At 33.6% G+C, this 53,014-nt stretch overlaps 8 protein-coding genes across 10 annotated transcripts; 5 read left to right on the top strand and 3 right to left on the bottom strand.

The window, feature by feature from the left end:
• Nucleotides 1–11,294: 11,294 nt before the first annotated feature.
• RALFL34 (ralf-like 34) lies at nucleotides 11,295–11,696 on the bottom strand. Its single transcript, XM_012997976.2, has one exon. It carries the CDS (start codon nucleotides 11,694–11,696, stop codon nucleotides 11,295–11,297), a length of 402 nt encoding a protein of 133 aa, XP_012853430.2.
• Nucleotides 11,697–15,431: 3,735 nt separating this feature from the next.
• On the top strand, nucleotides 15,432–16,318 carry HEC1 (basic helix-loop-helix (bHLH) DNA-binding superfamily protein). The gene has a single exon (XM_013000011.2). The coding sequence runs from the start codon at nucleotides 15,581–15,583 to the stop codon at nucleotides 16,151–16,153; it is 573 nt and encodes a 190-aa protein (XP_012855465.1). The 5' UTR covers nucleotides 15,432–15,580; the 3' UTR covers nucleotides 16,154–16,318.
• A 3,053-nt stretch (nucleotides 16,319–19,371) lies between these two features.
• LOC105972975 (triacylglycerol lipase OBL1) lies at nucleotides 19,372–23,408 on the top strand. Its single transcript, XM_012997965.2, has 5 exons — nucleotides 19,372–20,025; nucleotides 20,856–21,049; nucleotides 21,878–21,911; nucleotides 22,076–22,674; nucleotides 22,965–23,408. Exons 1-5 carry the CDS (start codon nucleotides 19,701–19,703, stop codon nucleotides 23,256–23,258), a joined length of 1,446 nt encoding a protein of 481 aa, XP_012853419.2. The 5' UTR covers nucleotides 19,372–19,700; the 3' UTR covers nucleotides 23,259–23,408.
• Nucleotides 23,409–24,126: 718 nt separating this feature from the next.
• LOC105974840 (triacylglycerol lipase OBL1-like) lies at nucleotides 24,127–26,670 on the top strand. The gene is made up of 5 exons (XM_088821625.1): nucleotides 24,127–24,497; nucleotides 24,606–24,799; nucleotides 24,953–24,986; nucleotides 25,051–25,694; nucleotides 26,250–26,670. Exons 1-5 carry the CDS (start codon nucleotides 24,194–24,196, stop codon nucleotides 26,481–26,483), a joined length of 1,410 nt encoding a protein of 469 aa, XP_088677751.1. The 5' UTR covers nucleotides 24,127–24,193; the 3' UTR covers nucleotides 26,484–26,670.
• Nucleotides 26,671–27,209: 539 nt separating this feature from the next.
• Nucleotides 27,210–31,268, top strand: LOC105972966 (RNA-binding (RRM/RBD/RNP motifs) family protein). Of its 3 annotated transcripts, none has more exons than XM_012997953.2 (14): nucleotides 27,210–27,418; nucleotides 27,593–27,758; nucleotides 27,869–27,958; nucleotides 28,252–28,317; nucleotides 28,463–28,528; nucleotides 28,609–28,694; nucleotides 28,849–28,894; nucleotides 28,975–29,029; nucleotides 29,269–29,345; nucleotides 29,454–29,610; nucleotides 29,700–29,827; nucleotides 29,917–30,021; nucleotides 30,552–30,707; nucleotides 30,896–31,268. In XM_012997953.2, the coding sequence occupies exons 2-14, from the start codon at nucleotides 27,738–27,740 to the stop codon at nucleotides 30,968–30,970; spliced, it is 1,128 nt and encodes a 375-aa protein (XP_012853407.2). In that variant the 5' UTR covers nucleotides 27,210–27,418; nucleotides 27,593–27,737; the 3' UTR covers nucleotides 30,971–31,268. The 3 variants fall into 3 exon arrangements, with proteins under 3 accessions (XP_012853407.2, XP_088677749.1, XP_088677750.1); XM_088821624.1 differs by having other exon boundaries at nucleotides 27,263–27,486; XM_088821623.1 differs by having other exon boundaries at nucleotides 27,241–27,758.
• LOC105972955 (Remorin family protein) lies at nucleotides 31,216–34,446 on the bottom strand. The gene is made up of 5 exons (XM_012997942.2): nucleotides 34,013–34,446; nucleotides 32,559–33,185; nucleotides 32,041–32,350; nucleotides 31,814–31,895; nucleotides 31,216–31,677 (listed from the first exon to the last, which is right to left on the bottom strand). The coding sequence occupies exons 2-5, from the start codon at nucleotides 33,124–33,126 to the stop codon at nucleotides 31,474–31,476; spliced, it is 1,164 nt and encodes a 387-aa protein (XP_012853396.2). The 5' UTR covers nucleotides 33,127–33,185; nucleotides 34,013–34,446; the 3' UTR covers nucleotides 31,216–31,473.
• Nucleotides 34,447–37,738: 3,292 nt separating this feature from the next.
• Nucleotides 37,739–42,470, top strand: ABA1 (zeaxanthin epoxidase (ZEP) (ABA1)). Its single transcript, XM_012997907.2, has 16 exons — nucleotides 37,739–38,564; nucleotides 39,342–39,504; nucleotides 39,598–39,672; nucleotides 39,750–39,850; nucleotides 39,966–40,081; nucleotides 40,194–40,405; nucleotides 40,537–40,628; nucleotides 40,763–40,877; nucleotides 40,982–41,085; nucleotides 41,187–41,232; nucleotides 41,335–41,399; nucleotides 41,497–41,583; nucleotides 41,678–41,732; nucleotides 41,829–41,917; nucleotides 42,007–42,094; nucleotides 42,188–42,470. Exons 1-16 carry the CDS (start codon nucleotides 38,062–38,064, stop codon nucleotides 42,269–42,271), a joined length of 1,995 nt encoding a protein of 664 aa, XP_012853361.2. The 5' UTR covers nucleotides 37,739–38,061; the 3' UTR covers nucleotides 42,272–42,470.
• A 3,931-nt stretch (nucleotides 42,471–46,401) lies between these two features.
• On the bottom strand, nucleotides 46,402–48,079 carry LOC105972935 (uncharacterized). The gene has a single exon (XM_012997917.2). The coding sequence runs from the start codon at nucleotides 47,839–47,841 to the stop codon at nucleotides 46,618–46,620; it is 1,224 nt and encodes a 407-aa protein (XP_012853371.2). The 5' UTR covers nucleotides 47,842–48,079; the 3' UTR covers nucleotides 46,402–46,617.
• Between the last annotated feature and the right edge of the window lie 4,935 nt (nucleotides 48,080–53,014).

Below are 53,014 nucleotides of genomic sequence, written 5' to 3'. Positions count from 1 at the left end.
CTGCGGATGACCGGTTTGTATCCCCTAGCCCGATGTTATTTACAGGGCCTAGATATTCCGCTGTTGTTTGCATTCGTGGAGCGGTGGCAGCCGGAGACGAACAGCTTCCATATGCCGTGGGGAGAGATGACTATCACTCTCCACGATGTCCAGATGATTCTAGGTGCCAATGTGGAGGGACGGGTGGTCGCGCCTAGGTACGACGATGCCATCGAGCGGACAAACTGCGTGTATTTGCTGTCCGAGGCCTTAAACCTCGAGTTTGAGGAGATTGACGAGTCGTGGAAGCATGGGGGCCCCACATGGAGGATGTTACAGGGACAGTTGTTGATGCCCGACACGCCCATGAGACGCCGAGTTCAGATATACCTGGTGTTTCTACTCGGATCGATTTTATTCCCCGACAAGACATGTGATCGGGTGAAACCGTGGTATATGCACGTGCTCGAGGATTCAGTGCTTGATCAGGTCGGCACGTATTCGTGGGGTTCGGCCTGTTTGGCCAATCTATACAGAGAGTTGGGTATATGCAGCCGAGCACAGTCGAGGGGCTTGGCGGGTTGCACCACCCTTCTTCAGGTAAATTTTAATATATTTGGAACTTATTTTGTTCATTTTAATATATTTTAATAAATTTTAATATCTTTAAATAAAATATTTGCAGTGCTGGATATACGAGTATTTCCCGAGATTCCAGCCGCCGGATGAGAGCGAGCGCTACCGCGAGTTTCAGCCTCGATGCAAGAGGTGGAACGCGCCACCAAAAGCGGGCACGCTCGAGCATATTTCGTATAGTATTACACGAAATGAAAGCATATATTTCGTGTGTTATGACACGAAATAGCTAAAAACGTTGGAAACGAACAAAAAACGTGTATTTTCACCTCAAAATCGAAACCGTTGTCATCCATGTCGATAATACTTGTGCTCTAACTGATATTGGTCGAAAAAATACTAAAATTGATAAATTTTAAGAATAAAAGGTTGAGAGTGTTTGAGAGGGTATTTGGATAAGATTTGGAAAAGAAAAAAAAATGAATTATTTTGCACTGCGAGTGGTAAAAGTCGCACTGATAATAGCAAGCCCCTATGTCAAACATAACTTTTTTTTTTAAATATTATTATTATTAGAGTAAATTACACATGCACCCCTAAGGTATATTAAAATAACTTTAAGGTCCCTCTACTATTGGTAATTACAATCGCCCCTGAAATATTTTTAGAAACCCCAACGAAATAATGCATTACATAAGTTATTCTGCCACGGTTCTAACGGACTATTAGTTTCAGGAAATGATGGAGACATTGTAGAGCTAGCGGGTGACGTGACTCTCCTAATTAACATTTATTAAATTAAATTGTTATGATGATAATAATAAATATTTATTATAATTGTTTTTTAATAATATTCACACTTATTTTGAGAATCATTATAGCATTTTGTTTTAAATTAAAACACACACTCATAATGGCATCGATCATTTCATTTTTTTATTGGGTAAATAACACTTAATGTCGCTGTGTTTTGTTTTTTTGAACATAACCCCATTTTATTTTTACTATTTTGCACATGCATAACTCCCTTGTACTTGAATATAAGTACATAACGTCCTTGTATTTTCAAATTTTCTCTTCGAATGAACATGATTATTTGCCAAGTAAAATACAACAAATGGGCTATGTAATTATATTAAAAGTAAAGGGGGTAATGTGCAAACAATTCAAACCACCAGGGGTAAAGTGTTATATACCCTTTTTATCCATTTTCTTTTCATAAATCTAAATACCAAATCGATCAATTATTGCCCTTTTCACCCATTCAATTGGGATGCATTATTATTTATATTTATTTGTTAATAAATATAAAAGGGAATGTTTTCTTGAACCGTCCAATAATGACACAAATAATAGAGCTATGAACTTCATTATTAGTTACCTAAATTGGTGCAACATGTATTTCTTTAAATGGGTGATTCATTGCATCAACTTGAGTTCTTGAAATTGTGTGTATAAATAGATAATTCTATCTAGTATAATAATAAGTGATACAATATACAGTAACAATAAGTGATACAATATGTATAACGGGGTTTATTCTATGTTACAAGCTGGATAAACTCGTTTTGTACGCATCAACATCAATAGGTGTACATGATTGTGTGTAAATTAAATGTTAAAAATTGTACATATATTTTAGCGAGTGTAGCCATTCACGTGTAGAATATATAGATCATTATATATGTTGCTGTTAATTAATTATTTTTTAATTAAATATTTTTTTAATTTCATGAAAAAATGACATTTTGAAAGGAGTAAAATTAAAAGGATAAATTTAATTTGTGATTATTGCATCATATCATGTCACAATAATTTAACTTGCGACCTCCTTAAATCCAATTTTAATACTCTCCCAATAAAGTATGATAGGCAATGATAAAAATGGTTAAATTAAAGCAACCTCCCTAAGGTAAATAAGAAAATCTCTTCTATTTTTATAAATTACATCCAAACACCTATAGTGTGTAAATTTGTTACATCCACCCCTACAAAAGGATGTTAATGTAAGAAATCTACAAATATCGGGGATTGATGTAATTATGAAAAAGAGAATAGTCCTTTCATGAATAGACCTAATTACCTCAGGAGACGGTTGTAATTTACCCATAAAAATAATCTTCCGGATTAGATCGACATGAAAAATTATTAAATCAACCAAACATCAAATTAAATAATATTGGCTAATCATCTCAACTAAACGAGGTCTAAGATGATGATACGATCAACTGATCACTAACAAATAGAAGACAAATTTTGTCCCCAATACATTTACAAGCACGAATTAACAATTTTAAATTAGGGTTATTGCGGAATAATATATTAAATAATCTATATAAGAAATCAAACAACTTTTACTTATTGAATAATTGCCCACAAAAAGAGTTCGTATCACCCAATTAAAAATTAATTAATTAAATTCATCCACAACTAATCAAATCCTATAATAATAATAAAATATAGAATAAAGAATAGTAACAAGGAGACCAAATCCAGCTTTTCCGCGGGAAGTGAACAACATGGGCATACGTGAAAAACTCATCGTTGTTTTCCTCAATAAATAACTGAAATGATAAATGTCGTTTTAATTTTACTAATGTCGTTTTGACTTCGAAAGTGATTTTGACTATTTTCTATTGTGAATTTGGCAAAGTTCAAAAGACGGAAATTGTAGTCCTTTGAAATAGATTTCTAATCCAACATGAATGACCTGGATTGGATGTCGGGTGACAAAGTTATGCATGAATGAGTTACGTTTTAAATTTTACATAATTCAAAACATCAAAGTTGTGGGCAGTGTTCATTAATTCATGCATAACTTTCTCAACCGACATCCAATCGTGGCGATTCAAATTAGATTAGAATGCTAACTCAAAGAATTACAAATTCCATGTTTTGAATTTTGCCACATTCAAACTCGAAAATGGTCAAGATCACGTTTGAAGTCAAAACGACATTATGAAAACTGAAACGACATTTATCTCCTCCCAATAAATAATTATATATAAATAAAAAAAGATAAGTATTAATTTAATTAATCTTTTAAAATAATCCATTAAATATTAAATTTTGAGCATGTGGGCCCCACGAGATGGGAACTGGGAAAACCTGCCTCCGGGACTCGTCATTTTACGTAAAATTCAGGGCATGAAAAATTGGAACAACTTGTTCATGTTACCTAAAAGTGGGTGATTGAGAAAATAAAAATTAAAAAAATATAAAATTAAATAAAATAATTAAAATTTAAATCAAAAACCGTGGGCCGAAAACCGGATTCAACAGATTTTATTGCATGGATAAGGAATTCATTAATTACCAATATACTCTATGCTTAATAAATTTAATTAATTCGTATATCCCATCCCATAACCCTGGGATAAATAATATAATCATTAATTATATATATACCAGAATAAAATTAATTAAACAAATAAATAAAACATACTGCTTACCTGTAATAAAATAATAAATATATAGTAATGCAGACATGCGTATCTTAATGTAATGAAACCCACATACACAAAGGCCCCCAATTTCGTTTACAAAAAAGGCTGTGATAAGCTCACCCAACTTGCTCATTTATTTAGTAACAGGCGCTTGATGCATGATACCTAAATATAGCTAACATTGAGGCATTATTTTATTATTATTATTATTATTATTATATAAATATATATATTTTATATATACACACAACATTTCTGAATCAAGGGAAGATGTTTAGTTGTCGAGATCATGCGTTGATGTCTTGTGCGATGTCGTTTAATTTGATTAAATCGGATATAAATGTAATTAATATTATGGTTGTTTAGGAGACAATTTGTTGGTAACAATACAAATCACTCATGTGCTATTTTTTTTTTCTTAATGAAATACGATTTTGTCGATGCTGCACCTGGTGAAATACACCAAATAATTATGCATGCAGTACTATTTATATAGATCTATATATGGTGCAAAATCACCAGATGACTCTCAAACGTACGTATTAAGAAAATTGACTCACGACCTTAGTTATTTTAGTCAAAATCATGTTCAAAATTTTGGTTCGTCCGTAATTTTGTCATACGATTTTACTTTTGTTTTATTGATTTCTTTATTGGCTGAATTAAACACTTGCATTTTTTGTGTGCAAAATATATATAGAAATGGACAAATGCATGTAAGCCTCAAACATTATTTTCCATGAATTGAATTGTAGTTGGTGGGATAGCAAAATTATAGGTAGTGTCGGTACAAATTACAATTATCACCTATTTTTGTTGGTGGTGTACGAAATTGCTCACATGTTGGCACGTTCTTTATGTTCTTAATGTAAAATTAAGAAACGTAGGGAATTAATTTTACAATGTAATAACAATTGAAGAGACTAATCATGTGTTTGGTGTGCTAACTAACTAAATGTGAGCTAACTATTCATTAGTACTGATTAATAAAGTGATGTTTTAAATTGTGTGATTAGTCGTAATAAATTTGTTTGTCACGTCAATTAGTGAGCGAGTGTTGTCGTGCGATAACATATATCCTTGTTTTGTGTTGCTCGGAAGTGGTCCAGTTTTAATTGAATTTTGAGATGAATATAATTCGTACTAGAACTAATCCCTTCCGAACATCTGTCCAGTACTACTAGGTGGAATTTGCGTGTGATATTAGCATAACTTTTTATAAAGTTTTTTTTATTTAAATTCATAGACTAATTAATTATATTATAACCATGTGTTGCAGAGTGAAAATAGTTAAGTGTTGTTCTGCAGTGAATTGCATGGTAGTTGGAGCTAAGTGAGTTCGTGTCAATTGACCTAAAATCGAATCTTTTTTACAGCAATCACTAGATCGAGTTTGTCATACGTGGTTAACCTTAGATTTACATATCTCGTATTATTTTAAAGTTATTATATCATTACTATTTTCTCACGATATTCCGTAAGTTTATTTATTGCGATATAGAAAAAAAAAAAAAGAAAAAAAAAAAGGCAGAAAGGTAAAAGTTAGTTAGGGAGCAGTTAATTGATCAACAATTACCAAAGCAGTAGTCACGTGCAGCAAGCCTGCTGCTGTTATGAAAAAAGGCTGATAAGTGATAACTAATTGCTATTACACACTTCCCCATAATGTTTAATTACTTGCACACTGTCAGCAGCTTCAACTTGTTCATATAAAAATAGAAATATCTTCAATTATATAATTTATTTTAATTTTTTTATGCATATAAAATATTTAATGTTTTATTCCAATACAATCAATATGTAAATCTTGAACTTTCAACTGTTTCAGTGACTGTTAAAAAACGAGTGTATTATAAACTCTTTGCTGGTCAGATCACAAATGAAAATGAATAAATTAAATTAATCAGAAAGTTGAAAAAAAAACATTTTAAATTTCATAGTTTTCATTTTAATAAAATATGAATTTTAATTATCATGAAGAATACAACCAACCAAGTTAAGAGATTGTGTAGAACACATGGGCCCAAACATATATATCACAGAGCGATCCCATGGGTCCGTACTTAATATTGTCCGATCGTTTTGAGTTCGATTTGCTCGTTTTTTTAGGGGCACTTAGGTAAAATCGCCCGAACTATTACAATGTAGACACAAATCCATTCGTATTTTTACTCATTGAAATAAACTCATGTTTTTTTTCGTTTCATACCATTTTCGTACTTTTTTTTTTTTTTTTCCTGTCAGGTAAATTAACCGACTACAATATTCATCAACTAAAGCGTAGTCGATTAAAGATTAGCAGCGAAGATTTTGAGGAGCGGATATGCATGAGTTTGTTATGGTGGACCAATGACCAGTGGCTCAAGCAAGTATTTGTTGGCATGGTTTAATTAGGACATTGAACCTATATAAGAAAAACAATTATAAAGTTTTATTTATTTTTCTCTTAACAATTATTTTATTGTATTTTCCAACTTTGCTTGTCTGAGACATTTGAAGAGACCAGTCTGCTAAAAATCATGTTACAACTATGACAATTCAAAGTCCAGTTAGGTATACACTATACTTTTACCCGAGTCCTAAAATTGAGAACTGACAACTGTAGTATGCGAATTTCAATTTCAACGAGAATTGATTCCTTCTGGGCGGTTATCAGGCTCAAATTCATATATTAACGGGCCGTTGAATCACAATAATTTACTTTTCACTGTCAAAACCTGTCGGGTCGGTGGATTGGAGGCCTGTGACGAGATATTTCGTGTTTTAGTCGAGGTATATAGTATACTCTCTTACATTGACCTATACAAGTTAAGAGTAAATGAAAAATTGAAGAATGAGGTGCATGCATTTAAATTAATTACTAAATAATTAGGCACAAATTGGATACCATGAACAAGGGCAAAGAACAACAAAGACCAAGGGTCAAAATCGGAAGCCCCATTTACTAAAAATATAATATAAAATGAATTTTTTTTTTGTTTGATTTATGATGTGATATATAATGGGAAAACATTTGAGCTTAACGGTCCGTCAAATGCGGTCAGAAATGGAATACGGGTCTGTTTCGCAGAATCCGGGTTTGTGATTGTGGGGCCCGTTTTCACTATTCCCATGAATATCGATCAACTAATTTTGAGGGAAAGTAAATATTTGTGTGGAATTAAATTTATGTGTTACATTAAAAACAATGCATGATTTGAAAAATGGGAAAAAAATTAAAAGAAAAAAAGCCCTATCTTAGGTGGACATCTGGATTTTTAAAAAACAAAACAAAATTCGAAAAAAAAATGGACATCTGGATTTTTAGAATTCGGAATGAAAAAATATTATTATTAAAATCGGATTTTTTTTTGGAACGGAGTTGGAAGAATTTGTAACTTTGTTCGAACTCACTCCTATGATATCTCTGTGTAGTGCTAGAAATAAAATAAAAAAAATTCTAAATCCCGTCGATTTGATCCGAAAATTTCTGATTTTGACTTCAGCTTATCGTTTCCAAAAATTTTTTTCTAGAATAGAATTGGATTAATTTTGCTCTTCAAAAAAATAAAAAAATTCCATCTGATCCAAATAAAAAAAATCTCATGATTCAATCGAGTTTGATTTTTCGTTCAACAAGTTGCATTGCATGGGAATAAATTGGTAATAAAATTGAGATTTTTTTTATGAAATATCGTGCAGATGACAAACTCGTGCTTATCTATAGCAAAAATACCATATAATTAAATAAATAAATAAAGTAAAAAATATAAATCAATAGCAAAAATACTTTTCCAAATAAAGAAAAGGTGGCCCGAAGAGGCCATATTTATTTTGGCAATTTATTCCTATTAATAATAATTTATTTAACCACGAATTGATATTTTCCACCCTTCCAAAAATGTAATTGCCTATTCACGGCGTTTTCGTATTCCGTGAGTCTCTTTTGAGATTCTAAAATGGGACCAATTTTTTTTTTTCTTTTTTTTATTAATAAATAGCGCAAATTACCACCACCCCTGAGTTATGGTTAAACTACGGTCGCTCTCCTCAACTATGTATTATCTTACGAAAAGACCCCTGCAAATGTCAATTTAGGGATGTTAATTCGGTTAAAACGGAACTGAAATTTCAGTACGCCAACATTTCACACCGTTTACCGAACTAAATATACAATTTTGTTCGATAAATAACCGAATTTCATAAATTTTGTGTAAAAATATTTAAAAGAAGGGGTGACTGTAATTAAAAAAAAAAAAAGTATTGTTGGCCCAGGCTGGATGGTGGGCTTTTTTTGGTTCTTGGGCCAAACTATATTAGATTGCCACGTGTGTGGTTTTCTCTAAACAGGCTGATAAAAAGTTGAGCCCAACTTGATTTTATTTAACTGAAATTCCTCTGTTTTACTTCATATATTTATATTCTAAATAAAATACCAGATATTCTTTAAATATTTTATAAACTCTTGAATATCTTTTAACATATTATTAAATTTAAAAAAAAAAATTGATAAGAAGTTTATATATTTAATCAAACGCACTTGTACAATCTGTGGCTGGTAGTTGCCATTTGAGCATGTCACTGACACTGGTCAAATTAACAGCGAGAATATGCAATAATACTTTTAATTATATATGATCATTAATGTAATTTGTAATATTGAAAAGTGAGATCAAATTTAATCACTACGTGTCAAAATATTTGGCTTCCTTGATTACAAATTATTTCTCACTTGAAAATTTGGATAGCAATAATTTCATTTTCCTCTGATGTACCGTGTATTAAAACTCTTAATCTTTTTTTTTTTTTAGAACGAAATGATGATTTATATTATGACGTCAAATCAGAGTTTACAAAATGTTGAATCTCAAGAGGTAAAGGATCAACACAAAAATCATCTTGAAAACATAGTCGAGCAATATTATGTGCTACTCGATTCCCATTTCTTCGGACATGGTTGGCAGAAAAAAGCTCAAACGAATTTGCAAGGGCATGAATATTTGTGATAATGTTTCCGTACACTGACCATTCTTCACATCCGTCACAGATTGCTGCAATAACCACGGCGGAGTCTCCTTCTAGAACGATTTTGTTCCATGATCTTCCTTGCGCAAATTCCACCGCTAAGAGTGCTGCTTTTGCTTCAGCCGAGGTGGGGTCCAGAGGTTGATTTATACAAATCGAATTCCAGCCCACACACTCACCCAAATGGGTTCGAGCCACAATTCCTACACCAACACATTTGTCCTTTGAGTTGATAGCCACATCGAAGTTGACCTTAATCACATTCGCAGTCGGCGGAGCCCAATGAACCTTTAGTGTTCTTGTAGAAAGCTGATTCACGAGGACTCGAGCTGTCGGGTGACGCAACTGATCTTCAATTCTTCCAACAAAAGAGATGACCTCCATAACTTCTTTGAACTCACCCTCGAAAACAAAACGATTTCGCGCAAACCAAATAGCCCAACAAATAAGCACGCATTTCTCAAAACCCACAATATCGGTCGACCTTTTCATACTCAACAACCACTCTCTCATATTATTCCCCTTCCACTGATGCACAATCCAGGAAATATGACTAAGAGCCCATACTTGCCTCGAGAAAGAGCAACTGGAAAAACAGTGAAATATATCTTCAACCTCGCACTCACACCGACCACAAAAATTATCAACTGTTATCTTCCTTTTATAAAGATTATCTTTGGTGGGAAGGAGGTTTTTACAAGCTCTCCATGCAAATATTTTAATCTTATTTGGGAGATTAAGCTTCCATATCCATTTCCACGGAGTCGAGGTGCTTTTAATGGAACTGCTCGACGCAGGGTTGGAGATCTCATTTTCCAGTCGAACTGCAAGATGGTAAGCACTACGAACCGAAAAACGGCCATTTTGGTTATAATGCCAAACCTGAATGTCTTTGTTGATTGAACTTCCAAGGGGAATAGCAAGAATATAATTCTGATCATCCTCCATAAATATTTCTCGGATCCTCATTTCGTTCCATTGGTTTGATTCACCCAAAATAAGCTCGCTAACCCTCATATCGGGGGGAAAGTTGGCCTGCGGCGTGATCGGTTTAAAGGTAGATTCCCTAGGCAGCCATCGATGTTTCCAAATCAATATAGACTTCCCATCTCCCACTCTCCAGCGCAACCCCGCCTCCAAAATTTGTTTAGATCCAAATATGCTACACCACGTAAACGAGGGATTTGAACCCAACCTTGCTCTTAAGATATCAGTGTGTGGATAGTATCTCGCGTTTAGTACTTGACCTAGAAGACTATAACTCATAATCAATCAAAAGATAACTCTTAATCAATTAAAAGAAAAATAGTTGATACATAGTTAATGATAAGAGTATTTTAGTCACTTGATAGCAATACTTCGAATACCAAAATCTTGGATCATTCAATAGAAATAATCAAAATGTAGAATCGCGACCCGTTGCTTATACAGAAGCAAGAACATTGGTATGAAGACGCTACAATCAATGCATGCTGCTTCTTCTCGATCTATTTAGCTCGACTCTTTATAATCGGTCCCGTTAGTACTTGGACTAGATTATCATGCCAATTATTGTTTAGACCTCAATCATCATATTTGCATTTCTATAATCCATATTTTCTCTCTTTTTTTTTCTTTTTTTTTTTTTATTAATCTGTGTGCAACAATTCGGATAGACAAATAAATATTATAACAGGGGATGTACATATGAAAAGGATAATGCCCTTTTGTGGAAGAATTAATTAAATATGAGCCATAGTAGCACGTGAACTTTTAGATAGTGCTAAATTATCACCACACCACAAAGATTTGAGTAATACTGGTATGTTGTTTTTTCATTGTAGAAAGTAGAAAATATATATATAAATTAATATAGTAAGGTCAGTCAAATTATATTAATCTAGCGTAATGATATATAGATTTATCGAAACATTATTTAGCATGCTGTATGAATGAGATTATTATATGTACAGTTTAAAATTTCTATTTGACACATTAATTAATCATTTTAGATTACCAGGTGGAAGCATTATTCAGAAACTAATCACAATAGAGATTAAAAATTAAAAAGATTTCTTGCCGACAAAAAAGATTAATTAGCATAATGAAAAACGAATTAACATTACTAATTCTATATATTAGTTATTAACTAAACAATAACACAATTCACAACAACTCCCAGATCTACAAGATCTTCACACAAAACTTGTATAATTAAGCAGAACAACGCATAATTAAAATTAAATCATCCAAGCCAAAGAGAAATTGGCACAAAACTCACACACAGGGAAAGTGAGGCAGAAATTACAATCACCGGCGGCACTGGGTGATGGCGGAGCAGCCGCGAGTGTAGGGATGAGCGGGGCCCCTAGCTCTGTAGCAGTTGTGTGTGTAGTACGACCTGCCGGAGCGCGGCGGGCAGGGTATTCTGTCCGCCGACAGCGCGCCGTACGAAATGTAGTAGTGCATCGCTCTCTTCCATAGCAGCGACCGCCCATGCGACGACGCACCGCCTCCGTCCGCGTCTTCTCCAAGCAGCAGCTCTTCTCCGCCGCTGTAGAACGACATTCCCGTTCCCCACTGATCCATCGCCGCGGCGGCGGCGGCGGAGGAGGAGGAGATCTGGAATGTGGATTCGTCGACTTGAGCTGAGGCGGCGAGAACGGCGGCGAGGAGAATTAGGGGAATGAGCGAGGTTTTGGGGGAATCCATTGGAAAGCGTGTAGAGAGAGAGAGAGAGAGAGAGAGAGAGAGAGGATTGAAGGAGAAGAGAGAAGGGTGTAAATGAATAAAGTTTCCTGTTTTGGGTGTTATCAGTAATTTTGTTTGATAGTGTTTGTTCACTTGTTTGTACGCTGGACACGGTAAAAGTCACATGAAGATAACTTGGTACAAAATTTTAGGGATCTAAACGCAATTACTTATTTCCTATATTACTAATTATTTAATTACTATTAAAAGTAATATTTAATACTGCTCCATTCATTTTGAATTTAGATCGCTTTTAAAAAAATAATTGTTTCATATGATCTATCTTTTAAAATTGCAATTTATTATTTCGTGTGCATTTTCTGTAAAAGTTATGCATAATAAAATTTGTTTAAATTTGGTGAACTTTAAACGACATATAATATGAAGAGGATATAATAGTAATTTTAGGTATTTTAAATTACTAAATAATAGAATGAAAAAAGAAATTATGTTGGGTGACAGCTGTGAAAATAATTAAATGTCTTGCATTTCCTTTTTCTCTGGCCTTTAATTAATGATGGCTGTCTTGATATATGGGTGCAGTACTAATTATAAAGAGGTTGAAAATATCTTGAAAATTAAATAAGATACACATGAAAATTTTATTATAAAGGAGAAATCATTTTCCCCTACTCTATAAATATTTTTTATAGTTAAATAAAACGACTTTAAATTTTGTTAAGTTACGTTATATTCCGTGGTTATCTATGAAACAAACAGCAAAGTACATAAATCGACTAAGGTGGTGTTTGCAAAAGCTTTTTTAAAAGCATAAGTTGGTGATTGTGAGTTAAGCTGATATTAAGTGTTTAATTCTAAAAGTTGAGGGTGTTTGCAAAAAATCTGGAAAAATAACTGAAATAGGAAAAACAGGTACACGGGTGCTTTTAAAATTATAGCTTAAAACAACTTATTTTAAGAGAAGCAAAAACAAAAGTCAGTTTTGCAAACACCTAAAAACAGATTATGTGAGAAAAAAAGCTCACAATCTATTTTTAAAAGCTTTTGCAAACACCACCTAAGTAGCCAACTATTTTATTAACCGACTAATTAATTAGTTATTAGAGAATTAATACATTTCAATTTAATACAAATTAATACTGACTCATATAAGCAAAAAAAAAAAAAATTGAATGCTTTAACAATAATATATAGTACTGGACTACTGGGCATATTTATAAAGCTACGAAGCCCATAATTGTTAATGGGCCCATTTAGGTTGCATAATCAGCCAAATAAGTATGTATGTATATTGGGCTCTGTATATAAGCCCAATTAAACTTCCACCTTCAACTAATTCCATTTATATATCAAGTATACTTATACGATGGTAGAATTACACTTTTTGTCCCTCATGTTTGGCCGAATTCCACTTTTGGACCTTCTTGTTACAGAGTCAACAAAGTTCACCATCAAGGTTTAATTTTAAACACTTTTGGTCCCCGTCGTTACATTTACTTTATCAAGTAAAGGACAACACTATTTTGGGAAGAAAATTAAAATTATAATTTTTTTTAGGCTGAAAAATAATTAAAAGTTTATATTAATAAATTTTGCTAGTAATAACAACCAGGGGCGGTACTTGCAAGGGGCTGGGGGCTGTTGACCCCCCAAGAAAAAAAAAATTTAGGTATTTGATATTATATTTTTTGAATATTACTTTTGGCCCTCCCAAAGTTTTTGTAAATATGTATTTTAATCCATTATTTTTTTTGTTTCTTCTCCACAATCTTATATAAATTATAGATAAATATATCATATTTAATATAAAATATAAAATAAGATGCTTAAAACTTGTATTATTTAAAATAAAATTTATGAATATTACTTATTTTTAAATTTTTTTATCAATGCCTTGAGATCGTGCCCTGAATCCCTGAAATATTAAGTGCAATACATTATTAGAATAATTTGAACTAATTTAGAATTTTATGTGATGATTAAAATATGGTATACTTATTATATATATGATATTTTAATTAAAAAATAGTAATATAAACTTATTTTTTGCAATGTTTTGTGAACCTAAATTTTTTTTCGGGCCGTTGCCTCGAACCCCAAAATTTTAGTTAGCCCCTACATTTTGATCCTGGTTCCACCCCCGATAACAACCACTGTATTAAATTATAGAAGTCATAATTTATTAATATTGTTGCCTTTTCTGTAAAGCGAAAAAAAGTCCAAGGCAGGAAAAGGTTGTAATTTTTTGTGCCTCGTTAAAAACAGCCATAATTTAATTTTATCATCATACAATTCAATTCATATTTAAAGTTGACAGTCCTGAGTGCAAGAAAAATGGAGTGTGTGGTTTCATCATCCATGTGTAAAAAAATCTTGCAGGTGGTAGTTTTCATTTATTATTACATAAGTAAATTCATTGGGATTCACTCCATCTCTCTGCTTCTACTTTTTTCATCGACTCTGTTGTTCTCTAAAGTGTATATATATATATAGCATACTCGCTCTGTTCCATAATAACTGTCTCTTTTTTAAAATATTTTTGTTCCATATTATCTGTCACTTTAAATTTCCAATACTGCATTAAATGTATTTTTTTCCAGTTTCAACCTTATTAATTCAACTATAAGGATTAACCCTCTCTTATCACATCATTAAATAATCAAGGTTATTTTAGTCTTTTTAAAATATTTTACCTAAAATCGAGACACATTTATTAAGCTTCTTAATCCTTGTGCAAAGCCAAAAACGACACTTAGTATTTAAAATATTTAAGTTTTAATAGCATATATCAAAAAAAAAAAAAAAAAAAAGGGAAGTGAATATTGTAGTTTTTATTATCTTATGGCCTTTTCTATATGGATCTCTTTTGTTTCAAGATATCATTGTTTAGTAGTATTACGCAACCATTATTGCACACACACACACAAATATATATATATTGAAAAATAGTTCAACAAAAAATAATAGTACTAATTTAATAAGGTTCTATAATTGGATGCTCCGACATTATTGCTAGCTGTTGCTCTTACAAAGACATGCTTCAATTTTAGCATTCATACATAAACATATTAATCCCATTTGATTAGAATACAAAGTTCCATATTCTGTTTTTTTTTTTAATAATAATAATAATTATTATTACTATTATTATTACTATTATTTATTGTTATATATAGAGTTATTACAGTCCCACTTTATATACCTGATCTAAGTCGTTATCTTTCTGACACATTTCATGTGCATTTCCATACTTTTTATCAAAAAATTCCCAAGTGGCTAAGCAAAAAAGTGATTCCGATCAAATGCTACAAAAAGCCATATCCATTATCACCTTTTTCCTTTTTTTATTTCATTTATTTATTTAATTATTTTCCTTTTCATTTCGAAGGATCATAATAATAACTTTGATCAACATTGCATGCAGATTCATGCACCTACACTACACATCTTTATATCTACATCTCCAAACTCCTACCCAATTAATAATTCAAATTAAATTAAACAAGGAAAAAAATATATAGTGAAGTGAAAAAAATATATGAAATTAATTAATAGACTACAAAAAAATAATAATTTATTTTTCCATATATAAAATAATATATGTTAAAAAATGTCTGTGCCAAAATCAATTATGCATCCACGATTAATTGTGCAGGTGTGACTATCCATGATTGATGTATAAAAAATACAAGGATTAAATAATAATATCTCCAAATTAAAAAAAATATATATTTAATTCTCCATCACTATGAAGAATATCAATTATATAAACCCTTCAAAGCTCACATTTCTCCCCTCACTTCACTCCGACGTCGTTTTCCGCTCATAAACCCTAATTAACCATCTCTAACTATTTATTTTCTTCCCCCAAATTAAAGATAAAAATGGATTATTTCAATCCGATGACGTCATTTCACATGAGCAACAACAGAACGGCGACTGAATTAAACGGGGGTTTTCAAGGAATTAATTTAACTTCCGACCAATCATCGGATTTCGAATATTCCGGCGGAAGTCCGGCCAAATTCCCGCACTTTCCGCAGAACATGGAATTTCCGAGCACGAGTTTGTCGGTATTGCAGAACAGGGGTTCCATGGAAGCGATGAGGGAGACGATTTTCAGGATGGCGATGATGCAGCCGGTCCAGATCGACGACCCGGAGACTTTCGACCGGCCGGCGAGGAAGAACGTCAGAATTTCGAAGGACCCCCAGAGCGTGGCGGCGCGCCGCCGCCGGGAGAGGATCAGCCAGCGGATTAGGGTTCTGCAGAGGATGGTCCCCGGCGGCGCGAAATTGGACACCGCGTCGATGCTGGATGAGGCGGTGCATTACATGAAGTTCTTGAAGAAGCAGGTGCAGTCGTTGGAAGAAGCCGCCAATTCCGGTGGCGGCGGCGGCGGCGGTGGTTCTGTTTCGTTTCCGTTAATGGGATGCTCTATGCAAATGCTTAGCTGAGAATATTCATTTCTATTTTCTTTTTTTTAATTCTAATTTAAATCAATATTCCCAATTTTTTTTTTTTAGTGGGAAAAGTTATTCCTGATTTTTGTACCTTTCTATTTTTAGGTTCCGTTTGTGTAGCTTTTTAATTATATGTGGAAAATTATGATTAAGTTCAGATAACATTATATGAAAATTATTGTCGACCCAATTTTTTATCGGGATACACACACCACCTAATTCACTGTAAAAATAATTAAATAATTAAACAAAAATCACAATTTTAAAATTCAAACTAATTTATAATATGCATATTCTGCTACAATGTCACAATTATTCGCCAGTTCATAACAATTACAGGCAAATCAATAAAAACTACTTGAAAGTTCAAACTTTAGTCTACTGCCAGCATTACAAAAAAAAAAAAAAAAACATTAATTTCGAAATTAAATAATGTTTTAATAAAATATTATTAATATAGTTGGTCAGCCGACTTTTGATGATGTTGGAAACCATCAACCGACAAATTATAGCTGGTCTGTTTGAAATTTTCGACCCAAACCAATGAACTGGTTAAAATTTTATTATACGCTTGAAAAATGGATCGATAATGATTCGGAGTTATCGGGTAAAAACCAACCCAGTCCAATTCTAACCATTTCGCACTTGATAAATTATTGTTCATATAATGATATAACACAATTAAGACTATTAAAAAGTAATCAAAAGTCAAAAAGTAGTAATAATTGAACCATTTTGAGCTTAACTTAAGATGGGCCTCAAATTATATTTTATATGTAAAAGAAAATAATATTTAGAAGCTGTCCTTTTGTTGAAAAGAAGAAGCCCAAAATTACATAATGTTGTTATCCTTTTTCATAACACAGTGGCCCATTTAAACCTATGGCCCGACCCATATAAAAAAAAATCTTCTTCAGTCTCTTTTTTCAATTGATAGATTGGTTCGGTGGGCCCGGGGCCTGGTCCCTAATTAAGATTTTAAAAACATTGATGCATAAAATTAAGGCTAAATCCGACTTCCCCTATTTATTTTTTGTTTTTTAATAATTATTTAAACTGAGAAGAGTGTCTTTTTTTTTTTTTTCTTTTTTAATTTTCATACTTAGATTCAACGCTGTTAATGTCAAATGTCTGAAAACTATCGGCGAGGGTGACATTGAGATAATTTTCCGAGTGCAGAGAAAAACCGATGCAATCAAGAGTAAAATATGGTAAAGTAATATCGAACTAAAGTAATGGAGTGAAAGTGGAATTTAACTTAAAATTAATTAATATTCCGCCAAAATTTGAAGAGAGCACGAATCACCGACCGTGGCATCTAGGATGAGATCATACAGTCAACAGTGCACTGCACATGCTTTTGTTTTCACCATAAAGAAATAAAAATTATATATATATATATATATATATATATATATATATATATATATATATATATATATATATATATATATATATATATATATATATATATATATATATATATATATATATATATATATATATATATATATATATATATATATATATATATTTATGTAACATATTAATCATAATTAAAAATAATGATAGGAGGAAACAAGATTTAGACATTATTATTACATGTAAGAGTTGTGACCATACCCACTAGTATTATTAGGATGGTTCTGTATATGCTACACTAAATGAAATACATCGGATGATTTTGGACCATTGATCTACACATAATAATACATACAATTGTGTGTATATGTATTTAGTGGACAATAATTTGTATAGATCTATTACATAAAACGAAATCATCCAACGTTTTCCAGCAGATATAACATCTCATAAACCTTATTAATAAGTGTCGTACAATTTTTGTACACATTATAATAGTGAAGTTACATTATATTGATGAAATTAGCATTTTTCTAATTTGAAAGTTTTATTTAAGATTAAAATAATAATGTGACCTTAGTTGCTCCCAATCATTCTATTTAAGTAAGAAATAATCTTCTTATATATTAATTAAAATTTTGGTAAAATAAATTGTACAATTATTTTTTAGAAATTAGGATAAGTACACGTGTGTGTGTGTGTGTCCCATGCAGTAAACCCAAAAAACATTAGCTTATAATTAATTAAATATTTGCCAGAAAAATGTGAACTCAAAAGTTACGTACCGTCCTATGTGTTCACCCTTTTATTAGCTGCTTCTTTTACTTTATTAAACAAATTGTGTACTTAAATTAATTAAACACTTTTAAGTCGTTCTTAGTTGGCAACTTGGCATGTAAATTAAAAGTCATATAATCAACCAGAGAAAAGTCTAAAGAAATTGTAAAAAGATTCCAATATGCTTTATTCTTTGGTCAATGGTCATCGTTCAATTCAACTACCTAATAACTTATCCCACTTATTTAATTAATTATTACGGAATAATCTGATTTCATATTTTTCCATACACGTGCATATAATATATTGAATATGGATCTTTTATTTCAATTTGATGTCTCATCTTATTTTCAATTAATTGATAATTACGAAAAAGAAATTCCTAAAAAAATTACTCCATGTAAATAAATATGAGCAAAAGGAGAAAATAAATTACGGTTCAAATTCTACTCACCACCTAACTTTTCATAAATAAAAGTTTTTTTTTTTAAACAAAATTAAAATGTGATGGAGATATATCATAATTCATACGGATAAGCACATGGAAGCCGTGGAAATTAATTAACAAATTAGAATCAAGGACAAACTAATTAGTGGGGCTATTAATTAATTAATTAATTAATGACACCATTAATTAATTAATTAATTATGGGGACAGATTAAAATCAAGGACAGAGAAGTCGAATCTTAAATGTAGGCCTTTTGTAATAAGAATACATGTATATTTTCTTCTGTTTCCGCTTTCCATAAATTAATTAATTAGATTAATCACACCATTAGACAAAAGTTTAGACTGATATTCAAGATTAGCTAGCTCCACTCACCACTGCCAAGCACGAGGAAACTACACTATCTTCTCCAATACTTAGGTTTATTACAATCAACACCCCTACGTCTACTTTAATTACTATAAACCCCCACATATTCTTAATATTAGCAAAAAAACCTTACAATTCAATTTTTTTAAGCAAACCACCCCCTAAAAACTCAAACATTTATGAGGTTTGGTGCTTGAAAAAAGCATCACATGGTAATTTTTACTAATATTAATAACAAAATTGTACGTACCAATTAAACCATAAAGTAAAGTAAATTTCTATTTAGCCCCAAAAACGTAACCCTGAAAAGTCATTATATAATATCTATATCTATATCTATATTTATGTATAAAATTAAAACGTTTTCCATGAACGGAGCAAACAGTAACTCCAATTAATGATTCCAGTGAAGAGTCACAAGTAGCTTCAAAATATCCCATCTATATATACTTCTTTCCAAAACCCTAATTTTTCATCATCAATTTAACAAAATAAAAAAAAAAAAATAATAATTTTTTTTTTATGCATTTTACCTAAGAAGAAGAAGAAAAAAAAAAAGAAAATCATTTTTAATATAATTAAATATGGCTTCGTCGTCGTCGTCGTCGACCTGCAACAAGTCTTTCTGCGACGACTACTTGCTACTGAAACCGGAAGAAGCGAGTTTCTCGGAGCTGGTGAAGATGCTTTTCTCCAGCGATGTGGGAAAGAGGAAGTTCGTCGACTGCCCGGAAGGGAGTCGCGAGCCGTTTGGCCGGAGATGGATTATGTTTGTTTCTGTTCTCGTCCAGAAGTTCTTGTCGGCCACGGCGAAGCCTATGGCCGCCGTTGGTTCTGCCTTCGAACATTGGCTCAATTTGCTGTCGGAGAATGGTGGTTTCTTTCGCCTCATCCTTAAATCCATCAAAGGTATAATCTCTCTCTCTCTCTCTCTCTCTCTCTCTCTCTCTTCAGATTACCCTAATTGTTCTATTATTTTTTACTTGATAATTAGGTTACTTGATAACTAGGAGCCCCTGATTTATTTTGGAAATATGTACATTATTTATGTATATTAATTATATATTTTTGTTACTTATAATAATTATTTCAATTATTGAGTCAGATGACTGATATAAATTGGATGAACTAAATAACTAATTATATAGCAAAAAGAAAAATGGAATTAGAGTGTGCTAATTAAATTAGTACAAACAATTAATCCAAAATTAGTGGATCTATCTTTGCTTGTGTCCAAGATTAGAAAAATAAATTAGCTTGGGTAATTAGTTCTAGGAAAAACTTAAAAACTTCTTGTACTCGTGTGGAGAATGATTATGGATGTTAATTACTAATTAATCAAGGCTTTGCATGCTTAATTTTGTTCTTAATTCATAATGATTATGGAGTGACCACCTCACGTGTTGCTTCACATGTTGTCATGCATTCACCAACTGCATTAATTATCTAGACTAATGTTTCTTACTAAATATGTATACATATAAGCGAGTATAATTGGTTACCATAAATATGTATACTACTTGAGGCCAATAGCTAGATGCCAACTGGCAGATCCTCCTACACACTACTTTAATTAACTGCTACTTGTCTAGACTCCACCTATATATATCTACATGCTTGATGATTTAAATATTTTTTATGGGATATTAAATATTACTTAATTTACTAATTAATTAGTTACTAAGTATATTACTGGGTTGAAAGTTTGAGGTAGACTAAACAAGTAGTACCACGTGCAGGGGAAGTTGTACATCGAGACACTGCATCGGCTGATTTTTTATCGTTTATCGGAAACATTGACAAACGAATGGATTTAGACCCGAAAATAAGCCGTGAAGATGGAAGATACTATGCTGCACTTTCTGTAATGGCTTCTAAGCTCTCTTATGAGAACCACAATCATATCAAGTCTACCGTCGAGGACAACTGGAAGGTTCGTTCGCGATTTCATCAATATAATCCCGTTTTGAATTTTCCGTCGCAATTAATTAATAATATAATATTTTTATCCATGCATATATATTATCAGTTAATTTGATATAACTACTCAAGTTTACTCTTAATGGTCATACATTGTTTTACGGTAATTAGAAAAGTAAGGGTAATTAGTGTTAATTATGTGATTACTGATTTTATATTAGTTTGTACTTTTCATGGGTTCCACTTTTAAAGACTTTTGTTTTTTTTTTTTTTTTTTTTTTTTCTGGTCACGAGTTTGACAATTGGAACACAAAAACCCAAAGAAAGGGCAAAAAAAGAAGAAAAATACATGATTGGTGGGCTTGACGAACAGCATAACGTGATTATTGCATATTTAATTCTTATTATTTGCGGGGCCCACAAAATGAAATGATGAAAGTTAAAGAAATAATACAGCCCATTAGCCCAAGACAATAGACATGTGGATAAGAAGGATTGATATAATAATAATAATAATAATAATAATAATAATAATAATAATAATAATAATAATAATAATAATAATTATTATTATTATTATTATTATTATTATTATTATTATTATTATTATTATTATTATTATTATTATTATTATTATTATTCTTATTTTTTTTTAATAAATATATATCTAATGTTGCATTAATGATTAATGTTCTGTTTTTGGACTTCAATCAAGCCTTTGAAATAATTTTCATTGCATGAATTCTTGTTTGACATTATTGAGTTATAAATTAAAATAATTTATATTGAACTAATGTTACAATTTATTTATTTATTTATTTTTTGTTTAATGTACATGCAGATGGATTACGTTGGCTCCTACGATTACTGGAATGGTGAGAATTAAAATTAATCCTCCATCGTTTCATCCTATTTTCTCCTGTTATTATATTATATATTATGATCAACGAATTAATTAACTAATTATTTAATTAATTATATTAATTAACTAATTAATTTATTTAATTTTTAATTAATTCTAACACATTTTTGTGAGCAGACTATCAACAGAAAACAACAACACAGGCATTTTTACTGGAGGACCAAAACGACGTCGTAGTAGTGGCGTTCCGAGGAACCGAGAGCTTCGACGCCGACGCATGGTCCTCCGACTTCGACATCTCCTGGTACGACATCCCCGGCGCCGGAAAAATGCACGGCGGCTTCCTCAAAGCCCTCGGCCTCCAGAAGAGCAAAGGCTGGCCGGAGGAGCAGGACTCGGGCAAGCCGGAGACCGCCTACTACTCCATCAGGAAGCTCCTCAAGGACCGCCTCGACAAGAACAGCAAGGCCAAGTTCATCGTCACCGGCCACAGCCTCGGCGGCGCGCTGGCGGTTCTCTTTCCGGCGATACTTGCGCTGCACGGCGAAACGTCGCTGCTCGACAGGTGCGAAGGGATCTACACGTTCGGCCAGCCGAGAGTCGGGGATCACAACTTCGTGGAATTCATGAAAGAAACTATAGAGAAACACCACATTAAATATTACAGAGTTGTTTACAGCTTCGACCTCGTGCCGAGGCTGCCGTACGACGATTCCACTCTCATGTTCAAGCATTTCGGCACGTGCATCTATTACAACAGCTTCTATAAAGGACAGGTAAATTTTAACTTTTTTTAATTAATTATAATTACTCTAAATGAGAGTTTATTAATTTAAAATGCAGGAAGTATATTACATTATATATAAATGGAGTATTATATATATATATATATATATATATATATATATATATATATATATATATATATATATATATATATATATATATATATATATATATCATCATCATCAGTGTCGAGTCCAGGAATTTGGTACATGGTGGGCTTAAAATTATAGAGATCCGACTGTATACATTTATAGAGATTTAACTGTATATTGCACAATAGGTTATGGAAGAAGAGCCGGACAAGAACTACTTCTCCTTAATATGGCTGATACCGAAAATGGCGAACGCTTGTTGGGAGTTGATTAGAAGCTTCACCATTTCGTACACGCGGGGTCCGGATTTCCGAGAAGGTGGCCTCCTTCGAGTGTTCCGTTTTATCGGTCTTTTAGCTGCGGGGGTCCCAGCGCATTGCCCCCAAGATTACGTAAACGCCACTAGGTTAGGATCGGCCGACGTGTTTCAACCACTGTTGGTTCCTACCTCAAATGGCAATAAAGTCGTCAAGACACAATGATTTTTATATGTATGTCTGCGTGTGTGTGTGTCTGATTGTGTGTAAGCATGTATGTTTGTGTGTTCATGTGTCGTACCTTATGTGGCTTTGGTATCAAAATTCTTTCGTGTACTAAAATTGAATAATTGATCGTTTACTCACTAGTCGAAATTTTATGGCTACTAGTTATGAAATTGTCCATCAATTATATATAGAATGTCCCGAGCAAATGAGTGAGCCGAGTGATATATACGTATATGGTAAACAATTTATAAGACAAAAATGGAAAGATGTTATTAAACAAACGTGAATTCAATAAAACAAGACACGATCGACGACGCGACATGTTCAATTCGTTGTCGGGAATTAAAGCAAATATAAAGGCTTTCTCCATCAAGGGGCATTCTGAGAATTTCCTACCTCAAACATGTGTTTCATGCATGTAATGAAAAAAGACAAGAAAATAGAATGTCTGAGTTAAAGGACTAAGCAATTCCAATATTTCATTACCTTTCTTATCATATACTTTAATTGTTATTCCCTGTCAATTAATATATATATATATATATATATATATATATATATATATTTTCCATTATTTGCATCATAGTTAGATTCTTTCATACAACTCTGTAAATGACTGTACTTAATAATAGCTAATTTTCAACACTACTTCTAATTAGGACTAAACCCTAAATAACTTCTCTACTTAATTGGTACTGATTAAAACATGCCTAGCTAGTTAACTAAGTCGATAAATATATGTACGTTCGTTTGTAAATAAGTCTTGTTTGTGTTCGATCTCTTTCTTGTGTCGCAGGTAAATAAGATTCTTGCTAGAATTAATGTCTATATATATGTGTGCATTTGTAGTCGAGTCGATCATCGCAACATAATCCAATAAATATATATCTTCTTGCACTATTCGATTAATCTATACATACATTATACACACAATGGATCCAAATGCACACACCACCGATAAATACCTTCTGCTGAAAACTCGAGAAGCCGGTTTGATAGACATGTTTCTCGTTCTATTTTCTGGTGATTTAAAGAACAAGGGTTTTATCGAACACAACAATGTAAAGGAAGCAATCTTCAGGCGCAGAGCGGCTTTTTCTTCCTCCATGTTTCTACAAAAGGCGTTGCAAAAACACGAGAAGTGTTTGTCCATGATCGGTTCGGGATTCGAGACGTGCCTCAACGTTTTCGGAAATAGAAGTAATTTGGCCACGTTCTTGAAAAACTTATTTAAAGGTAATAACTAACTAATAATATATTAATTAGTCTTTCAATTTTTATATATTAATTTTTGTAAAATGATTAATTATTTAATTTTAAGCTCCCTTTTTTGTTTTTCTTAAGGAAATGTGGTGGTTCCGGATAGAACGACAGCTAGTTTCGTGTCGATAGTCGGGCATTTAGACAATAGGGTGGAGTTGGACAAGAACATCAAACCGGGAACTACCAAATATTTTGCGAATCTTTCTGCTATGGCGTCGAAACTAGCGTACGAGAACAAAGAGTTTATCCTACATGTAGTCGAGAAAATATGGAAGGTATTATCATTAATTAATTAATTAGCTAATTGATTTTTTTTTATCTACTTATTGTGAGATGATGCTTATATTTTTTTTTTTAATAAATAATTTTCAACTATGATTAATTCATAAAGAATTACAAATTCTTACCAAAATTTGTCAAATATGCAGATGGAATTGCTGGGAGCATATAGCTTCTGGGATGGTAATAATTAAATAATTAAATTAAATTTCATCATCTTTAAATACTAAAATACTAATTTTGGCAGAGAGATACAAGGGAGAGACAACTCAAGCTTTCATACTCCTCGACAAAAACACCGACACGATCATCGTCGCCTTCCGAGGCACGGAGCCCTTCACCGCCGGCGATTGGTGCACCGACTTAGACATATCGTGGCACAAACTATATCCAGATGGCACCACCGAAGGCGGCGGAAGGGTCCACAGTGGTTTCATGAACGCCCTCGGCCTCCAACTCGACCGAACTTGGCCGGAAAACACCACCAACACCGGCGACAAACACCACCACCACGCCTACAACACCATAACCGAAACCCTAAAATGCCATTTCAAGAGCACTAGTAACAACTACCGGCCGCCGAAACAATTCATACTCACCGGTCATAGCCTAGGTGGCGCCCTCGCGGCACTCTTCCCCGCGGTTCTTGCGGTGTACGACGAGTCTGAAATGCTAGGAAGGCTGGATGCAGTGTACACGTTCGGACAACCTAGGGTTGGAGATGCGAAATTCGGGAGGTTTATGAAAGAGAAATTCGAACAATATAGCGTAAAATACCGTCGATTCGTTTATAGTCACGATATCGTGCCTAGAGTGCCTTTCGACGACTCGGCATTGATGTTCAAGCACTTCGGGCCATGCATCTACATCAATACTCTTTATGAAGCCAAAGTAAGTAACCAAAAAATATATAATAATTATAAATACGGGTTTATTGCATTTACTATCCATGTCTTTTATCTAATTGCTAAACCAACCCCTTAGAGCAATCTCCAAGAAATGTGCTATATGCTAAATTATAACAAATTTTACAACTATTGACATGAAAATAGAGCTCGAGCAGCTGTTTTATATTATACAACACTTGGTATATTATAAATTCCAATATTCTTCAAATTTAAAATACCAATGTTGTGAAATGCCAAATTTTTTTTAATAATAATTATGTATAAAAAAAGCATATTGTAATGACTAGTGTGTCAAAAGTGATGTGTTAAAATATAAACGACCACTGCTGGAGCGAGTCGGAAAAATGTGGTATGCTAAAACACTGTTAATTTATTGTGTATAATTTGATAAATAGTGGCAAGTTTTAGAATAGCTGCTGGAGTTGCTCTTACGGTGCATTTTTAGGACACGAACGAGATGATGTTTTTGTGTGCGTGTATATATATATATATATATATATATATATATATATATATATATATATATATTGATTTGTAGGTTCTTGAAGAAGAACCATGGAAGAATTATTTTGAATGTGGGGAATTTGTGAACAAGAGAGTGGATGCAATGTGGGAGGTGGTGAGAGGGATTGTGCTTCCTCATATGTTCGGACCCGAGTACAAGGAGGGTTTACTGTTGCTAATGTTTCGAATGTGCGGTTTGGTGTTCCCCGGTTTACCGGCTCATGGTCCGCAAGACTACATCAATGCAACTCGACTCGCAACTTATTGATATTTGCAATACATGTATATGTAAATAATAAATTTCATTTGCGTTAATTATTGAAAATTAAAGAATAAAAAAGTAAATTTTATTTTTCGCACTTTTCGCTCTCGAGATTAGCTTTGCATGAGGTTGAAAAAATTAACCATTTAATTTGTTATTTTGACATTTACCTTATTAAGTTTTAAATATTCAATTGAGGGTGCATTGTGACTGATTTACTACGTCGCACTGAAACGGAAAGGGCGATATGGGGAAACGACATGTTTCAAAAATGGGTATATAGGAATTTGGGGAAATCGTGTAAATATAAAAAATATAGGGGTATATTTATAAATATTCTATATAAACATATATACATTTTTATTTATATATAAATTCTTTTTATATATTTTTATACGAACATATTCAAAATAAAATTTACTATCAATTTGCAATTGATCATTAAATCATGTAAATAATATGGGAAACAACATAAGTATTTAAAAATTTGCTATTCAGACATGTTTCTAACTTTTTAGAAATTGCAAAATGACCCATAAAGTGTCCGGCATGTGTCTTAGAGTTTCTGACACGAGGCGTTTCCGTTCTACATAGCTGAAAATTAATTTCCGTTCGGGGGTATAAAGTGCTATTAATATTTTATAAGGGAGCAAAGTGCCAAAATTCTATATTTCAATGGTGCAAAGTGGAATTAAGCCAAAAAAAGTGGTGAGTTCCTTAATTAATATAATCGTTAAAAAGCGTAAAACGTTATTAGGTAATTACTTTGGGGAAAGTCGCTATTTGCAGACAACTGTAAAAAGGTCCACAATTTGGTGACCCCGACAAATCTGAAACTGAGCGTGCGCGAGACGAGCGGGGAGGGGAGAGAGAAAGAGAGTGGAGAGCGCGTGAGCTGAACGGAGCGAATTAGGGTTTTGAATTCCCAATTGGAAGAAAAGGTCAGTCGAGAAGCGATCGCACGAAGTTATTCTGCAATGAATTCTTGTCAATCTCTTTTGTCTGTTAGGTATTTCGTATGCGTAAGAATTCTGAGAAATATGGTGAGTTTGTTTTGGTATATAATGATTGTGTGTTGTGAGAAAGAGGTGCCCCTATTGTTGTGTTGTGTGCAGGAAGAGTGCGTGAGCGAGATTGTGAGTTGGTGTGAGAGAGAGAGAGAGAGGAGAGAGAAGAGAGGAGAGAGGAGAGAGAGAGGTCAGAGGAGAGAGAAAGTGAAGGGCACTGCTCGAATCCGCCATTCCATCATCTTCCATTAGAATGACTGACCGAAAGCTCGTTGTAAGTTTCAACGTTTCCGTGTATTAGGAACAAAAAAAGTTCTTTTGTTATGTGAATTTGATGTGTGTATGAGCTTTTCTGATTGATCTGCATGTGTATTTGAATTTTAGGTTTTGGGAATTCCATGGGATGTGGAAACTGAAGGATTGAGAGAATATATGAGCAAATTTGGGGAATTGGAGGATTGTATTGTGATGAAGGTTAGTTATTTATTTTATTTTTTTGTTAATTTTGTAATGTAGTTTATCTCTTTATTTCTCGTCTGTGTTTTCACCTCCATTGGGTGTATATAAATGTACTTTGTTCTGTTTAAGATTCGTATATAATTTATGATTGAGTCGATGTGCTTATTCAGTTAGAACCACATTTTGATTAGATATGTTACTATATTGCAGCCCTGTGATATGATTTTGCTGCACTGAATGCATGTTTTTAAAATGTTAAATGTTAAATTAAATAGGATATATTTATCTTCTTTGTAATGTTTATGTAGGAACGTTCCACTGGCCGTTCTCGTGGTTTTGGATATGTAACATTTGCTACAGCGGAGGATACAAAGGTGACACATTGTTGTTCATTCGTGCTGTTGCATTTATTTAGGTTTTCTCACTGTTAATTTGATTTTGCCAATTAGAAGTTTTTTCTGCATATGTTGGTGGTATAAATTATAATTCCTTGTTTTTATCTCTCTGTACGAGTCACAGGCTGCTTTAGCAAGTGAGCATATGCTTGGCAATAGAATGCTGGAAGTCAAAATAGCCACACCAAAGGTTACCTTCTTTAATAATTTATTTCTTCCGTGATTTTCATTTTGTGGTATTTTATAGCGTCTTATATTTTCTTTTTACAGGAAGAGATGAGAACATCATCAAAGAAAGTGACCAGGATTTTTGTTGCAAGGATTCCACCATCTGTCACTGAGGCTGTATTCAGAAGGTTGTACTCTTTCACACGTTCCCTCTCTATTTTAACGATGCTTCCACTTGTACTTACTTCTTCAATCTGCAATGTTTTAATTTACTTTATCTCTATTACTGGATATTAAAATTTGGGCAAGTCTGATTTTGGCATCTGTTATCTTCTTATGCAGCCATTTCGAGAAATACGGTGACATAACAGATTTGTACATGCCAAAGGTTCAATACTTTTCCCTCATCCTATAATGCAATAATCGTTGCTTTTATACCGCAGCACATAATTTCATTCATCTTCTCAGGATCCAACCACCAAAGGCCATCGTGGAATTGGGTTCATCACTTTTGCAAATTCTGGTACTTCTAGAAATGAAAAGCTCTTCAATATGAAATCTTCATGCACTGTTTATTGATCAAATGAGCGTCTAATATGTTTCTTATGTAACAAACTTTGGAGGGTCTAATTCTATAATTGTGTACTTGCAATTTAAGAGTGTTTTGATATGAGTTGTATTATCTGTGCATGCGGTGCTATTTATGTTATTTATTTCATGTGCCTTAAAACAATCCCTTCATCTCGTTTGATCTATTTGCAGAAGCAGTGGATGATTTGATGGTCGACACTCACGAATTGGGAGGTTCAACTGTTGTTGTGGACAGAGCCACGCCAAAGGTAGAGATTTATTTCATAACCCATGTTTGCCTTTTGAAATTGCACTAAAGGTAGAATGGTTTTAAGTATTTATTGTATAGTTTACAATATTTGTTTTTCCTACTTCAGGAGGAAGATTTCAGGCCAGTTAGTCGAGCACCACCCCCAAGTACTGCAGGTGGATATGGTGCTTATAATGCTTACATCAGCGCGGCAACAAGATACGCTGCACTTGGTGCTCCACCCATGTTTGATCATTCCGGTCATGCGGGCCCCATGCATGGAAGTAAGTTATTAAAAAGCACTTCCCTCCTATCTCCTTTTTTTACTTATTAAATAAATGATCTCAATTTGAAATTTATCATATTCATTAAGGAGGGGAGGCATCTCGTGGGATGGGCAAAAAGATATTTGTGGGTAGGCTTCCTCAGGAGGCAAGTGTAGAAGATCTTCGTCATTATTTTGGGAGATTCGGCCGAATCTTGGATGTTTATGTTCCTAAGGTGAATATTTAATTATATATATGTGTGTGTGTTGAAAGAAAATACCGTACAAGTTTTGATACATTGAGAATATGGCAATACTTTTGTAGGACCCGAAGAGAACTGGTCATCGGGGATTCGGTTTTGTGACTTTCTCTGACGATGGTGTTGCGGATCGTGTTGCTCGAAGATCTCATGAGATATGTGGACAACAGGTTGGACTTCTTTTATGTGCTACCTTTGGTTATTTTACTTTTATCTTTCAAGAATATATATATAGAATATACACTGTAGGCATTTATAGGATCAAAATCCCAGATATCTTGATAAGAATTGCTGCCCTGTGTATTGCTTTATAATGACACTTGAATCTCGCCGAAATACAATTTGTAGCAAGACTTATTTCTGATATACAAAGATGTATTAAAGTTTTAATCGGTTTCTGACACTCTAATGCATTTTTTGGATTTTTCGCCTTACTTTCTTACGTTTCCTTGACTTATTCACCATTCATATTACCCTATAAATAACACGAAAAAAAAGAAGCAATAGAGAATACTTGAAGATTCAGAAAAATGTTAGTCAACACTATTCTTAACTATTTTTACTAGAGGTCACGCATCACCTGAAAATCATTAGATTTTTTGTGATGATACCTACAGTTTTAGTTGTACATATAAAATGTTGGGTGGTAAAAAATTGTCTTATAATATCGTTTTAAAGTTTTTTTTTTTCTCGTTTACAGGTTGCAATAGATTCAGCTACACCAGTTGATGATGCTGGCGCTGGCCCAGGCCCTGGCCCTAGTGGTAATATAGTGATGAATAATCCTGAACCTTTTGGGTATGGTGCACCTATGCGCGCTTATGGCCGAATGTATGGCAGCCTTGATTTTGATGATGTGAGTACATATATTTTATTTTTTTTGCTCGGTTTGCACAAGAGAAGTCTTCCCTCTTTTAGTTTCGATATACTCCAAATATGATTTCGTTTTGTATTTCACTTGCCCAAAAAATTGGAAAGACGAGAAAATGGAAGTATATATTGTGTGTTATTGTACTAACTCTTTGTATGCATTGTTTTTGGCAGTGGGGTTATGGTGTCGGTGGCAGTATGAGTGGCGGCAGACCTACACGCCCTGATAATCGATACAGGCCTTACTGATCATCCTTTGAAGACGATGAAAATTAATACTAATTTCGCTCCAGATTTGCGGATTGCTCGTCGACTTTCGGAAACAAAATGTTTGTACTTGAAAACGACAAAATTTTCATTTTTAAGTTGGTCTTGTTGTTTTATGTGATATTTATGAAAACTCTGCTAACTTATGTAATAGTACAATTTGGTATATTCCTGTTACTCTTTGCTGCTAGTTCAGTATCTTCCAAGTTGCGATAGTTTGCATAAGCTTTTGAAAACATATTCGAAAATCGTTAAATAAAGCAATTACAATTTGAATTTACCAATGATAAAGAAACTGGACAGGCTCAGCTGTATGATGTTTCATAAGACAGATCAAAAATCAACATAACTGGACGATTTTCCTCCGTTTTCTCTACAATCAGCCAAGTAACAGAGGCGAAAAAGGCCAACATGTGTACTACATCGTTAACTAAATCCAAGACGGATATAGTTTTTCGGTGATTAATTAATTAATTTTTTTTAAATTACTTCTTTTTGCAGACAAAGCAGCTGCAGACAGAAGGAATCTTGAAATATATACAACAGGAAATCGAAATCCTTCTTCGAGAACTTCTTGGTGCTCGATTCTCCGAAACCGAGTTTCTCATGGCTTGTGCTTTCATCTCTGCAGCTCTAAGCTTGTTCGTAATTTTGTCCATTGATGAAGATCTCTTCTTTTCTAGTTTCATCTGATCCGATAAAAAAAAAAAGGATGTTACGAGACGAAAATGCAATACAATAAGGCATCTTTGACTTGCTCGAGGATTGTGTACTTCCATTTGATGCTAAAAAAAATGATTTATTTATTTATATATTTTTAATTACCTCAAGTTTCCGAATGGCTGCCTCAGCTTTCGCCTTCTGCAAATTCTCCCAAGCAGTGATCTTTGCTTCCTCTCTTTGCAACCTACGTAAAAACAAAAACATGATTCCGCTTAAATTAGTTTCCGGATCCTCGATAAATCAAGCGTTTAAAACAGTCGATAGATACAACATCAGATATACATATATTTTCCTATATTTACTCATAAGGAAGGACCAAATGTACGTACTTTGATATGTTTTTCGATGCCTCGGAAACATTCCAAGAAGAAGATGAATCTTTGACATCCATCTTTTTGGGTCCGTTTTTCTTGGAAGAAGAAGTGGTGGTGGTGGTGCCTTTGTCCACCTGGACATCTCTGACATCATCTCTCGTCACATGATTCCGACTGAGGCGCGCAGAAGAAGGTATAACGGAAAACGACAATCTTGCTCTAGTAGATGAGTTAGTGCTCCCTTCTTCGGGGCTCATTTGAGTCGCCATATCTCTTCTCGATACATGTGCTTCTTCCTCCTCCTTTTCCACATCTCGTTTTTCGTCTGCTCAATTCAATTCAAGAATCAAACAAACCACTAAACGAAACCAACAATCAACCGAAATTAAATCAAGAAACAATCTTGTCATAAAATCCCACAAGACAACAATCAAACGGATAATTAAATCGACGAGACAACAATCGAAAAATCCCACTAACGCGTAAATATTTCAAATTATCTCTTAAGAAAAAAACAATCTTTATATATATACCTCGAGAACTAAGGGCAGAAGTTTCACTGAGCAAATCGGACAAGCCAGGCACACTAGTACTCCTCGTGATATTATTTTCAACATACGAAGAATCGGACATCTTCGCAGCCTCGTAATGAACAGACAACAAACCGTCCGGTACAAAAACTCCGGTAGTAAGAGGCGAATTCGCCATGAAATTCCTCACATTCCCACCTTCGTGACCAATCACATTAGGCGAATAATTGGGCAAATAACCCAATCCAGCGGGCCCTAACGGCCCGCTCTTCGATTTGGGCCGTCTCTGAGGCTGAACAATCGAGTTCTTGAAGGCACCATAGCCAGAAATAGGGCTCGTAATCCATCTCTCCGCATCGTCCCATTTTGACGGTAATGCCCTTCCACTATTGAAGGGCATCAAAGCAGCAGCACTAACATGCCTTCTGCTACTACTATTGGAAGGGAGTGGCACCCGCTCCGAGCTCCAAGTCTTCGGTATTTCTCCGGTGCTGATGTCACCGTATTCCGGCGTGCCGGGGCTCGTGTAGGCGCCGGAGTTTCGAAAAGACGAGCCCGAATTTCTCCTCATGGCTTTGTTTTTTTTTCTTTCAGTTTAGGGTAAATGTAGACTGAAATCTTCTCATGATTCTTGAAAAAAAAAAATAGAATTGGGAAATTAGGGACACAGATGCACAAATTTAAATGTTGCCATGATTCTTAAAAAAAAAAAAAAGGAAAATTAGGGGGGCTTATTTAAATGCTAAAAAAAATAAAAATTGTTTAAAATCTTGAAAAACCCCATAGTTGATGAGTAGCAGAGAACACTATGACTTATCTTTTTTCCTGTCACCCCCACTCAGAAAAGAAGGCAGAGTATGATATATATATATATATATATATATATATATATATATATATATATATATATATATATATATATGTGTGTGTGTGTGTGTGTGTGTGTGTGTGTGTGTGTGTGTGTGTATATTAGTGGCAAGTCACTGTCTGTATGTATATATGAGTATAATGGTTCCAAAATAGGTCAATTTAAATTGATGTCTGAAAACTTTGTGGACCACGGGGGAAGGGGGCTCGTGATGCTTTAGCTATATTGTACAGCCAAAGGGGTACTGCTGTCCGATCAAATCAAAAGCATCGTTCTTCTTACAAAGACATTGACATAATTTTTTTTTTTTAATTTTGGACATAGATTTGAATTTAGAGGGGGTTTATTAATACAGTAGAGTTCAATCAATCAACCCCTTGTTCTAATAAGTAATACCACATAAAAACCCTGCCTTTCGTTTTCATTTACCACTTAAATTCGCACCTCTTCTGCTTCACAGAGACTGTAGATACAGATAGATACAGAAACAAATGGGGCCGGAAAATTTGAAAAAGCAAAAAAGGGAGGGTTTTTAAGTAAATAAAAATTAAAATGAAAAAGGAGATGCTTTTTGGTGGAGAAAGCTAACCTGTGATTGGGTGAAAACCCAGATAAACTTTTCGATGATTTCTCTGATTACACTTTGTTGAGGAAATGTAGAATATTGAGATGAGTCCAAAAGGAGGTTGTGTGTTGTATGTATATATGTATGTATATGTATATATTGAATGGGTAAAGCGGAATAGTTTAATCGGAGGAAGATTGTTCGTCCAGTGTGAAAGGAAACAAGAGAGAGAGAGAGAGAGAGAGAGTTGAATAAGAGAGAGTTGAATGGTATTTGTTTAAGGAAAATAATAATACTAATAATAATAATGGCTTGGAATTATCTCTCTCTCTCTCTGTGAAACGGAAGAGTGAGATTTTGCTGTTTGGAATAGAGGAAAAGAGAAGAAATTAATGGCGGAAGGGAAAGCGGGGTCGAGGTTGAGTTGGCAGATGTTGTCTGAATCTTCTTTTCATTTCAAACTCCATGTGAGGATGCTCCAAATTACAGTGGGCCCGCCGCCTATTCGATTTTTCGATTTTTTTTTTCTTAATTTATTATTATTGATTTTTTTTTATTTTTTTTTAATGTTGCGTAATTTTGAAATTTAATGATGAGATGTGTGAGAGGATTCGAAATTCAATTGAGAGTTTTTAATTATTATAGCATAAAATAAGAGTTTTTTGTGAGTGAGATTTTGCTAAATCGAATTTTGGAATTGTGTGTGAGGATTTGAAATTCAATTGGAATCTTGATTTTATGTGATTGTATTTCTTTATTGATGTATGTGTATGTATAGCTTCAACTTTGAAGATATAAATCAAAGAATAATGCTAATTTGATGTGAACTTGCCGGCTATGTAAAGAAAGAGTAACATATATTTTGTCAAAAATAAACACAAATATCAAACACCATGTGTGATACGTGCCCGATTATATAACTGTTAAAATCTACCAAATAGCCTTACATAATAGGACATATGTAAGCGGTGACATTCGTCCCAAAGTCAGAAACGTAGGCGAAGAGCATGTGCCACGACATGGTTTGAAGGGAGACCGACCAACCAACGAGTTAGGAAATTAAGAGCAAACACGAAACGACTCAGTGTCCCGCCTTCAGCAGATAAAAATAGCTTGCAACAAGTCGCGTTCACTTTGCACGTTTATCGGGTCTTCTAATGCATATAAGCTGCTTCTTAGACATGTTATCTTTCATCGTTGGCTTCTCTTCATTTTGAAGGTCCATTCGATCTTATTATTATTATTATTATTATTATTATTATTATTATTGCGGCCCAAAACACACATTTCACACATAAATACACGCTCAAACATACACACAAGCACACACGATTTACACAAATATTTTCACACATAAAAATCAAAACACGCACGGAAGTGTTATTGATTTGGCACATCGAAGAAAAGAAATGAATAAATATTGTACACAAGTAGTGAATAGTTGAATAGTAAATATATATTATTGAAACCAAAAAAAAAAAAAAATGTTTATCGTGTTGCTAATATATCATTTAATTTCTTTTGTGCAATTTTTCGTAATAATAATTTATAAAATAAAATAATATATTAAAAGAGAAAAAAAAGTACAACTAATATAATATGTGGCTGACATTATGTGAGATGACCGGAGAACCCATCAATTATTTGCACCCAATCAGTTGGTTCAAATTTTTATTTAAATGCATAAACAGTAAACCGACCAAGAAAATATTGAGTATTAGTAATATTTAATATTGATTTCGTGAATAATATTAATATCTTTTGAAAGTGAAGTTTATTACGTTTGACTTAGTTAAGGTTGTTGCTATCATTTATAGCATCATTTTTAGCTTGTAGGATTTGTTTACCATTATATTATGTAATCTTGAATATATAAAATTGATTTCTGCAATTTTTTAGCTGTAATTTTCGAAAAATAAATAAACATTGGTTGGTATGTGGCTAAAAATATTCGAAAGTTGTGTCTTTGATTTTGTTAAACGTTGTGGAAATATTTTAGCTCATCTTGTAGCTAAAAAATATGGATTTAACAATTGCTTATGAAATGAATTGAGAAAAACTAATAATAAAGATTAAGAAAACATTATTGTTAAGTTGGGCCAGGGTTGCATCCGTAAATAAATTTAATCAAAAGTCCAATTTATGAGGCTATATGAACATGGGCTGGATAGCCGAAGTCCAGATAAATTACAATAATCAGACAAATAAATAAATTATTTTTATTAACAAGGAAAAAAGGGCATAAAAAATAATTGGTCCACGTGTTTAGCTATGAGGTGTCTCAGATATTTTCATGGGATGTTATTCATTTCTCTAATTCCTCTCTTTGATATTGACTGGTATAAGTGGTATCTGGTATTATTATTATTATTATTATTATTATTATTATTATTATTATTATTATTATTATTATTATTATTATTATTATTATTATTATTATTATTATTATTATTATTATTATTATTATTATTATTATTATTATTATTATTATTATTATTATTATTATTATTATTATTATGACGACTTAATTTAACAAAAAAGAAAGAGATTTTCTCATAAGCCAGTGGCTCAGTATGCATGTAGAACTAGAACCGTTAGATGATTCGGTTGGGATTTTGGATTGTAGCTTCATAAGTCAAAATGTAATAATGTTTTACTAGAATACTATTTAGTTTTATATATTTGTTTCTATATTTTTTTCTGGTACAAATTTGGACACGATCAGAACTATAATAACCTGAAAACTCCAACACAAATATATTTATTATTTAAAAAAAAAAAAAACCTAAATAGCAAGTAAATATCAGAATTTGACTTATGAAGCTAGTCTCTAAATTCCAACAAAATCATCCAATGGTTCTACTTCTACATACACACTCAGCCACTAGCTTGTGTGATTATGATTAAGATAAAATAATAATAATAAAAATCTCTCATCCGGACCCCTCAACTATAAATCTTCTTATTATGTCAAATTCAATTAGATTATTCGGGGCATTCTCTAGATTGTACTCATTCTGAACAAAAATGTAGTTTCTGATGCACCACAATATGATATTACAAGTCAAGAGACACATCTTACAATCATCTTGTTTCAAAAGGTGGAGCTCGAATGAGATAAAATAAGTACAAACTGGAAAATATTCCGCATAATCTAGAAGAGTCCATTAAATTTGACACCACAAGGGTGGACGTGTAAGAAAAAATCATAATTGAGGAGGAGATTGTAATTACCCAAACATGAGGAGTTATTCGTTATTCAACCTTAACTCAGGAGGGTCACCGTAATTTACCCTAATTTATAATTTATTTAGTAAGAAAACTAATATAAAAAATATTGGATTAATTAAGGCAAGTGACCAGACTTGAAGCTTTGTGTGAGGAACCTTGCACCAAAAGGCGAAATCCCTCGCCCCTAGGGCTCCCATCCCTTGGCCCGGCAAGGATTGATGGAGGAATGTAAATCATGGTAACTCAACGGCCCGTTAAAGTAGAGGACCCGGACCTGGTGCCCACAAAGAACCAATCTCATTGGAGTTAAAATTCCCACATTGCGGCTGCCAGGATTCGATCCTAGGACCTTGCACCAACTTACCACCTCCGGAACCCATTGAACTAGACAGATGCGGGCTTGTGTGAGGAACCTGATTGTACAGTAAGTAGTACTCCCACCGAATAAAATTAAATGGGTCGAATCAAATATAATAAAGCAGCATTAATAATATTTCCCAAAATAAGTCGACCATACACAAACAATGTATTGTAGATATTCGAAAGCTCAGCAAACCAAAACCAAACCAGACAACATGGGCGTGACACGTGTCAATGAAATCTCCACCATTGCTGCTCCTTCACATCTTCGGATTGGCTCCTTCATCATATTTACAATCCTTCTTCTTCCCACCTCCCTTAACCGTCACTCTCACTTTCTCTCTCACACACCCACACACTCACAAATTCACCTTCCAGCTTAATTGCAACTGAGAATTTCAAAAAAAAAAGAAAAAAAAGAAAAACCCAGTTGTTGATAATCATCAATCATCTCCTCTGTTTGTTAAATCAAAGACAGAGGAATGAGTTCAACTCTGCTCTACAACCCAATCAACCCATCAACAGCGCTATATTCAAGAACCCCCTTTCTAATTCCCAAGGATTTTCCGGCGGAATTATGCCGGTTATCGCCGAACCAGAAACCCCTCTCGAGGAATCCAGAAAATGGGTTCTCCAAGAAATTTACAACCAGAGCCAAGGCGGCCGCCGGCGTGGCCGAGCCGGCAAGAGCCGAGCCGCCGTCTAAGGAAAATAAGAAGATGAGGGTTTTGGTGGCCGGCGGCGGAATAGGGGGGCTGGTTTTCGCTTTGGCGGCGAAGAGGAGAGGGTTTGACGTGGTGGTGTTTGAGAAGGATTTGAGTGCAATTAGAGGGGAGGGGCAATACAGGGGGCCGATTCAGATACAGAGCAACGCATTGGCTGCTTTGGAAGCCATTGATATGGATGTTGCTGATGAGGTTTTGAGCTCTGGCTGTATCACCGGTGATCGGATTAATGGCTTGGTTGATGGCATTTCCGGCAATTGGTATTTCTTTTTTTCTTTTTTCTTTTTTTTTTTTGTTGAGAAATTATATTGTCCCACTTATTTCATTTTATTTGATTATTTCCTTTGTTTTAATATTTTTCATTCTGAATTTCTAAAATTACGATTTTCCCCGATTACTTTTTGTGGTTCGTAATTGGAATATATATGAGATTATAATTTCCGATCGGAACTTTTATTTTACGAAAATAATTCGAAAATACCGGTATTTTAATTAGGTGACCAAGAAATTGGAAATTTCTGAATTTCGTCGATTACGAGTCGAAAATTTTCGAATTTCAAACAGTTCTCGAAATTCCGGTTTCTGAATTTTTCACAATTTTGTTATCGAAAGGAATTGAAATTAGTTTTTCAATTCGGAAAAAAAAAAAACCCGGAAATCTTCCGAAAGTGCTAATTCTAATCCGATCCGTCCGATTTCCACCCGATTCTGTCAGTCTGTAGTGTAAACTTTATATTCAGTTCTACTGGAGTTGCTTGTGATGTGAAAATGAAAATAAAAATAAAAATAAAAATAAAAATAAAATGAATAATTCAAAGACTTTTGCTTTTCGGTGCAGTTGTAGTACGAATACCTGTCGAATTCCCAATTATCGGGATATCTTGAGCTCGTTTTTTTTTAGATAAAATATTTGGTGGATAAAATTTTTGATCCATTTTGGAAGGCACGCACACTCACACGTCCCGTTTGGCTATTCTATGTATTTTTAATTTCTTGAAAAAAAATAAAAAATTATGACGAGATTTGATTTACCACAGGTACGTGAAGTTCGATACTTTCACCCCTGCAGCAGAACGAGGACTTCCAGTTACTAGAGTCATTAGCCGAATGACTTTACAACAAATCCTAGCTCGTGCAGTCGGTTCCGACATTATTATTAATGATAGCAATGTTGTTGATTTTAATGATGACGGTGAAAAGGTTGTCTTAAAATTACGTGTTTTCTCTGTCGGCTTTTTTTCCGTCATCGTCTTTCGTTTTCTTCGTTTTCATTTTTTTATTCCGTAAATTTAGGTGACTGTAACTCTTGGAAGTGGACAGAGTTACGAAGGCGATCTTCTCATCGGTGCTGACGGGATTTACTCCAAGGTACTTCATTACTTCGTCCCTTTTTTTTCTTTTTTTTTTTGGGTAACGCAATTGACGATGATTTTGATTTAACGTAGGTGAGGAAAAATTTGTTCGGGCTAACAGACCCGATATACTCCGGCTACACTTGTTACACCGGTATTGCAGATTTCGTCCCCGCCGACATCGAGACAGTTGGGTAAGATTTTATATTCTAATTTTGCAATTCGCAATTTTAAATTTGCATCGCATTTTTAATTTTTTTTCGAGATAACGAGGCTTGATATTACGAAAATACCGATTATTTTAAAAAGGTACCGAGTATTCCTAGGACACAAACAATACTTTGTCTCATCAGATGTCGGTGGTGGAAAGATGCAATGGTACGCCTTCTATAATGAAAAACCCGGCGGTGTAGATGATCCCAAAGGTAAATAAATAATCTCGACATTTTATTTATTTATTTATTTATTATTATTTTTGCTTCTGAAATATTATATTGAAGATATCACCTTTTTTCATATTTTCTTGGTTTTTTGCAGGTAAAAAGACGAGATTACTCAAGTTATTCGATGGTTGGTGTGACAATGTAATAGATCTATTACTTGCTACGGATGAAGATGCAATTCTTCGACGTGATATATACGATCGCACCCCGACTTTTTCTTGGGGAAAGGGTCGCGTGACTTTGCTCGGTGATTCTGTCCATGCTATGCAGCCTAATTTAGGTCAAGGTGGTTGCATGGCCATTGAGGTATTATTAATGCATTATTTTTCGACTCGTTTTTTTTTTTTTTTTCCGTAAATTTCCAAGAAATTTCCCATTTGATAATTTTCTTTTTTAGTTCGCGAAGCTGTTTTACGTTAATGAAATAATGGTTGCAGGATGGATATCAACTAGCAATGGAGCTCGATAAAGCGTGGGCGCAAAGCGTCGAGACAGGAACACAAATCGATGTAGTCTCTTCTTTAAAGAGGTAATAATAATCTTCTTTTTCTAGTGTCGTAAACTTATTATTACATACTACAGATCAAATGTACGATGATTAGCTATATTATATTGCTGATTTATTTCGACTGCCTAATTATAAAAAAAAATCCTTTTTTTCAGATATGAGAATGCTCGAAAATTACGTGTTGCGGTTATTCACGGACTAGCTAGAATGGCTGCAATTATGGCATCGACTTATAAGGCATACCTCGGTGTAGGGCTCGGACCATTGTCGGTAATAAAATAATTTCAGACGACAATTAATTAATTTCCATAATTCATGAAATGAAAAGAATTATTAATTAATTGAAATTTCTAACTTTATTTTTATTTTTATAGTTCCTTACAAAGTTCAGAATACCACACCCCGGAAGAGTTGGAGGAAGAGTATTTATCGACATCGGTATGCCGTTGATGCTTAGTTGGGTTCTCGGCGGTAACGGGTAAGATTTCATGTTATTTATACAATTTATTTTTTCCGAATTTCAATGGTTACGAGATTATTTTAATTTTAAATTTATTTTTGTTTAATCGTTTTTTGCAGTTCGAAACTTGAAGGGAGAGCACTGCAGTGCAGACTTTCCGACAAAGTAAGCCACTCGAATAACTAATTAATAAAGTGAAATATAATTGCTATGTTACGTTAGGTGCGAATTTTATTTCGTAACTTTTTATTTTCTTAATATATGAAGGCCAGTGATCAGTTACGAACATGGTTTAGCGACGACGAAGCTCTCGAACGAGCCCTTGATGCTGAGTGAGTACAGTACAATTCCTTTAATTTTTCAAGAAGGCTTATGCCATGTTTGTTTGGCATCTAATAACAAATATATATACCTTTTTTTCGTATGCAGTTGGTTTTTATTTCCGATTGGAGATTCGACCGCAGCTTCCGAAACCATATTCCTAAGCCGAGACGAGAACAATCCATACGTAATTGGGTATGTTTTTAAGATACAATTTTGCATTTTCAAGAAAATAAATTATTCGATTTTTACTTGAGGCACAACTTTTTTTTTTCTTATCTTATATTAGGAGTGTATCGCATTCAAACGTTCCTGGAGTGTCGATTGCTATACCTTCGCCTCAGGTGGGACGGCGTAATTAGTTTCGTTCTTGCTCGAATTCTCGTTTATTACATTATTTATTTATTTACTTACGGAGAAAATGTTTACTGTGTCTTTAGGTTTCGGAGATGCATGCTAAAATAACCTACAAAGATGGATTCTTTTACGTGACCGATTTGAGGAGTGAGCACGGGACATGGATTGCAGAGTAAGTTATCGATTTTTTTTTTAAATTAAAAGTATTATTTTTTATTTAATTAGACACTATAGTAAGTGAAGAGAATAATACTTTTGCAGCAATGAAGACAAGCGATTCCGCGTTTCTCCGAATTTCCCTACACGTTTCCGCCCCACCGATGTGATCGAGTTCGGATCGGATAAAAAGGTTAGATATTTTTTTTTGCTTTCGTTATTTTCTTGGTGCTTTGACTAGTCCATAGAAGTCAATGGGGGTATTTTTGTCTTTTAACTTGTGCAGGCGGCGTTCCGCGTGAAGGCTATGAAGTTGGCACCGAAGGCAACGAACAAGGAGGGCGAGAAAGAAGTTTTGCAGGCAGTGTAGATACTTGAAATATGTACAGCAATTGTTGGTGAAAATTTATAAGCGTAGGGATAATAAACTCTGCAGATTTTATTATACAATGAAACTTTTAATTAGTTATTTTTCAGATTTAATGGTCAGATTTAGATAATACATGTATATAGATGTGATCATGTAAAAATACAATAATGTTTGTTTTTTAGTGATTTTACTGTCTAAATTGTGATCATCACTGTATTGTTTCAGTACAATTAAATTTGAGAATATAGATAAAAAATAAAATGAAATTTTCGATTTCTGTTGATTTTGATCCGGAAATTGCTGATTATGGAAAATTATTTTCACTCCAACTTCCGAAAATTTCAATTATTTTTTCAAAAAATCACTTTTTATAAAATGAATATTACTATGTATTCTTTTATAGGTGAAAAGGAAATGAAACCCGATTCAAATTCGATTTTTTTTTTTATTTAAAGCAAAAATAATTATTTCACTTTCTGAAATTTTGATTTCTGATATTTGCGAAATTGGAACAAAATTGAAATAAGTTTTTCACTCTGATTTCGATTCAAATCGAACTACACCATCCTTAGTGATGGTGTATAAATATTGGGCAATATATGTTTATGCTCGGCCCATTTATTGGTGCAAAGGCCCAGTGATTTTGCTTGGGCTTTAAGGAATAAGAGTAGGGGTGGAACTCGGAATTGTCCGAAGTTCCGATTTTCAATTTTTCCAAATTTATTTGGAACGGAATCGGAATGGTATATAAAATTACCAGAAATTTCAATTTTCGATTAAATTTTAATTCCAAATATTTTATGGTTTTTCGAAATATATAATATAATTTTATAATAATAATAATATAAAGAGTTTGATGAGTCGACTCAATAAAAGCTCGAACTCGAGCTCATAAATTTGTCCCAATTTTTTTATTCGGATCTAATAAACTTACAGTAGTACCCATACACAGATTTTCCTTTCTTCCATCCAATTATTGAAAAGGGCAAGTAACAAATTTTCAAATCCTCGACCAAATTACTTGGTCACAAAATGATCAGAGAAACGTATGATTGACTTGGGTGTAATGGACCCTACAAATTAAAAACGTGTTGGACTATTTGACAACATTAAAACAGTTTGCAATAATCTACACATAAATGTCAAGGTATAGTCGCCATCCAATTTTCTTCCCTTTGAAAAATTGACAATTTCAATTAACTTATACTTTTTTCTCACAAAAAATAAATAAATTTAATTATAGTTTGAATCCAAAATTTATTACCAAAATAAAGTAGAGGGGCGAAAGTGAAATCAATTAAAAGAGCAGGGACCAATTTGAAATTGAATTAAGAAAAAATAGGAAATGAAATTTAAACAGGCTTTCACACAACTTGTTATAGGCCCATAACTTTGTATTAAGTCCATCACGGATCCAACCACCCAATACCCATCACCCACGTCACGTTTCTAACTGAATTTTCTTCTTGCTATTTTAATTTTGTAATTTTATTTTATAATTATTAAATAAAAAAAAAATTAAGGAGAGAAGGTGGCACGTGAGTAGGATAGGAGAGAGAATGGCGGTGGAATATAAATATGGAGAGAAAAGCAGCCGCAGTGGGACGCGCCCAACGGTCAGTTCAGTTGGTGGGTAAATTGACCGTTTCAGCATTTAAATCATTTTTGGGGTCAAATCCATTTGAACATTATTTATTTCAATTAATATGTAATTGTACTTTCTCTTTTTTTTTTCTTATTCAATAATTCGTCCTTGGACTTTTTATTTCAAAAAATATATATATATGCTTAATTTTATTTTTCTTTCTATTATCACCGAATCAACGGCTACTTTTTTTGTAAGTTAGTAGTTTTGTACCCAACTTCAAGAGGATCATAAATAAAAATCAATCAATTAAAACTCAAGAGAATTTAACTGCATACTTAATATTAATTTATATTCCTTAAACCTACTTAAAACTATTATTAAAATAAATAGATAGATTTGAGATTCAAATAATATTAACAGAGAAAGAGAGAGCTACTGAGCACCTCGTTGTTTTGTTCCTGAAAAGCCAAACGTGAAATTAGCTTTGGAGTTGGCTGTCAGATTCCAAACACCAACAATATCTATTAACTTAACACACATCCCTTTCTCATTTTCATTTTATCAAATCCCCTATTATTTAAAATAATAATAATTACAAAAAAGAAAAAAAAGAAAAAGAAATAGAGTTTCCTTTCCCGATATTTATTTGCTTTTTTCGTCTTTATTCATGCCACCCAAACACAGCCTTAGCTGTGCCCCCCACCACCAAAAATAATCGGTACGAACGAACGCGTATTAATGACTCAGAGAGCGAAACGACGCCGTCGTTGGTCGCTACGCTTAGCTCCAAAGCAACACCACTGTGACCCACTTTGGTTCATTTCAAATTAATTAAACAATCTGTGGGACCCACCTAAGTGACGCACGTGTGCTCCCCCCTGGCTCGGTAATTGTGCCAGCTCAGCTCCTTAGGCCCCCCCTATATTATGTTTCCATTCATATACACACTTTTAATAGCTGTATATCATTCAATCTACTCCTAATTAATCGCTAGTTGTTACACATTATATATCATACTTTTCTTTCTATTATTTTATATATATATATATATATATATATATGTATTTTTTTAATAATTGAAACAAACTCGTAAAAAATGTTAAAAAAAAAATATTTACACATATAATTAATTTTTTTTATATAAGTCAAAATTAAAATAAAATCATTGACAAAATTAGGAGGTCACGTTTGGACTCATTCGAGACGGAAGTGGACATAAAGGGGATAACTATTTCAAATACTAACTTTTGCTTACTTGAATACCAAAAAAATAAAAAATAAATAATTAATTGTAAATTACTTTAATGCCCTTAATGAAAATTAAAACCAAAAAAATATTACAAATACTATTTTTCTTTCTTAAATACCAAATAATCAAAAACCTAAAAAAAACATTTCCCCTCCTCACTCACAAACCCCTCACCTCCTCCACCTCCTTCTTCTCCCTCCCCAAAAATCCTCCTAAAAAACCTCAAAACAAGAGAAATCAAAACCTTACACAACTTACAAAATGGCGTCAAATGACAATAGAATGGTAGTTTACGAGCAAGGAGAACCCATTCAAGTATGTATTCATGTATTTTTTGGCTAAAACATCGATTTTGAATTTTTTTTTTTTAAAACTCGCCATGTATTTTCGACACATACAGGTCGAAAATAACCTTATTTTTCGACATGTATGTGTCGAAAACATAACAATTCATATTTTATTAAGTTTCGACACCTAAGTGTCGAATTTTGATACAATTTTCGACACCTAAGTGTCGAAAATATAAAAAAAAAAAAAAAAAAAATTACACAGATCTAATTTGACAGGTAGCTGTCGAAAATTGGTTGAATATTCGACAGCTAGCTGTCGAAAACTCATCCAAATTTTGACAGCTATCTGTCGAATTATCAAAAATCCCATTTCAAGCTTTCACATTTTTCGACAACTATATGTCGATTTTTGATGAATTTTCAACATCAAGCTGTCGAAAATTCATCAAAAATCGACATATACAGGTCGAAAATTGTGAACGAAGAACCAACCCACGAATCTCAAATCAATGCTCAAATCGACTGAAATTAGATGCACCCATTACTAATTAACGATCATTTCTACCTAAAACAATCAAATCCTAATTACCCATATCAAACAATCAAATCCAAAGTAAATATTAAAGAAAAAAACTTCGAAAAAAATTATTACTTGGATGAATGAAACCGGAACGAAGAAGCGGCGGCGGGTTGATAACAATGGACAAAGAAGCGGCGGCGGCGGCGGCGAGGGTTGGAGGTTTTTTTTTTACAACAAAGGGTTTTTTTTTTTTTTATTTGGTTTTTGATTAGGTAATTTCTAATAAAATTTGATATAATTGATTTTTTGTATAAAATGGTGTTTTTGTAATTTTCTTTTTATTTTGGTATTAAAGTAAGAAAAAACTGATAAATATGTACTCAATTTTGGTTTTAAACTTGGTAGTATTCAAGTAAGCAAAAATTACTAAATTAGTATTTGAAATAGTTGCCCCCTGACATAAATGAAGGAGAAATCAACTAATTAAATAATATAATTTTGAATTTGAATTAGCAAATGTTTAATATATTCTGCTTTGATATTTCATTGACAAGTATAATAGTAATTGAATTTCTTTTTTTCTTGTTTTTCCCTAAATCAAAAGTTTGTACCAAATTGAGGCAAAAAACCCAAACCCGAGGCTTCGAAAAACTGAAAAAAACAAAAGCCGAAAAGAATCTCGATGTTTGCCGGTTCAAACTATGATGACGACGCGGACGACGATGATGACCGGTTCACCGCCTCAGCCAGTTTCCCGATTCTCTCCGCCAACTCCGGCGACAGCTTCTTTACCGGTTTCTTTTCCTTCTCCCGTCGGAAATCAAACCCTAGCGCATCCGACACCTCTTCGGAGCTCCACCCGGCTTTCCGGAGCGAATCGGAAAACCGATCCGTTTTCAACAGCAGAGCATCCATCACCGACTGATTGTCCAGCATCACCATCTCGCCTTCGAAGAATCCCGAAGCCGACACCTGCACGATCTCCGACACGTCGGATTCGGCCCACCCGCCTTCTCTCAAAACCGACCCGATTCGGTTCACGTAGTCGTCGACCCATTTCGGCGTCTCGGCTCTCGGCATCTCGATGTACCTGTCCGGCGACGACGATGACGACGCCGACGAATTCGAGTTCCTCCGGCGGCGATCCACCGCCGCGTCGCTCCAGAACTCCACCCACCGCGGCGTTCGCCCACCGGAAATTGCGTCCAGGCTCCTCCTCGAAAAGTTGGTCGACGATCCGACGGACTTTTCATTTACGGAGCGCTGCTTGGTGAGAACACTCGGGTCGGGGCTTTGACGGAATAGGGTGGATTCACGGTCGAAAAAATCGGACAAATCGAAGCCGCAGCAGAAGATCCGATATTCGTCGACGTAGAAAATAGGGTTTCCAGCGAGACAAGGGTTACACGGGATATAACAATGGTTGAAAACGGGTATCAAAAGCGGGGCCCGTTTCAAAGCATTTCGGGCTATTTTAAGGGCCTTCTCCGGGTCGGAGGGGCGTTGGCCCCATGATTTCGACCAGAGAGTATTTCGAGCTATGTGGAAGGAAATCGAAGCTATGGGGAGATCAATGGAGGCGCGGAGGTGAAGCCGAGCCGAGCCGGACGAGCGCCAGTCGGGGAAGCCGGCTCCCAGAGGCAAACCGGCTAACAGGACGGCTTTCAAGTCCGGTGGGAAGGCGAATCCAAACTCTGCTTCAGCTACGGCAAACTCCGACTCGGTCAAACCGGGCTGGACCGGGATGCCCGAGTTCTTCAGGTGGGTGATTAGTTTGTCGGCGAGTGAAGTGAAGGAGAAGAGGCTGTTGCGCGGCGGGAGAGGCGTGGAGGGGGCGGACGAGGCGGCGCGTGCGGAGAGACGGCGGAGTCCGGCGACATGCGCGGGGTTCAGGCCGGTCATCCTTCGGTCCACGTCTACCATTGTTGTTCTTTTGTTAAGCTTTTAACGTGGAGAAAGATCAAAATTAAAGGAAGGAATATGGATTTTTGTTGCTTTCGGTTCTCGATCTCGGAACTTTAATTTTTTTATTGATCAGATCAGATAAAAATTAGGGTTCTCCGTGTGTATGTGAGATTTTTTCTTTTGTACAGAGGTTTTAGAGAGAGAAAGTTGGGAAAGGTGGAGTGAAGCTGGTACTGAAGTGAAAATGGGGAAAGGAGAGAGAGAAAGAGAGGGTTTTTATAAGCTGGGTGGTGGTCCTGCTGGAGTAGGTGGACCCCACATTCAGATTTCCCCCTTCTTTTTTCTTTAATTTTCTAAATCCGATTTAGAATTAACGGTAGTGACGGATAATTATTTTTAATTAAGTTTAAATACAGGAGATTTTGTTTCCAAGTTAATTTAATTAAGCTGCAGGAGTCAAAGGGTGCAATCGCGTACTAGGAAATTAAGTAATTAGCAGTAATTAGAATAACAAAAACAGGTATTAAGAGTTGATTAGTTGTGTGTTTTTAGTGAAGGGTAATAAGGTAATAAATGATTTAACAAAGGATTATTCTCTAGACAGCCATCATGAAGAACATTTCACTACACTCATTAGACAATTAACTAATTATCCATTTAAATGGGCAACAAAAGATTTCTTTTTTATCTTCACTGTTCTAATATTTTTGCCTCTGAATTGCCACATGTGCGGTGTCCAATTACGGAATTAGCAATTAAATTTGGAGCTTTAATCAATTTAATTATTTTTTTCAATATAAGATTAATGAATTTTAATAGTTTTATCCTACCATTCATGTGCATAAATTTATATTTACTTTTTTTTTTTGTTTTATCAATAATAGTAATAGGCACCATGATTAATTTCCAATTGAAGCAAGATGATTAATATTTTTCTTAATTATATGACGACGATATTCCATTTTAAGCAAGATGACTAATCTTTTTCTTAATCATATCAGGATTATATTCTGGTTTAAGCAAGTTGCGTAAATCTCTTTTCTCCCTTCCAGGAACCATGAGAAAATGGTCAATATATATATATTAAGCAAGGAGGTTACATACATCATGCATATTGTAATTTTCTTTTGGTGTTGAAAATATTGATCACTAATTTCGAAATTTAAACATCTTTTTTTGGTTCTTGTACTAACCATCACAAACTAATTAAAACTCAAAGCATATTAATTTTTTTAATTTATTTTGGAATAGACCTCTTAAATTTTAAAGAAATTACCCAAAAACGATTTCGTAAATTTATGATATATTTCCATAAATCGAGGGCTATCTGAAAATGCTGGGGCCGCTTCGAAGTTTTAGGAAGAATTAGACGCTACATTTAAATATTCACACAAAATGAATTTTATCTGATTAAATAACTAGTCACTAATAAGCACACATTTACCGTCTAATTACCAAAGTTTCGGATGAGACTTTAGTTTTGGAGCCACATAAAGTGGAGATTTCACATGTTAATTAATACATATAAAATGATAAAAAGCATATGTGTGTATGCATGCATTATGTTACCAAGAAAGCAAAAAATCAATGCAATATTCAAGAATTCACCTGTAATTCACACGACACTCGAGAACTCTTTCTATACAATATCTTTTTTTTTAATTCTCAAAATTATATATATATATATATATATATATATATATATATATATATATATATATATATATATATATAGATATATTCCAGTTATTCAAACTAAGCACGTGATATAAATACCGACAAAGTCCTAAATGTTGATTTTTTATTACATTGTATATGAATGCTATGCTGCGATCAATTGACTTTGATCACAATAGTGAGGGTTTCGCATGTGAAATAAGGGCTTCAAGTGGGTTGAATTATACAAATTTTAAATTTAGGCTATTCTATTAACCTTAATTAACTTTAATTAATCTTTGGTCAACGCCATTCTATTTTTTTGTAATTGTAATTTTGAGCTTAATTTTCCACCATTTCCCTTAATAGCTCGGAACCGACCCCTAAAGCGAAATAGACACAAAGGAAGAGCACAGATCGGACCAGCCTACAAGAAAACGAAATACTCCCTTCGTAACCGGTCATTCATAATATCAAATAAATCGTTTTTCGTCTTTGATATACATATATTTCTATGTGTATATATGTATAGAGGGGGTGGTGGATATGGAATTGTTGGATTTATTAGGGGCATTTGTTGAGATATTCAACTTCTTAATGTATTTAAAAAGAAAAAAAAAATATGATATTTTGTAACTGTGTGTACATTTAAAGCTTAATTAATTGTCGTTGGTTACACCCAATTGTTACTGATCCATCCATATTTCAACCATAAAAAAAGATTGGTAATGAAAAAACATAAAGACAAAGACAAAAGAAAAGGATTTTATTTTATTTTATCCAAACTACAATACTCCATAATTTGTCTCCAATTTTGAAAACATTCATATATTCGACGTAAGTCTCCAATTTATTTATTTTTCTAATTCATATAATCGCAATATTTTAACCATTTTTTTTTTAAATTATAAAAGTTGATAAAAAAAAATGGACATTTTAATTAATGAACCGATTAATTTGAATTTGAATTTTTACCGAGTTTCGAATAATCCAAACAAATTAAGTATAGCCAGTGTGGCTGCCGCCGCCACCGGAGATTGGCGAGGCGGCAAATACCGGCCACATAACGGAGAGACAAGGAGATATTAATGTAGGAAGAACCACCAGACAAGGTGGGGCTTTATGTCAAACCACCACGATCACCGGTCCGGTCATGTAATGGGGCAGCATCACTTTCTTGTCTTCCTCCACCCTACCTTCCATGTTCCCTTGTACACTCATCGGTCATTCTATCAAACCCCCCCACCACCCCACCCCCACCCCCACCCCACCCCACCCCCCATTAACTACGTAGATGGTGATTAATCAGTTTCTGATTTGCATGTTTTCACAATTAATTCAGTTAGGTGTGATTTTATACACGTACACTTATATTATTATGGGACCATTAGGGATAAACAGATGTTACATCCGGTTATTTATACTTAGTGGATTTGAAACGCAGATCTACACATAATTACACACAAAACCCATATGTATATATATTTAGTGGTTGATTGTTTTACCAATTGTAGCATCTAACTGTCCGAGCATTTAGCCTCACCCCGTCAACATTTTTTTTTAAATATATTTATTACACACACACACGCGTAATTATCAATGAAATAATTCATGAGTTATTGTTTTCATATAATTGCTCATTAATTAATTATTTCTAATATGTTACACCTACATATTTTTCTTGGTCACGACAACAAATTATTAAGTTGGTTATACATATCACTAGTTTATTAACTTATAGTCTAGGTAGGACCATTATGTACCTTCTATAGTCTATACTATAGTGTAGAATCAATTATAATGCTCTATACCATAATTGAGTTTGATCGAATTTTTCTTTTTTTTTTTTTATATTTTTTTAATAAAAAGTTTGATATATAAAATTCCAATAACAATAATTTATTTTGCCTAAATATATTATTGATGCCTTAAAATTGGCAATATCACAAATCATAAATACATATTATGAACATGTTTTTTTCTAAGTTGTTAAATTTCTCTGCATCTACCCATTTCTTCATTAATTGCATAAGAGCAACTCCAGTGGAGGAATTAAATGGGGAATCAAGTGGAATAACTTCTATTTTGATACTCCAAAACATAAATTTTCATCTCCAATGGGGGAATTAAATTGGTAGTATTTTGATATTCAACTTCCCGAGATGCAAAAATGCATCCTGGAAAAAGAGGAATCAAATCATTAACTACCCAACAAACCAATTAAAAATTGACACGTGTCAATATTAAATATATTTATGCTTATATTTAAAATTAGATGATTCATTTAATGCTTGCGGTTAGAGTAAATGAGTATCAAAATAATAAAACGAGTATCAAATTAATATTTGATAATCGATTTTGATACTTTACCATTGAAGTTGCTCTAAGAACACATTTTAGCTGGTTCATTACATGTTTTCTCTTAATTAATTAATTAATTAATTTATTTATTTATTTATTATCCGACACATAAGGTAAAAAAAATGACGTCATCGTGACATCTAGAGTGGAACACTAAAAAAATTAGAAACTTTAAGAGATCCAATCATCTTACTAAATATTAATTCAAATAGAGATTATATAAATAATTGTATAAGAATAAAAGTAGAAATAAAATAAGCTTATTAATTAATTATGAGCTTAACTTAATGATTAGAGATTCACCATCCATGTGCACCATCAAACTTCCAATAATTAAATAATACTGATCTAAAAAATTAGTCCTATAGTTTAGTAGGATAAACGGGGTAGTTAAAGCCTAAACGGAGGTGGTTTCCGAAAAAAAGGATTACGGTCCGTTACAAAATATTATTTTATTCCATATCATATGAATAAATAAAGATTCGGGAATAGTCGATCATTTAATTGTTATAATAAGTTACGGAGAGAGAAGAAAAAAAATAACGATAGAGACACTAAATTCTTGCACCAACTTACCACCGCCAGAACCAGTTGAGCTGCACCCATGCGGGCAGAGACACTAAATTCTTCTTTTATCAAAAGGCGTTCATCATCTAATCGGAGTTTGGATTGGATTGCTATTCTATAAAGAATTGCATATATAATTAAAGAAATATGATGCATGCCTACTAGCTATAAAGTACTGTTAATTAAACACACGCTTTTGGTTAAGGGGAATATAAATCGCTAATAAGATGCAATAAAACATTTGTCCCAATCCTATATTATTGCCATCATCAATTTTTCCAATATTTTGATGTATATGCATCAACATATGGAACCCAATTCTTGTAGGTGTTGGGCAATTTCAATGGACCAAATTAACTTGTGGTATCAACTTGTGTGTGCTAATTAGTCTTGTCAATTATTCACCGGTTAAATAAAAAAAGTCAATTATATATTATTAGTCCACCTTATATTATCTCGCCACTCATATGCTGGTCATCGATCTATCTACGTCGTTTTTTTTCTTTAATCACACCTACTGAAGTTTGTGAAACAGGGTTTTCATCAAATTTTGATCCGATTCCACTAAATTGCTCAAAGAAGTGGAAAATCGAGATCGATTCATTTC

The sequence above is a fragment of the Erythranthe guttata genome, chromosome 8 (assembly GCF_056151865.1).
Source record: "Erythranthe guttata isolate IM_541 chromosome 8, IM_541, whole genome shotgun sequence".
NCBI lineage: Eukaryota > Viridiplantae > Streptophyta > Magnoliopsida > Lamiales > Phrymaceae > Erythranthe > Erythranthe guttata.
Note: the sequence above shows the minus strand (reverse complement) of the source record. Positions and strands in the feature narration are given on the sequence as shown.

Bases quoted from the DNA above. Each gene is read 5' to 3' on its own strand.
- RALFL34 (XM_012997976.2), bottom strand. From the start codon at position 11,696: ATGGATTCCCCCAAAACCTCGCTCATTCCCCTAATTCTCCTCGCCGCC.
- HEC1 (XM_013000011.2), top strand. From the start codon at position 15,581: ATGGATTATTTCAATCCGATGACGTCATTTCACATGAGCAACAACAGA.
- LOC105972975 (XM_012997965.2), top strand. From the start codon at position 19,701: ATGGCTTCGTCGTCGTCGTCGTCGACCTGCAACAAGTCTTTCTGCGAC. The intron at 21,050-21,877 runs GTTCGTTCGCGA...ATGTACATGCAG, and splicing joins CCGTCGAGGACAACTGGAAG to ATGGATTACGTTGGCTCCTA. The intron at 22,675-22,964 runs GTAAATTTTAAC...ATTGCACAATAG, and splicing joins ACAGCTTCTATAAAGGACAG to GTTATGGAAGAAGAGCCGGA.
- LOC105974840 (XM_088821625.1), top strand. From the start codon at position 24,194: ATGGATCCAAATGCACACACCACCGATAAATACCTTCTGCTGAAAACT. The intron at 24,800-24,952 runs GTATTATCATTA...TCAAATATGCAG, and splicing joins TAGTCGAGAAAATATGGAAG to ATGGAATTGCTGGGAGCATA. The intron at 24,987-25,050 runs GTAATAATTAAA...TAATTTTGGCAG, and splicing joins AGCATATAGCTTCTGGGATG to AGAGATACAAGGGAGAGACA.
- LOC105972966 (XM_012997953.2), top strand. From the start codon at position 27,738: ATGACTGACCGAAAGCTCGTT. The intron at 28,695-28,848 runs GTTGTACTCTTT...CTTCTTATGCAG, and splicing joins ACTGAGGCTGTATTCAGAAG to CCATTTCGAGAAATACGGTG. The intron at 29,828-29,916 runs GTGAATATTTAA...ATACTTTTGTAG, and splicing joins TGGATGTTTATGTTCCTAAG to GACCCGAAGAGAACTGGTCA.
- LOC105972955 (XM_012997942.2), bottom strand. From the start codon at position 33,126: ATGAGGAGAAATTCGGGCTCGTCTTTTCGAAACTCCGGCGCCTACACG. The intron at 32,351-32,558 runs GTATATATATAA...TGAATTGAGCAG, and splicing joins TTCTGCCCTTAGTTCTCGAG to ACGAAAAACGAGATGTGGAA. The intron at 31,678-31,813 runs GTAATTAAAAAT...TTATCGGATCAG, and splicing joins CAGCCATTCGGAAACTTGAG to ATGAAACTAGAAAAGAAGAG.
- ABA1 (XM_012997907.2), top strand. From the start codon at position 38,062: ATGAGTTCAACTCTGCTCTACAACCCAATCAACCCATCAACAGCGCTA. The intron at 40,629-40,762 runs GTAATAATAATC...CCTTTTTTTCAG, and splicing joins GTAGTCTCTTCTTTAAAGAG to ATATGAGAATGCTCGAAAAT. The intron at 40,878-40,981 runs GTAATAAAATAA...TTATTTTTATAG, and splicing joins TAGGGCTCGGACCATTGTCG to TTCCTTACAAAGTTCAGAAT.
- LOC105972935 (XM_012997917.2), bottom strand. From the start codon at position 47,841: ATGGTAGACGTGGACCGAAGGATGACCGGCCTGAACCCCGCGCATGTC.